We start from the raw sequence: 72,089 nt of genomic DNA, 5'->3' as shown, positions 1-72,089 counted from the left end.
GACCCTAACCCTAGCCGTCACTCAAACCCCCGGCGCCGCCACCCTTTCCTCCGCCGCGCAAGCTCCCTCGGCCTCACCACCGCGCCGCCGTTCCGCCGCGCTCTAGGCCCCCACAACCCCCGCAAGAGCTCCGCCGCGCCTCCTAGAAGCTTCCCGAGCCGTGCATTGGAGCTCTGGACCTCGGCATCACCGGAATCGAGCCTCGACGCCGCCGCCGGTGATCTGCTCCGCCGCCTTAATTGCCCGCCGTCGTTGCGTCCCGGCCTCTCTTAACCTCCTGGTTACCTCCGCAGGAACTTCCCCGACCAATCCGTGCGGCCAAGGGACCTCGAGCCTCTCTGCTGCCGCCTGTCCACGAGCGCCGCCCCGTTTCTTCCGCCGTCCGTCGTCGTCTTCCTCACTCCGTCGCGTCTCCGGCCTCCACAGCCCTCGGTGAGCCTCGCCTCCTACCCCTGGTCCTTTTGCACCAGAAGTTGTAGGCATTAGCTAACCGTAGCGCCAGAACACCGCTCGCCGGCGTTGCCCTTCGCCCGAGCTGCCGTGCGTAACCGCCGTCCCCGCGAGCCCATCAGATCGGACCAGTCCGATCCAGATCGGACCGTCCGGACCCCTCTGTTCAGATCGGACCGTCCGAACCGGAATGCGTCCGAACCGTTCGATTTAGATCCAACCGCCCTTATTAGAAGCCGCGTACCACTTCAGCCTGGCCATTTTGTTAAAGAGCCCCTGCGCTTTTAAAGAATCAACCCGCAGTCCACCCGTAGTTCAAAAATAATTACGGTTAGGTCCTTTTCTTCTCGTTTAGACCCCTGAGCTTCCTGTATTTTTGAACCCGCAGTCCATATCCAGTGTTTTCACGCGCTAGCCCCGTGTCTATCCTTTAATTACGTTTAAGTCCTCAGTTTTTGTCCAGAAGCCCCTGGTTTTTCCTGTTTTTCTCGCAAATAGGCCCCTAGAACTTGTTTGAGGCGTAGTTTTCGCGTTTTAGCTCCGTTTTAGGTGTTCTTTATATCCACGCGATCGTTGTAACGCGTAGAATCGTTCTAGGCCAGTTTTATGTGCTGTTCCATTGTATTGATGTACTGTTTCTTATGTTTTGCTATTGTTTGCATGTGTGTGCATGTGTGGCCCATGTATTGCTGTTACGATCGTGAGTAGACGTCGAGCCACCGGAGCAGTACCAGGAGCAGCCATCTTCCGAGCAGTTCGAGCAGCAGCCGGGAGAGTACGAGGAAGGCAAGTATAACATGAACCTCCTATCACTTTTTAATACAACTTCATACCGCATTTTAATACTGTATGCCTATAAGGACTTTCCTAGCCACTTTTTATCCTATATATATCCTTTGGGTTGCATTTTGGATAGTTGTGCTAGGTTGCTGCGCTATAACACACTTGGTCCTTTTTAATTAAATTTGATTAATGGTCTTATGCAACTTAATCCTGAGAGTGACCCTCTGTGCTGTGTGCTTGAGTGGCTCACGTCTCCGTAAAAGATGTTTTTATTAGAAACATGGTTTAGGGGGCCAGCACGGTGCTTAGTGCTTGGTTGGCCACTCTCCATAAGGACCGGTTCATAGATCGACAACCTGGGACAACCGCGCAACCACAAGACTGGAATGGGACGGTCTTGACTTACTAATTAGGTCGTGTTGGTTCGGGGGTAACTTACCTGTGTGGGCAAGAGGGGTGGTAAGCTTCAATGGTCCCTGCTCCTCCGGCTTGGTCTGTGCTGTGTGTCTTGTACCCCCGGAGGTGGGCCCCATCGTCGCTGATCCAGAATCCTTAGCGGTTACGCCTTACCAACGTGGTCCTTTGTAACGGTCTCGTAGTGTGCTTGCTAGCCATCTCACCTAAGAAAGTGTGATGAACAACTAGCGTAGCTCACGACTTGTGGGTAAAGTTGTGCAACCTCTCGAGAGTGTAAAACTGATATATCAGCTGTGCTCACAGTCATGAGCGGCCGAGATCCTCCTTTTGATTAGTGGGGTTATCAACCTTTGACGAGGGAGATTCCCCGGGTGGTTTTGGTTTGGATGGTTCTCAGTAGTTCTTAATTAATACTGATTAATTCCTTATGCAATTTGGGTTTATGGTAATTCATCCCTTGTAGTAATTAGCTTTAATAAAATTTGCCAAGACTAAAAGCTAATGCAGTTGAGTCAGCTAACCTTAGAGCCTCATGCTCGTGTTATACTTGTTGAGTACTAGTTTGTACTCACACTTGCCTCTCCACTTTTCTTTTCCATTTCGGATATCTTCGACCGCTGCTTAGTGCCCAGCAACGTGGAGGACTACGTCAGCGGCTTCGACGACTTCTAGGCATTTGTCTCCCAGTCGACGTCCCTGTGGCGCCCAGCTCTTCATGTATTCATTTTACGCTTCCGCATTCCTTGAACTGATTCTTGATTCAGTTGTAATAAAGATATTCATTTATTAATTTATACGCTTTTATTCGTGACATGTGTTGTGATATCTTGATAATCTGTTGTATATATGCGTGACTTGATCCTGGCACATATATGATTGCTCGATTTATGTTCTTATAAATCGGGTGTGACAGATTGGTATCAGAGCCGTGTCGACTGTAGGACGAAGCCTAGATAGAATTGGTCGAGTTTAGGACTTCTTTTCGCTTGCTCTGCTTCCGCAACACCCAAACATCACTTTTCTGCTTCTATTCCTTGAGTCTTAAGCCCTTGATTTGCTATCTCTCCTGTCTTTTCTGAGAAATAGCTTGGGCTTTCCGTAGATGTTGGCCCGAGACGCCAAATCCTGTGATTTATAAGTTTAGGTTGTCCCGGTGAAAATACGCTAGAACGAGTGTGTTAGTCGAGTAGTGTGGAAAACTCGACTAAGTTGTGCATATTGAATGTTTGTTATTGTGCGAATGTTTGGTTTGGATTTTTGGTTGATTGCAAAGTCTAGTAGTTAAACTCGTTCATGCAAATTGATCCTAACCCCACTTGAACTAAATAATAAAATTTGATTTAGATCGTTGGGGGTAAAACCTATAATCCTTTCTCTCTGTTATATCCTATCGAAGTTTCATCTCCTCAGCGGCACCATATCTTATTCTCATAAATTTCGTTTGTTGCAATCAGATGGTGAACACCAGGCGCACCGGTTCCGGTTCTGACCCGCAGGAGCAGAACAACCAGGGTACTGGTCAGCCGTTGCCGATGCCGCCGCCACTGACCCCGGAGCAGTTCTTCCAGCTCCAGATGCAGATGATGGCTACCCTGAACAACACCGTTCAGGCTCTGCAGCAGATCCATGCTCAGCCACCGCCTCCTCCACCGCCTCAGCCCCGTGACAGGCGTGCGGATTTCTTGAGAGGTCATCTCCGACCTTCTCTCACGCCACGGACCCACTCCAGGCGGACGACTGGCTTCGATCGGTGGAGCGCCAGTTAGTTGTTGCGCAATGCGACGACTGAGAGCGAGTTTTGTACGCAGCAGGGCAGCTGCGAGGCTCCGCTCTTGACTGGTGGGAGTCCTACCCAGCTCAGGACCGCGACTCTCTCACCTGGGTCCAGTTTCGTGAGCGCTTCAGGAACCATCATATCCCTGAGGGCATCATGAAGATGAAGCAGAAGGAGTTCCGTGCTCTTAAGCAGGTAAATTTGAATGGAATCCCCTGCAGTTTCTTTTGAGCTTCGATCTATCCTTGACCTCTTTCGTGAGCCTGACCTATTGAGCGATTTCTATCCTTGTTATCTGTGTTCGTTATTTCAGGGATCGATGACGGTGACGGAGTACCGTGACCGTTTCCTTCAGCTTGCCCGCTACGCCCCTGCTGACGTCGCTCGCGACAGCGATAAGCAGGAGTACTTCAAGGAGGGACTGGATGATCACATCCAGTATGCGCTGCTGAACCACCGCTTCAACAATTTCAACCAGCTGGTTGATGCTGCCCTCAACACCGAGCGCAAGCGCCGGGAGATTGAGGATAAGAAGAGGAAGATGGCTCCATCCTCTTCGAGCAGCAACACTCGTCCCCGATATCAGCATCCACCTCAGCAGCAGCAGCAGAGGCCGCCCCAGCAGTACCAGCAGCGGCAGCAGTTTCCTCCTCGTCCTCAGCAGCAGGCAGGACAGGGTCAGAGGCTTCCAGCGCCTCCGGCTCCACCAGTTCCGAGGCAGGGAGTGCCCACTCCTCCTCCTGGGCAGCAGGCCGCTGCATTTCCGCGAGTGTGCTTCCACTGCGGCGAGCCGGGGCACTACGCCAACGTCTGCCCTCGGAAGGCGCAGGCAGGACAGCAGGGCCGTGCAGCACAGCCCAAGGCCCCAGCTCAGGGCAGGGTGAACCACGTGACGGCCGAGTCAGCGGCCGAAGCTCCTAACGTGGTTATTGGTACGTTCATGGTTAATGCCCATCCTGCTACAGTGCTTTTTGATACCGGTGCTACGCATTCTTTCATCACTCAGTCTTTTGTTGAGCATCATGGTATTCCTACTAGCACATTAAAGAGGTGCATGTTAGTATCTTCACCGGGAGGGCAGTTGAGGTCTCATGTCTTCTGTCCCAGAGTCAGTGTGGCCATAAGGGGGGTAGATTTCAGTGCAAATCTGATGGTGCTAGACACCAAGGGCATTGATGTGATCCTCAGGATGGAGACTCTTGCTAAGTGGGGAGTCCGGATGGATTGTGCTCAGAGGACTGTTCTTCTGTCAGCACCGGATGGTCAGGAGGTCACTGTTGGAGCTACAGAGCCTTCTGGATTTCTTCATCAGATGGAGGCTAGACCCACAGATGGTATTCGCGTGGTGTCTGAATTCCCGGATGTCTTTCCGGATGATTGCCAGGTATGCCGCCTGATCGCGACTTTGAGTTTTCTATTGATCTCTTGCCTGGCACAGCTCCTATTGCTAAGCGGCCCTATCGTATGGCACCTGTTGAGCATGAGGAAGTTAAGAAGACTGTCGACGAGTTGCTAGTTAAGGGTTATATCCGTCGCAGTTTCTCTCCTTGGGCTTTTCCTGTATTGCTCGTAGAGAAGAAGGATGGCGCGAAGAGAATGTGCGTCGATTATCGGGATCTGAATGCAGTCACCATCAAGAACAAGCATCCACTACCCCGTATTGAGGATCTCTTTGATCAGCTTCAGGGTGCTTGTGTATTCTCGAAGATTGATCTGCGTTCTGGTTATCATCAGCTGAAGATTCGTTCTGAGGATGTCCCGAAGATGGCATTCACCTGCAAGTATGGGCTATACGAGTATACGGTCCTGTCCTTTGGCTTGACCAATGCTCCGGCTTTCTTCATGCATCTGATGAACAAGGTTTTCATGGATTATCTGGACACCTTTGTGGTGATATTCATTGATGATATCCTGATATATTCCAAGTCAGAAGCAGAGCATGAGGAACATCTGAGGCTTGTGTTGCAGAGGCTCAGAGAGCACAAGCTGTATGCCAAGCTCAGCAAGTGCGAGTTCTGGATTGATGATGTCCCGTTCCTCGGTCATGTTATCTCCAAGGGAGGTATTGCTGTGGACCCCGGGAAGGTGAAGGATGTGCTTGACTGGGTCGTACCGCAGACACTGAAGGAAGTCCGCTCTTTTCTGGGCTTAGCAGGCTATTATCGGAGGTTCATTGAGAATTTCTCCAAGATTACAAAGACTTTGACTTCCTTGCTGGAGAAGGGTGTGGATTTCACTTGGACTAATGAGCATCAGAATGCTTTCGAGGAGCTGAAGAAGAGGTTGACTACGACGCCAGTCCTTACTCTGCCAGACCAGAGCAAGAGGTTCACAGTGTATTGTGATGCTTCGAGGGATGGTCTTGGTTGCGTCCTGATGCAGGAAGGCAGAGTGATAGCTTATGCCTCGCGGCAGTTGCGTCGGCACGAGCTGAATTATCCCACTCATAATCTGGAGTTAGCCGCAGTTGTGCATGCTCTGAAGATATGGAGGCATTACTTGTTTGGACAGAGGTGTGATATTTACACCGATCACAAGAGCCTCAAGTACATTTTCACTCAGAGCGAGCTGAATATGCGGCAGAGAAGATGGCTGGAGTTGGTCAAGGATTATGACCTGGAGATTCACTATCATCCGGGCAAGGCTAATGTTGTAGCAGATGCTCTGAGCAGGAAGAGCTATGTTAACATGGCCGTGGCTTTTCAGATGCCTTAGGAGTTATGCGAGGAGTTTGAGCAGTTGAGCCTGGGTTTCTTGCATCACACCTCGGGTCCGTCATTCGAGGTAGAACCCACTCTAGAGGCAGAGATCAGGCAGCATCAGAAGGAAGATCAGAAGCTGCAGGAGATTCATGGGTTGCTCAAGATTGGCAAGGCTCCTCATTTCAGAGAGGATGATCAGGGTACCTTGTGGTACAAGGGTCGTATATGTGTGCCGGATGTGGATGACCTCAGGAAGTTGATTCTGAGTGAGGCTCATGATACGGCATATTCCATTCATCCGGGCAGCACGAAGATGTATTACGACCTGAAGGAACGATTCTGGTGGTATGGAATGAAGCGTTCTGTTGCGGAGTACGTGGCTATCTGTGACACTTGTTAGCGTGTCAAGGCAGAGCATCAGAGGCCAGCAGGGTTATTGCAGCCGCTGAAGATTCCAGAGTGGAAATGGGAGGAAATCACTATGGACTTCATTGTTGGCTTGCCTCGTACTCAGAAAGGGTACAACTCCATATGGGTAGTAGTGGATCGGTTGACGAAGGTTGCTCACTTCATTCCGGTGAACACTACTTACTCCGGTGCTAGACTCGCAGAGTTGTACATCTCCAGAATTGTCTGTCTGCATGGTGTTCCTAAGAAGATTATATCTGATCGAGGATCTCAGTTCACTTCGCGGTTCTGGGAGCAGTTGCATGATTCGTTGGATACGAAGCTGCGCTTCAGTACTGCTTATCATCCTCAGACAGATGGGCAGATAGAAAGAACCAACCAAGTGTTGGAGGATATGCTTCGAGCCTGCGCTATTCAGTATGGTACCAGCTGGGATAAATGCCTGCCATACGCAGAGTTTTCGTATAACAACAGTTATCAGGCCAGTCTGAAGAAATCTCCTTTTGAGGCCTTGTACGGTCGGAAGTGCAGGACTCCACTGTATTGGGATCAAATTGGCGAGAGGCAGGTGTTTGGTCCGGATATTGTTGAGGAGGCCGAACAGCTGGTACAGCAGGTGCGAGAGAATCTGAGGGTCGCTCAGACTCGTCAGAAGAGCTATGCGGATGTTCGTCGCCGAGATTTGACCTTTGCAGTGGGTGATCATGTGTATCTGAAGGTCTCGCCGATGAGAGGAATCCGCAGGTTTAATGTAAGAGGGAAGCTAGCCCCTCGATACATTGGTCCGTTCAAGGTGTTGGAACGGAAAGGTGAGGTGGCATATCGTTTGGAGTTGCCTCTCAATCTCTCAGGAGTGCACGATGTGTTTCACGTGTCACAGCTGAAGAAGTGCTTAAGAGTACCAGAAGAGCAAGCACCGATAGAAGGGTTAGATGTGCAGGAGGATCTGACCTACATCGAGCATCCGGTAAAGATTCTGGAGACATCCGAGAGAGTTACCAGAAACAAGAAGATCATGATGTGCCGTGTTCAGTGGAGTTATCACACAGAGGATGAGGCTACCTGGGAGTGAGAAGATGAGCTGAGGAAGACATATCCCAATCTCTTTGCTAGCTAGCCTATCTGAATCTCGGGACGAGATTCCTGTAAGGGGGGTAGGTTTGTAACACCCTAAGGTATTTTCCTTAAATTTTAATGAATTTATTTGGGCTCAAATAAAATTTTCCAGAGTTTTCCCTAGTTTATCTCGCATTTAAAGTAATTTTATAACACAAAGAATTAAAATTTATTTTAGGTTCAACATGTTTGTGCATTCATGCTGGTGCATAAGTTGTTTTTGGTTGAGTGCATATGAGTTGAATTCAAATAGAATTGAGTTGGGTTGATAAAGAAAAGGGAAGAAGCAGGAAAGTAGGTCAGTAATTCCTTTCCTTTCTCAGTAATTCCTTTCCTTTCTCAGTCATTCCTTTCCTTTCTCAGTAATTCCTTTCCTTTCTCAGTAATTCCTTTCCTTTCTCGGTCATTCCTTTCCTTTCTCAGTCGTTCCTTTCCTTTCTCAGTCATTCCCTCAGCCTGACCCCACCTGTCGGCCCTTCCCCCTCTCCTCCTTTCTTCTCCAGCGCAACCTCCCTTCCCGAGATCCCCGGCGAGCCCCTCCCTCGGGCCCGCGCGTCAATGGGACCGCTGCCACCCTACAAAGAGCCGCCCCAACCATCTGGACCCTAACCCTAGCCGTCACTCAAACCCCCGGCGCCGCCACCCTTTCCTCCGCCGCGCAAGCTCCCTCGGCCTCACCACCGCGCCGCCGTTCCGCCGCGCTCTAGGCCCCCACAGCCCCCGCAAGAGCTCCACCGCGCCTCCTAGAAGCTTCCCGAGCCGTGCATTGGAGCTCTGGACCTCGGCATCACCGGAATCGAGCCTCGACGCCGCCGCCGGTGATCTGCTCCGCCGCCTTAATTGCCCGCCGTCGTTGCGTCCCGGCCTCTCTTAACCTCCTGGTTACCTCCGCAGGAACTTCCCCGACCAATCCATGCGGCCAAGGGACCTCGAGCCTCTCTGCTGCCGCCTGTCCACGAGCGCCGCACCGTTTCTTCCGCCGGCCGTCGTCGTCTTCCTCACTCCGTCGCGTCTCCGGCCTCCACAGCCCTCGGTGAGCCTCGCCTCCTACCCCTGGTCCTTTTGCACCAGAAGTTGTAGGCATTAGCTAACCGTAGTGCCAGAACACCGCTCGCCGGCGTTGCCCTTCGCCCGAGCCGCCGTGCGTAACCGCCGTCCCCGCGAGCCCATCAGATCGGACCAGTCCGATCCAGATCGGACCGTCCGGACCCCTCTGTTCAGATCGGACCGTCCGAACCGGAATGCGTCCGAACCGTTCGATTTAGATCCAACCGCCCTTATTAGAAGCCGCGTACCGCTTCAGCCTGGCCATTTTGTTAAAGAGCCCCTGCGCTTTTCAAGAATCAACCCGCAGTCCACCCGTAGTTCAAAAATAATTACGGTTAGGTCCTTTTCTTCTCGTTTAGACCCCTGAGCTTCCTGTATTTTTGAACCCGCAGTCCATATCCAGTGTTTTCACGCGCTAGCCCCGTGTCTATCCTTTAATTACGTTTAAGTCCTCAGTTTTTGTCCAGAAGCCCCTGGTTTTTCCTGTTTTTCTCGCAAATAGGCCCCTAGAACTTATTTGAGGCGTAGTTTTCGCGTTTTAGCTCCGTTTTAGGTGTTCTTTATATCGACGCGATCGTTGTAACGCGTAGAATCATTCTAGGCCAGTTTTATGTGCTGTTCCATTGTATTGATGTACTGTTTCTTATGTTTTGCTATTGTTTGCATGTGTGTGCATGTGTGGCCCATATATTGCTGTTACGATCGTGAGTAGACGTCGAGCCACCAGAGCAGTACCAGGAGCAGCCATCTTTCGAGCAGTTCGAGCAGCAGCCGGGAGAGTACGAGGAAGGCAAGTATAACATGAACCTCCTATCACTTTTTAATACAACTTCATACCGCATTTTAATACTGTATGCCTATAAGGACTTTCCTAGCCACCTTTTATCCTATATATATATCCTTTGGGTTGCATTTTGGATAGTTGTGCTAGGTTGCTGCGCTATAACACACTTGGTCCTTTTTAATTAAATTTGATTAATGGTCTTATGCAACTTAATCCTGAGAGTGACCCTCTGTGCTGTGTGCTTGAGTGGCTCACGTCTCCGTAAAAGATGTTTTTATTAGAAACATGGTTTAGGGGGCCAGCACGGTGCTTAGTGCTTGGTTAGCCACTCTCCATAAGGACCGGTTCATAGAGCGACAACCTGGGACAACCGCGTAACCACAAGACTGGAATGGGACGGTCTTGACTTACTAATTAGGTCGTGTTGATTCGGGGGTAACTTACCTGCGTGGGCAAGAGGGGTGGTAAGCTTCAATGGTCCCTGCTCCTCCGGCTTGGTCTGTGCTGTGTGTCTTGTACCCCCGGAGGTGGGCCCCATCGTCGCTGATCCAGAATCCTTAGCGGTTACGCCTTACCAACGTGGTCCTTTGTAACGGTCTCGTAGTGTGCTTGCTAGCCATCTCACCTAAGGAAGTGTGATGAACAACTAGCGTAGCTCACGACTTGTGGGTAAAGTTGTGCAACCTCTCGAGAGTGTAAAACTGATATATCAGCTGTGCTCACAGTCATGAGCGGCCCAGATCCTCCTTTTGATTAGTGGGGTTATCAACCTTTGACGAGGGAGATTCCCCGGGTGGTTTTGGTTTGGATGGTTCTCAGTAGTTCTTAATTAATACTGATTAATTCCTTATGCAATTTGGGTTTATGGTAATTCATCCACTTGTAGTAATTAGCTTTAATAAAATTTGCCAAGACTAAAAGCTAATGCAGTTGAGTCAGCTAACCTTAGAGCCTCATGCTCGTGTTATACTTGTTGAGTACTAGTTTGTACTCACACTTGCCTCTCCACTTTTCTGTTCCATTTCGGATATCTTCGACCGCTGCTCAGTGCCCAGCAACGTGGAGGACTACGTCAGCGGCCATCTATATTACAAAAAATGGCACGAGGTCTAAGTGAGCTAATTACAACCTAAGTCACTACACTTTACACTAGTTACATCTAAAGAGTCGACGATCTAAACAAACTAGAAACCGTCGAAATTGCCTACAGAAGACTGGCTGCTGGAGGACGAATGATCTGGTTGAGGATTGGGTTCTGGATCTCCATGTTCAGAGTCGAGATCGGAGACTCCCTCAATTTCCTCCGGGTCTTCTTCTCCACCTTCAGGGGCTACTGGTACAACAGGAGGTATTAGCTGCTCCTGGAGTTCATCAATGTGAGCGTGGGCATCATTGACCTCAAGGATAAGGTCGTGAATTTGCTCCCGGAGGAACTCAATGATTGTGTTGCGCTGAGTGATTATTGCATCACTTTCGTTGATCTGATCCTCCAGGTGAAGAATAGCCTCCTCCCTTGCTGTGATAATCTCCTCCTTCTCAATAACCAGGGCTTGAAGCTCCACTATCTAGGTGACTTGACGGTCAACATTCCGATAGTGACCTTGAGCCACACTAGTTAACTGACCCATGCTACGACGCAGCAAAATCTGATAATGGTGCTGAACATTCATAAACCTGGTGATACTACGGATCGTTTCTTCGGCCGAATCTCCCAACAAGTGACCATAATGAACTATACGAAAGTTCCACTTGGGATCACTGGAGTCTATTGCAGGGAATAGACCAATAGGATACCCTGCAACCTCCATTGGATGCTGGTTGCAGAAGATATGGATGGCTTCCAGAGGTGCAGCCTCGATGGTGTCAACTAGACGGTAGCCCACTACATCAACCTCGATGGGCTGCCACTGGGAGCGGAAAGGATGTTGAGGAATTGTCATCCTAACTCGGCATCGAGGAACACCTTCTTCTCGATACTCCACTCCATCGTATTGGGGAGGCTCAGTATAGAAAAACAAACTTAATGATTCCCATAGAAGATGGGGAAAACCCTCCCAGTGCAAGGCATTAGTATGAAGATGCCCTGCATCATCCCAAGAGACATTCGAAGGAGCGGCCATCTGCAACAAGAATGCAAATGGTGAGATATATTTACCCTGCTGAGAACTCACAAGGTAAATGGAATGAGATAATCGATTCTGATAATAGCGAAGGCTGGAAATCAGATGGATACTTAAGGTACTCAACTAAAACTATCACAAAAATCCTATCGACCCACACTAGAGAATAACGACACTCTACAGCATATTCAATGCATTTACTGTGTATTAAGGATGGATTATGCATGCATGTACTATTCGACCTCACAATCCAAACAATTGCCGAATATCTTCGGACTTACGTGGTTAGTTCCGGTGACATAATACATACGTCTCTCCCTAATATCTAGTCGATAAGTCCTATCCATCTTAACCTCGTAATCGTGGTTAGTGTACCTGCAAAAAACCACCATATGTTCAATGAACCTTTCACGCCAGCATGTCATGAAAGCGTCCCCAATCATTACTGTTCACTATAGAAATAGCATATGTACCATTACCGCCGTACGGACAAAATTAACATACGTTATCAAGACAACGTATTCACGGGGGTACCACAAAATGCGGGGGTATGAACAGCGATCGCCATACCCTGCGCCGAACCATCTACTCCCAATATAACCAACCTAAGTTGATATATTGGCAGCATCTCAAGTAGGCCACTGCTTGAGAAACAGCGTTCAGTTCGCATCACCGACGGGAAGGCTAACTCCCAGTTAGCTGAGGATCCTTACCTTCTTACCTCATCATCGAAGGTGTCGTTACAGAATGTAAAGTTGGGTTGTGCATAAATTTAAGTTTTGATAGAAAAGTAATGCTGGTAGTTAGATTTATACATACATATACTATAGCCACCTATAACTCCCTTTATATCATCACCCTAGGGCTTTACGTACTAAGCACAATCCTTAACAAACCCAACATAGTTTTACAAAATACTTTGTTGGTCAAATTTTATACTAAAAACATTTCTAAGGTCAATCATATCTTCGGGGTACACTTGTTAGCTTTGATACCAGCTGTGGTAGAACCAACCTGAATTACACCGGCTCAAGTATGCCAGTCCTCTCTCAAGGGCTCCAACGTACTTCAAACGGTGTAATCCCTTGGCCTGTCGGGTCACATCCCGATAAACCATCAAATGCAAGATCAAACAAGGTACCTCACACGAAGGCGAGTCCAGAGATATAATCGCCAACATATTTTACATCAGAGGCATTTATATTACATGAGTGTTCAAAAGTAACATAAGTTCCCAACTGATGGAAATTATTACAAAATAGTTTAAGGTTTCAAGTGATGGCAGCAGAGTTTAAAACACGGTCACTGTACACGTCGCCAATCCAGATATCATGCTAAGCCCTGGCATGACATCACTCGGTATGATCAGTGTTGACCGGGGATGGGTCCCACTCTATGCACCAACCATCGGGTAGAGGGTAAGGCCATGGCATAGGCAGAGCAGAGTCTTCAGCGGAATTACCTGAATAAAAGTCACAATGCAAGACTGAGTATTTTAATACTCAGCAAGGCTTACCCGTTCATGGTATACTTAGCCATGTAACTAGACTTATGAAGGCTTTTCTGGTTATGAGTAAAGTTTTCAGCTGAAAAGCAACAAAGAGTAGATCCTTAATTTCAACTTTTAGCTTTCAAGTTCTATGTGATTATCCATTCTAGATAAGCACCTATAGCTATTCAAGCATGGTAGAATCTTTAGCCAAACATCATCTTTGATAACCATAAAGTTGCTCTTATTACTCCATGTGGCAAAGGGATCAAGCAGTCTCAATCTCCGCGAGAAACGGACGATTCCAGAATCAAATTTCAGCCTTGCAAGGGTAAACCTAACTCACACGCTTGGAACATCCAACGATTGTTCCGAAGCAACCGTTTGCCTTTCATTGCGACTCGTGGATCAGATCCACCACAAGCGACTGCAGGACCATACGCACATCCAATGTGCAGGACGTACATCTGTAGTGCGACTACACGACCGTACTCCTGATTGCTCAGCAACACGTATTCCCACACGTCGAGCGAGTAACAGGAAAACCAAATACGAGTGGTGGGAGGTATGTCCACCCCTCGGGCCGATTGGTTACTAGGCTTACCGCTTACCATATTTCGCGGAATGTGGCTAGTACTTTCAAACGCTTAACCACCGCTACCACACACTGCGACGTTAACCAAATTCACCAACACAGACGTGATATCATCACAATCTTGATACATTACATAAATCTTGTCCATCATCCTTATAGTGATTACAGGAATATAAACATTGCAACTCCTATATCGCGCGAGTGATAGGAAATCACCCGACTTTTACCGGTCCTATTAGCGTAGCAGCTATTCGAATTCATGTTCTAGTATTCAGTACATTGGTTCCTAGGAAAATGCAACTAGGGTTTCTCATACAATTCCTAAGAACTTAATGCATAGATAGGTATAAATAAATATAGATTGCAGTGTAAATAAAGTAGGGGGTTATGTCCGGGGCTTGCCTTCTTGAGTGGGATTGGGGGCAGGAGGGTCAAGGTTTTCCGAACTTTGCTTCGGAGCTTGAGTTAAACCTCCGACGATGTTCCTGGGGTCTTCAGAAATTTCCACTCCTTGATCCGGGATCAGCTCGTAGTCTCCGTCGGTGAGAGTAGTTGAGTCTATATGCAAAGATGTAATTTAACGGATGCATATACTTTTATTTTATTTCATGATAAAGTTGCAATCTAATGAAACATAACTCACTCATCAAACATTTCATTTACCCTTTTACTGGGCAGTCATTTATCGGGTATAAACTAACCTAGTTAGCTTTAGTAGACAACATGATCTGTTGTTACAAAATAAACTATCATAGTACTAGGGTTGAAATTATAGATTAAGCTATGTTTAAGCTAATGTAGATTTATCAAGATTTTATTTCTACAAAAATTGAACCACAAGGATAATTAATATTAGTACTAACCTATTAGGTATTATTTATAACTGTACACACATGCAAGGTTTTGTTCTAGATTTTTGTGTATAGGTTATACTATTCAAATTTAACATCTCAAAATATTTTCATAATTTTTAAATATCTAGAGCTGTAGTTATTAAATATCCAGGATCAAATAAACATTATTCATGATTAAACTCATACATTGTAAAAATACTATACAAATAGTAGGTTAATTATTTTTCCTAAATATTACATGTCAAAGCAAAACTAACACAATTAGTTTTACATTTTTACCATTTTTCTACTATTTATTAAGCATTTTCTTAATCTACAACTACTTAAACTTAGCATTTAGATTAGAGTAAAAACTACTTAGAAATTGAAAGTTAACCTGTAAGGAAAGTTGTAGATCTTAAAATAAGGAAACCAAAAAATTTTAGTTTGCATTTTTATGATTTTTTCTTGAATTGCTATGGAATTTCAAAATCTGCAGCAAAAATAACACAGGGGGGTCCCTATAGCACTATTCATACGAGTCTTGGTTTTGCAGACAGCCCCCTGGGGTTTTGCATCTTCCAGCCCGAGGTCCGTGGCCGTGGTCAGAGAGGGGGCACGGGGGTTGACCGGCCAAATCCGGCGATGGCGATTGCCGGCGACGAGAGTGGAGGGGCGGGGAAGCATCACAAGGTCCTTGCGCACCTGTGACTGCTCAGGATCGGGGCGGAGCAGCCTGTAGCGGCGGCGCGACAGAAATAGGCGGCCGACAGCGGAGGTGAATGGCGGAGGCGTTGCTCTGGTGGTCGTGGGCAGCGAGGGAGTGGTCGGGAAGTTCAGGGCGGTATGGGGAAGCTCGAGGTAGAGTCAATTAGGGTCGAGGAGGGTTGGAGGAATGGGTTCGATGAGGACAGAGGCTCACCGGCAAAGGGGTAACGGCGGCGAGGTCGTTCCGGTGGCTGGGATGCCAGAGGGCGGTGAAGGAACTGCTGAGAAGCTTCTGCTGGACGATGTGGTGCTTCTGGTACCCCTGGTGGGGGCTGAGGGGCTCTGTGGTGGTGCGTCGACAGTGAGGCCGAGCGGCGGCGGAGATCGAGCTTGCCGGCGCTGTGGGAGATGAGGCTTGGACGCGAGAGATTGAAATTGAATGGGCTGGAGAGCACCAGTGGGTTGTCGTGGTGCCGTAGGAGTATTGGATTGGGGTTGAGCGATGGTCACGGCAGCTGTCGACGGTGAGCTGCGGCCGCAGCGGGAGTCCGGCGAGGCACTGCGCTCGGGAAAGGAGAATGCCGTGGAAAAGAAGTGCGTGAATGAGTAAACAAGACCAGGGAGCAGCCGTTGGGCGTGTTTTAAGGGCAGGAGCGGTGCTACGTGTGCAAGCAGGAGCTGGCAACAGCGATGAGATGCGTGGCGGCCGGCCGTGAGCTCGGGCGGTCGTGGCGCTCGCGAAGGAGGGCAGTAGGAGAGGGGAACAGGGCCGAGGTAGGGAAAGGGCGACGCGTGGAGGCCGTCCAAGCAGGAGGTGGAGCGGCGGCGGCAGCACAGCGGCGGCGGCAAGGTGCCCTGCACCGGTGGCAGAGGGGGGGGGGTGCAGAGCAGAGCAGCGTGTGCCAGAGGAAGAAGAAAGGAGGGGGGGTCCGGGGGGTTTGTTTGGAAATTTCAAAAATCTTAGGGACCCTACTGTAAAGTAAAATTTCCCACTAATCTAAAATCCTAATGAGGAAACACCCAAAATAGAAGTTGAAGAGTTTTTCAAACCCTACAACATTGCTTTAGGGTTCAAGTTCAAAAACCCAAAGTATATAGCTTTACATTTTAAATTTTGAACAAAAGTGGTATTTGAATAGGTTTTGTCCTTATTGAGGTAGATTTCATGTAGTTTTGGACACAAATGCAAGTTTTCATGCAATGTCATGATGACTTGTATTCTTACATTTTGGCCCTAAGTAAACTTTGAGAGTTACTTTTATACTTCAATAATTTGCATAAAAGGACCTATACTTTTGCATTAATCACATCTAGGTCCCTGTTTTCACACAAAGACCCAAATTTCCTAGAATTTCACATATCTATTGCAATTTCTTTCCTATGGTGATACAAATTTGACACCTAGTGTCACATTTTTCCTAGGTTTTGATGCTACCTCCCATTCTTACCAATTAACACTAAAGGCCCATAATTTTTTAAAATTATATAAATACCCTTTCTCCCTTTGCACTTAAATTTGGCACACATACACCATAACAAACATTCACACTTCACATAAAAGTCTAATGTTTATAATTCTAATTACCTGAATGTATATAGTGGTAATCGTAACCGTGCTCCCGATGGCCCTTATGCTAAGATTAAATTTAGTATACCTTCATTTTCTGGATATTATGATGCTGAGGGATATCTTGATTGAGAGATAACTGTCGAGCAGAAATTTAGTGCCCCTCTTGTACCTGAACAACATAGAGTTCGACAAGCCACTAGTGAATTTAAGGATTTTACTATCATTTGGTGGACTGGTTTAACTTCAGCGGGGCTTGCACCTACTACATGGGCAGAACTTAAGGTTGCTATGCACGATAGATTTATTCCCCCTTCTTATCATAGAGATCTGTGTAAGAGCTTGATGCGCTTAGAATAGGGAGATAAGTCTGTACAGGACTATTATGGTGAGCTTCAAAAGGGTTCGATGCGTTACGGCATAGTAGAGGGAACTGAGGATTCTATTTGTCATTTTTACTCGGGTTTGCGGCGCGATATCCAGGACATAGTGGATTATAAGGAGTTTAACACTGTTAACTAGTTATTTCAGTTGGCTATGTTTGCAGAAAAGGAGTTGCAGGGACGTGCTTTGCAGGGCATGAGCAAGGTTGGCACCACATACGCTCCGCGTTCAATGCCATTGTCCGGGCTGACCAGACCCTCCTCCTTTTGGGCGCCTCCTCTAACAAGCAAGCGACCAGCAGATGCCGGAGTTGCTGCATGCCTAAACCTTCAGATTAAGGTAAAAAGTCTCTCCAGGTTCCAGCAGGTGCATCCTCTATGGCTTCTACAAGATGCACGACTGAAATTCAGTGCCACCGTTGCCTTGGTTTTTGCCATGTGCGGAAGGATTGCCCAAGTCAGCGGGCATACATGGCTACAAACGATGGGTACATCAGCACCTCCAACATGAAAGATGACGCAGCAGAAGATGCTACTGCAGAGGATGGCAATGTCCTTGGTAGCAAGGACATGGCAGCTTTTAGGAGCATCATCGTGCACCGAGTACTCAGCACGCAGTTATAACAACCAGAGAAGCTTCAATGCCATAATTTACTCCAGACTTTCTTTATCATCAACAATCGACGAGCACGTGTCATCATTGATGAAGGTAGCTGCAATAATTTGGTGAGTTCAGATTTGGTCAAGAAACTAGGCTTGACCACATGCCCCCACCCCAATCCATACCATCTTACGTGGTTTAATGATGCTGGAAAAGTTAAGGTAATAATACTTGCAGAGTTTTATTTTCCATTGGTTCCTAAGCTTGTTCTGTTGATTTTGATGTGGTACCTACGGAAGCTTGTTTAATTTATTGGGTCATCCTTGGGAATTTGATAATGATGCTACACACCATGGTCAAAGTAATACATACACCTTTATGCATAAAGGAAAGAAAATTACTTTGTTACCTTTGACCCCTGCTGAAATTGTACAAGCTGATAAAGAATGAGCTGCTAGTTTGAATGATACTAATTCGGAAAATCAACAAATTGCTAAGTCTCTTTACCCACCTAAAAAGGACAAAGAAATTAAATTGAAGGGTGGTGTCATGCTTGCCAGAAAATATGACCTTGCTGAAATTTCTGATGATGATGTTTGCTATGCTTTGGTGTGCACGCAGACCTTGTTTTCACTTGATAATATTGTGAGCTCGATACCTCCTATTGCCACTAACATTTTGCAGGAGTATGTGGACATTTTTCCATCTGAGATACCACTGTGACTACCACCTATGAGAGGGATTGAGCATCAAGGATTGACTTGCGTAGTAGCTACCACCAAATTAGAATGAAATTGGGAGATGAATGGAAAACTGCTTTTAAAATAAAATTTGGCTTATATGAGTGGTTAGTCATGCCTTTTGGTTTGAAATGCGCCTAGTACTTTCATGCGCTTGATGAATGAGGTCTTACGTTCTTTCATTGGAAAATTTGTGGTGGTTTATTTTGATGATATCTTGGTATATAGAAAGTCACATGAGGAACATATTGATCGTGTATGTGCTGTTTTTTACGCTTTGAGAGTGGCACGTTTGTATGCTAATCTTGAGAAATGCATCTTTTGCACCGATCGAGTTGCTTTTCTTGGCTATGTTGTGACTCCACAGGGCATTGAAGTGGATGGCGTGAAGATTGATGACATTAGGAGCTAGCCTACCCCTAAGACTATTACACAGGTGAGAAGGGTTCTATCGGTGTTTTGTGAGAGATTTCAGCACCATTGCTACCCTGTTACATGAGTTGACAAAGAGCGGTGTTCTATTCCATTGGGATCAGCACAAGGCCAGGCTTTTGTCAGACCCGGGGCCACGGGGCTGTGTACATCAAGGAGTCCGTATTGGGCTAGGGGATAGGACGTGTCCTGTACCTTATTTATATTGTATTCTACCTGCATGCGGAGTAGAACTAGTGGATACAGAAGGAAACTACTCGAGTTGTACTCGAGTACGATTCCTAAGTTAGTATCAGACTAGGATTCATGTAACCCTGTCCCCCCGGATATATAAGGGCGGGCAGGGACCCCCTCAAAACATAAGATCACCAGATCAACATTAAGGCAATACAAACCATCATACAGGACGTAGGGCATTACGCATATTGCGGCCTGAACCTGTCTAAATCTTGTGTTGTCTACACCTTCGAGTTCCTGATCTCGGCGCATCCTAACCCAAAACCTACCACCTTGGGTATACCCCTCGGTGGGCAGCCGGATAAAACCCGACAGCTGGCGCACCAGGTAGGGGGCCGCATCAGAGATCCGCTGGAGAACTCGATGGCTCTTTTCAAGTTCCCCAGTCCCGTGCTCCCTGAGGGCACAACCTTTGTTTTTGGCTCGTGGGTTTGCGTTGCTAACGGCGCAGGCGGTTTCCGTCGGCACATCGTCGACGACACCTTCAAGCTAAAAACACTTGCCGCAAGGCTCGACGACTTTGTCGATAATCTCGACGAGTTGCCGTTTTCTGACTCTGCCAGGGAAACCGAGGCAGCGTCTGTCTCTATTGTTCCTTTTTCCATGTTGGAAAAGGACTTGGACTCTTTGCTCCAGGCTGGAGGTTCCGAGGCCACCGCATGTCGGGAGGCTGCGGATCACCTGGCCACTTGCGGGCTGATGATCACCACCACCTCCGAAGGACGAATTGTTCATTGGAGGGGAATGAACCTGTCCGATTTATTCGGACGTGAAGACCGCTTGGTAGCCCACCTTGAGCCTTTGCCTTTTCAGGAGGGCAGGGCGTTGGCTGCCATATCCGAGGGCTCGACTGAGCTAGTCAAAGCCCCCTCCGAAGAACTCGCAACTCGCCAAGTCCTGATGGCGGAAGAAGGGGACGATGATGCCCTCATCCCCATTGGCGCACTTGATGGCATATCAGAAGATGAAGACACCGCTGAAGCCGAGAACGAGAACGACGCTGAGCGCGACGCGCGACGTGCAAGGAACAGAGCTCGTGCGGTTCGCAGAAGGCGTGCCAACGAGCGCATACGTTCTGCACAGCGCGAACTCGACGCCGAATTCGCCGTGGCAGATGAACGTGGCTTCAGGACTCCTGTGGCCAACATTGCTCGGGTAACAGCACTACTCGAGCGAAGCAACGACCCCAACGTCCGACAAGCACTCATCTACGCCCAACGGGCGTGGGTCCAGTTGGACCAGCAGGCTCCGGCATCGCTCGTCAGGGACGAGCACGTCGGAGACAGCCGAAGCCAGGCCCCAAGTCGAACAACGGGTAATCGTCCACGACCCCAACGCAGCAACAACAATGATGGCGTGGGTGGAAGCCAGCTCACCGGTGGGAGGCGGCAGCCACCTCCGGCAAACAACCCGAGGCAGCCCAACCCTCCACGTCAACAACCTGATCTTCGCCAGAAGATCAATGAGGGGCGCGATGCCCGGTCAGTCCTCGACTTGAGGCGACGGGAACGCGAGGTAGCCGAGCGAGACGATGCTGACTGCAGTGATCGTTTCCCTGCGTTCACTGCGAGATTCAACAACTACAAGTACCCGGAGGGTTTTAAGCCAATTGGTATTACCAAGTACGATGGCAAGCAGGCCCCCCAACAATGGCTCCGCTGTTATTCTACTGCCATTGAGGTGGCTGGCGGCTCCAACACTACCAAAATCGTCTACTTTCCGATGGCTTTGGAGCCTGCACCGTTGACTTGGCTGGAAAGTCTCCCCAATGACTCCATCGACTCCTGGGAAGGCCTCAAGAAGGTCTTCATCGACAACTTCCAGGGGGCGATATCTCGAGCAGGAACCCGGCACGACCTCGCCCAGTGCAAGCAAGAGCGCAATGAACTCCTCCGATCCTACACCCGCCGTTTCTTCGATGTGCGGGCCACCATCGCCAACATCTCGGAAGAGGACATTATCGACTGCTTCTACAACGGCCTCACTGACCCAGGTATATATCGTGATTTTGGGCGTAACAGGCCGAAGACGGTTGCAGGTCTACGCGACATGATGCACGACTGGTCTGAACAAGAAGAGAAGATGCGCGAGAGGTTTCCAAGATGTACCGATCTCAACCAGAAGCGCAACAACGATAACCGGGCTGACAAAGGCCAGCGGGACTTTTCGGGTTCTTCCCGAAAACGCAAGCCAGACGATCTCGTCGCGGCTGTGGAACGTCCTTCGCGGGGCAAGAAGTCGACCACGTAGGAGCAGTTTGAAAAACTCCTACAGAAGAAGTGCCCGTGGTGTGTCAACTCCAAACACGCAGCGATCGACTGCTTTCAGCTCAAGCGCACCTTTGGCTCTCCTGGGAACGGCAAGAAAAACAAGTCGACGGGCAAAGAGCCCGAAGACGAGGAACAGGAAGACAAATCAGAGATGCCTAAGTTCCAGGATGCCTCCAAAACCGTCAATGTCATCTTTGGCGGTGACGAAGATTTTTGCTCCAAGGGGGAACAGAAGTTTCTGCTACGAGAGATCCTATCAGTTGAACCGGCGGTACCACGACCACTACGATGGTCGGAGGTCCCCATATCGTTTTCCCGTGATGATCAATGGACCAGCTTTTCCGAGCCTGGGAAGTTTCCATTGGTGCTGGATCCCGTGGTCGCAGAAGTCAAGCTTACTCGGGTTCTTATCGATGGTGGGAGCGGACTCAATCTTATCTTCGCCAGTACGCTGAAGAAGATGGGTCTGGACCTTACCAACAACCTCACTCCGAGCAAAGCTCCTTTTTACGGTATTGTTCCTGGCAATGCCGCGCATCCGCTTGGAACAGTCGTTCTCCCAGTCACTTTCGGGACGAGGGAGAATTACCGTGCCGAGTTCATCAAGTTCGAGGTGGCCAACTTCGAATCTTCCTACCACGCTATACTGGGGAGGCCGGCGCTCGCCAAGTTCATGGCGGTGCCGCATTATGTCTACTTACTTCTCAAGATGCCAGGACGCAACGGTGTTCTCACGCTCCGAGGCGACTTGAAGAAATCATATGATTGCAACCAAGAGGCCATCCAGTATGCATCGACTTCCCGCGTGCTAGATGCTTCCGCTGAAGTACTCGCGGCCGCACAGCAACTCTCTCAAGCCGAGCTGGACATCCCGACGAAGAAGTCGAGTCAATCGGGCGTCAAGTCGACGGGCGAGATGGCTCTCAAGACGATCCAGCTCCAAGAAGGCGATTCATCCAAGACAGCCATCATCGGCGCAGGCTTGGGTGAAAAATAGGAACTCGCACTCGTCAGTTTCCTGCGGGCTAACCAAGACATATTCGCATGGAAGCCATCGGATATGCCAGGGGTGCCCAAGGAGCTAATCGAGCATAGTCTTAATGTTTACCCACAGGTTGTACCAAAGAAGCAACGACTTCGTCGTTTTGCCCCTGATAAACGGGAGGCTATCAAACGGGAAATAGCCAAACTCCTCGTGGCTGGATTCATTAAAGAAGTAATCCACCCAGAGTGGGTCGCTAACCCTGTCCTTGTATTAAAAAAGAACAAAGAATGGAGAATGTGTGTCGACTATACCGATCTCAACAAGCATTGCCCAAAGGATCACTTTGGGCTCCCTCGCATCGATCAGGTAGTCGACTCAACGGCAGGTTGCGTACTATTATGTTTCCTTGATTGTTATTCAGGTTACCACTAGATCGCTCCTAAGGAAGAAGACCAGATTAAGACCGCGTTCATCACCCCGTTTGGGACTTATGCCTACAAGACGATGTCCTTCAGGTTGAAGAATGCTGGTGCCACCTATCAGCGGGCAATTCAGATGTGCTTTGCTGATCAGTTACACCGGAACATGGAGGCCTACATGGACGACGTGGTCATGAAAACCTGAAGTCCCGAGGGCCTCATCACGGATCTGGAGGAAACTTTTGCCAGCCTAAGGAAGTACCGATGGAAGCTTAATCCGACCAAGTGCGTTTTCGGTGTTCCGTCAGGCAAATTGCTCGGGTTCATAGTCAGTAACAGGGGCGTCGAGGCCAACCCTGAAAAGATCACCGCCATCACTGATTTGGAGGCACCAGCCACAATCAAAGATGTGCAGAAACTTACAGGGTGCATGGCAGCTCTCAACAGATTCATCTCCCGGCTCGGGGAGAGAGGATTACCCTTTTTCAAACTCTTAAAGTGCCAAGACAAGTTTCACTTTACAGAGAAAGCTGAGCGGGCTCTGCAGGATCTCAAACAACACCTACAGTCGCCCCCGATCCTCACAGCACCATTGCCGGGTGAGACCCTTTTACTTTACATTGCGGCAACTACCCACGTTATTAGCAGTGCTATTATTGTCGAACGCTCCGAGGAAGGCCATGCTTTTGGCGTGCAGCGGCCCGTGTACTTTGTCAGTGAAGTACTCTCGGAGTCTAAGGTGCGCTACCCGGTGGTCCAAAAGCTTCTCTATGGCATATTGATTACTTCAAGGAAATTACGTCACTACTTTGAAGAGTACCAGATCATCGTGATCACAGACTACCCGTTGGCGGATATCCTACACAACCAAGATGCCACGGGTCATATTTCAAAATGGGCAGTGGAACTGGGGGCTTTGTCGATCGACTTCAAGCCACGCACTGCAATCAAGTCCCAAGCTCTAGTCGACTTCATGGCAGAGTGGAGGGAAAATCAAGTTCCAAGTCCAGTTGACAAGCCAGAGCATTGGACCATGTACTTCGATGGTTCTCTCAAGCTCGATGGCGGCGGCGCTGGAGTTTTATTCATTTCCCCAAGAGGAGAACAACTCAAATACATCCTCCAAATTCTCTGGGAGGTATCCAACAATGAAGCCGAGTATGAAGCGTTGCTTCATGGGCTCCGTTTGGCGATATCACTAGGGATCAAGCGACTACTTGTATATGGCGATTCACTCTTGGTCGTTCAGCAAGTCAACAAGGAGTGGGACTGCAACAAGGAGACCATGGAAGCCTATGTACAAGAAGTACGCAAGCTAGAAAACAAATTTTCTGGCCTAGAAGTTCATCATGTGCTGCGGGAACACAATGTCGCTGCCGATGCCTTATCTAAGTTGGGATCAACCCGAGCACAAGTCCTAGCAGGGGTATTCGTTCAGGAGCTGACGCACCCGTCCATCAGCCCTTCACTGCCGGTTTCCACCGCCACTGGCTCCGTACAGCCAGAACGGGAGGTACTGCTGGTCGGTGAGGACTGGAGAGGACCTTTCGTCGACTTCATCCGAGATTTCATCTTACCGGCTGGGATGGACCCCAAAAGCGCTGCCGCCGCCCGCCTCATGCGACGGAGCAAGGGGTTTGTCCTAATCGAAGACAAACTTTATCGGCGTGGCTCACGATCCGGAGTACTCATGAAGTGTGTCACAACAGAAGACGGTCTGGACATATTGCGAGAGATACACGAGGGCGTGTGTGGTACCATGCCGCGTCAAAGTCACTGGTCGGCAAAGCATACAGAGCTGGTTTCTGGTGGCCTACCGCCGTGTCCGACGCCGAAGATCTGGTGCGACGATGTCAGAACAGCCAGTTCTTCGGTAAGCAAACTCATGTCCCGGCCCACACCCTCATCACTATACCGCCTTCCTGGCCGTTCGCTTGTTGGAGCCTCGACATGATTGGGCCCTTCACAACGGCGCCAGGAGGTTTTACTCATGTTCTGGTGGCTATCGATAAGTTCACCAAGTTGATCGAGTTCAAGCCGATCGCCAAGCTTACTCCAGACAGGGTGGTCGGCTTCATCTCTGACATCTTACATCGTTTCGGCTTCCCCAACACTATTATCACTGACTTGGGTTCAAATTTCACGGCCAACCAATTCTGGGAATTCTGTGAAAACTCATCCATTGAGGTTAAATATGTTTCGGTGGCTCACCCAAGGGCAAATGGGCAAGTCGAGCGGGCGAATGGTTTGATCATTGATGGCCTCAAGAAGAGACTTTACGATGCCAACAGCAAAAAGGGCGGGAAGTGGATTCACGAGTTGCCACACGTAGTCTGGGGGCTGAGGACTCAACCTTCAAAAGCCACAGGGCAGACCCCGTTCTTTCTTGTCTACGGCTCCGAGGCGATTCTACCGGCAGATATCATGTGGAAATCCCCAAGGGTTGAGATGTATAAAGAAGGCGAGGCGGACGAAGCACGACAGCTGGAGTTGGACTTTGTCGAAGAGGCTCGCTGCTCTGCTCTCGTTCAGTCAGCCCGTTACCTACAGGGAATCCGACGATATCATGATCGTAACATTAAGAAAAGGTCGTTTAGCATTGGCGACCTTGTCCTTCGTCGCGTTCAGGACGAGTCGGGTTTGCACAAGCTTAACTCGAGATGGGAAGGACCTTTCATCGTCAAGAGGGTTACAAGACCGGGATCTTATCAACTTCGGCACCCCGATGGTCAGGATGTACCCAACTCATGGAACATCCAGCACCTGCGACGGTTCTACCCCTAAGCAGACTCGTGTCCAATTTATGTATGCATTCATGGCAAGTTTTACTTTTCTGGGTCGATTTGGTGGCTTTGGGCCACACAACCCGAAATGTAAATTCTTGAATATAACTGTGGCGGCTTCTGGCCACGCTCAAATTCTATATAAAATCGACTACTTGCCGGTGGCACATGGGTCGTCGCGATGCTAATCGTGTTCTTTCAAACTGGTTAGGCCCGTCTAGCTCGGGTTCTATCTAACTCGTTTGGCTACTCCTGCGGTGGTTACACCTCAGGGTAGTTTTCGACTGTTTGCCATGAGCATCCTAGTCGTCGCGCTACAGACTGCGCGTTCCGGGCCCGAGTGGATCCCTTTTGGCGGGATCTTATCTAGCTCACCTGATGAGCTCTCGCGAAGGGCTAAATCGACTACTCTCTGAGTCGCTGCACTCAGAGGTAGCACGCCTATGCTCCAAAGCAGATGGGGCTCTTAGTCTGCACATAAGGCTACAAAGGAACAAAAATGGTTTCTTATATTACAAAAGTCTTAAGCACTAATGGTTCAATCCTGGACCATGTTTCCTACAATTTTTTCAGCTACAGGCTGGACCTCTAGCAAATACTCGCGGAAGCTTTCATCGGTACAATCAGCAGCTCCACCCTCCGCGAGTACTTCTAGCCGAGCCTTTGGCCAGAAGGACTTTATAAGGCCTAGGGCATGGCCCACGTAAGATGTGGCAGCCTCGGTGACAAAGTTGAGGATCTTCTGTGGTGCCCCGCGAAGTCGATCAAGTAGTGGTGGCCCATCTTCAGCACCGTCTTCCCGAGGATCCACCATCTCTACGAGTTCTTGAGCTGCCACCTTCAAATCATTGAGTTCCTTCTGGCGCTGCTCTTTCTCCTCGCCCAAAGTCTTGATCTGCTGGAGGCAGTCGACGAGTTGCTTCTCCATGTCGGCCATCACCTTCCGCAGACCCTCAACTTCATCTGCGCGGCGATATAGCATGTTCTTCAAATCAGTAAGCAATCCCTCTTTATAATTTAAGAGTTGTTTAAGTTCTGCGATGATAGGCAGGTTTCAGATCATGAAGCCATCGACTATGGGTATGAATTCGAGAATTGAATTCAATATACCTTTATGGGTTTTCCGCTGCTCCTTGAGTCGGCCTTGGAGCTTGATGATATTCTGCTCGAAGCCGGCTCGCTCCTGCATCAGCTCGTCGATACGCCTGGTGGACTCTTCCAGCTTCGTTGAAGATTTTTGGTTCATGTCCTACATGTTCCTGGGCGTCAGAGAAAATTGATTTAAGCATACAGTTACCAGCGGTTTAGACAAGATTTACCAGAGCAAATGAGTCGATCGCCTTGATCATTTGGCGCAGGCGGCTCAGATCATCCCCTGGGAGCTGCATCTCTTGGAGCATATCGGTGTTCTCCCCTACAGGGGTTGGCAACCCGGGTGCCTCGCAAGAAGCACCCGCACCCTCCAAGGCTGACGGCTGCGGGGTCCCTGCAACGGACAAGTGTTCATATAGCAATGATTGTGGCAGAAGGCAGTGGGATCATTTACCTGCACCGTCAATGGGTACGGCAGTGGCCGTTTCGACTTGCTCATTGCCAGGGGCTTTGGGTTCTGTGTGCTGGGGCTCGGGTAGTGGCGAATCAAGCATGATTACATCTGACCTCCCTGCTGGCTCTAGCGCGTCGGGTTGCCCAGGCGACAGCTGGGGGGCTGGTGGCGCCAACTCGAGTTCTGGCGTCACTGCAGCTGTTGATCTGCTTAAGACAAAAGCACAACATTTTTACTGTGACTTTTACACATGGCTAAAGGCAAGGTCCAAGGCATTACTTACATCTAGGATCGGATCATTGTCGGCTTCCTCCACACCAGCTTCAACGGCTTCTTTATCACGGTACTCGTGGCTGGAGGAGTTGGCGTACAGGACGAGGGGGCTGGCAGCTCTGGCACGGCGATGTCCGTGGCACCTATTGTCGGCGGTGGCGCTGTTTCAGTCGAGGGCGTGAGCTGCCCCGACATTGTGCCTGCCACGGCGATAGTTACATCATCTGCGACAGAAGGCGACGGATCGGCCTTATCGACCTCTATGGGTCCGGCTTCTGGTGCATCTTTTCTGGTGGGGGGCACTTCGGCTACCCTCTGGCGCTGGGAGCCGGGCAAGGAAGACGAGGGACTGCAAGACAGAGTTGTCATTGGTGTTCAGCAAAGCAACTCGCCACTATTGTTCGACAGATACTTACCTGGCGAGGTCAGCGGTGCTGGCTTTACGTTTCCGCATCTCCCGGCACCACCGGGGAACTAGAGGTGCATCGTCGGACCATTCCATGGATGATCCGGAGGAGTCGTCGGCTTGCACCCTCTCCCCAGCTGCCTGGTTGCCCGTGGCAGATTCGCTGCCAGCAATTTGTTCCTTCCGTGCTTTGGCGGCGGCGCTGGGCAGCGTATGGTAAGGCCGGGGCAGATCGGGTTGTGGTGGGTAACTCCGATACAACGCTGTTGAATCCTGTGTTAAGACAATCGGTTAGTATTAACTCTTCAGATCAAAGGAAGAAGTCGAGAAGTCGAACACTTACTACTGGTGGTCGATTCTGGGCTGTAAATCCTGCTGGAACATACGGGACGGCATCCACATCTAGTAGAATTCGCCTGACGCGCACAAGAGCAGCTTCGTCCCCAAGCTCTTCTGCGCACATACGGGATGGGTCTTCAGTACCCAGGTACTCGAATCCTAAGGTATGGCGCTGCTGAATGGGTTGGACTCGGCGTTTGAAAAATGATAGCACCACTGATGCCCCGGTTACCCCCGTCTCTTTGTGCGCGGCAATCAACTCGAGCAGTTCTTTTAATTGGTCCATCTCGGCTTCATTTGGCTCCAATGTCCATTCGCCACGCTGAATAGGGGGCCTGCCAGACCGCACAGGGAGTTGGGGGGCATGGTTCGCAATGTAGAACCAGTGTTGTTTCCACCCGGGGACATTTGACGGAAATTTGTACGATATATATTTGTCACTAGCGTGTTGCCTAAGCTGGATTCCAGCGCCCCCTATTGCAGAAGGATTTTTTGAGGTGGGCTGGGGCTTCACGCGGAAAAGATAGCGGAAAAGAGCCCAATGTGGTTCAATTCCGAGGAAAGCTTCACAAAAATGGATGAAAATGGAGATATGGCAGATCGAATTGGGGTTGAGGTGTTGCAGCTCAATCCCATAGAAGTAGAGAAGACCACGGAAGAAGGAGCAAGTGGGGAGGGCGAATCCCCGTTCAGAGAAAGAGCAGAAAGAAACGATCTCATCGACGTTTTCCATGGGAAATGGATCGCGAAGAGGAAGGCGCCAATGGATGAGATCCCTTTCCTGAAGTAGACCCCCCAATACCAAATTTGCTAAATTATGGCGAGAACACTTACTAATTGACCATTCTCCGGTTGCTGCTTGCGCCTCTTTCAAGTCCTTCTGGTTGTTTTTCTTCGGAGCCATTTCGAATCTTTTCAGCCACGAGTTGTTTTCACAAGCGCTCGGGGGCTGCGGCGGCGGGCTCAAAGATCTTCGACTATGCTGGGCGGCGGAAGGGCTCGGGCAGGTCATACTCTAATTGGGGTTTTGTTTTTCTCTGGTGGCGGCGTCAGATCTGAGGGCACAGGAAAGACCCTAACTGACCGCGAGGTTAAATAACCAGCGTTCAGGCAGTGGTTTACTGTGTGTAAGATGAAGCGTCGCACAATAGAATTAATTGGATACTGGCAGTTTTTTGGCAGATTTTTTGGGCCGTTACCCAATTCACCATTTTTTCTGGGTTAGTTGTCCCAAAAAAAGAGGTTTTTCGGGTTTCGAATCTAATTTCTGCTAATTGTCTCTTCTTAGACTTTATTTTTTCAAAAGGAACTTTTTTTTGCCACGTCCTTTGGGATCCTTTTTTCCAAAAGATTTGGACTCAAGGCTCGGGGGCTGTGGGACACGTGGCATCGACTACTTATTTTTCGAAAGTACTCGAAGGATAAGAAGGAAAGATTCAAGGCTAGTTTGACCCTCAGCTTGATTCTTTAATTCAACCTAAGGCTCGGGGCTACTCCATATGGAGTGTGATTATTCATCGCACCCCATATAAAAGAAAGAATTCGGGGCATGAGCACCTCATAGCTTCGATGCAGTCAGAAGAGTACTCGAAGAGAAATTTCAAGACGGAGCTTCGAAAGAAGTCAAAGATAGCTTCAGAAGTACTCGAAGAGTCTGCAGTACTCAGCTACGAAGAGCTCGGGGGCTTGTCAGACCCGGGGCCACGGGGCTGTGTACATCAAGGAGTCCGTATTGGGCTAGGGGATAGGACGTGTCCTGTACCTTATTTATATTGTATTCTACCTGCATGCGGAGTAGAACTAGTCGATACAGAAGGAAACTACTCGAGTTGTACTCGAGTACGATTCCTAAGTTAGTATCAGACTAGGATTCATGTAACCCTGTCCCCCCGGATATATAAGGGCGGGCAGGGACCCCCTCAAAACATAAGATCACCAGATCAACATTAAGGCAATACAAACCATCATACAGGACGTAGGGCATTACGCATATTGCGGCCTGAACCTGTCTAAATCTTGTGTTGTCTGCACCTTCGAGTTCCTGATCTCGGCGCATCCTAACCCAAAACCTACCACCTTGGGTATACCCCTCGGTGGGCAGCCGGATAAAACCCGACAGCTTTTGATGCTTTGAAAGAAAGGCTTACTTCGGCACCTTTGCTGCAACTTCCTGATTTTGGTAAGACTTTTGAGGTTGAATGTGATGCTAGTGGAGTTGGCATTGGTGGCTTATTGATGCAAGAAGGTAAACCTATTGCTTATTTTAGCGAGAAATTGAATGGGCCTGCTCTGAATTATTCCCTGTATGATAAGGAGTTTTATGCTCTTGTTCATTCACTAGAGACATGGCAACACTATTTATGGCCTAAGGAATTCATTATTCATTCTGATCATGAATCACTTAAGTACCTTCGCATGCAAAATAAACTGAACCATAGACATGCTAAGTGGGTTGAGCTTATTGAATCTTTTCCCTACATCATTAAACACAGAAAGGAAAAGATAATGTTATTGCTGATGCTTTGTTTCGTCAGTGTACCATGTTGTCTCAACTTGATTATCGTATCTTTGGACTTGAATCAATTAAGGGACGATATGAATTTGATGCTGATTTCAAAGATGTGCTTTTGAATTGCAAAGAGGGGCGTGCTTGGAATAAATATGTGCTGAATGAGGGATATTTGTTTAGAGTTAACCGCCTATGCATTCCAGTTGGTTCCGTTCGCCTTTTATTGTTGCAGGAAGCACATGCTGGAGGTTTGATGGGGCACTTTGGTGCCAAAAAGATGGAGGATATGTTGGCCACCCATTTCTTTTGGCCAAAGATGAGGCGAGATGTTGAGAGATTTGTGAGTCGTTGCGCTACATGTCAAAAAGCTAAGTCACACTTGAATCCACATGGTTTGTATATGCCTCTTCCTGTTCCTTCTATTCCTTGGCCAGATATTTCTATGGATTTTGTTTTAGAATTACCTAGGACTAAGAAGTGGAGGGATAGCATTTTTGTTGTGGTGGATTGATTTTCTAAGATGGCGCACTTTATACCATGTTATAAATGTGATGTTGATGTTCATATTGCTGACCTCTTTTTCAAAGAGATTGTTCGCTTACATGGTACACCTTCTACTATTGTTTCAGATTGCGATGCAAAATGTTTAATTTGAGTCATTTTTGGCGAACACTATGGAATAAATTGGGTAGAAAATGTCATCCATGTGGCAGAACCAATCTGAATTACACCGGCTCAAGTACGCGAGTCCTCTCTTGAGGGCTACCTCGTACTTCAAACGGTATAATCCCTTGGCCTGTCGGGTAACGTCCCGATAAACCACCGAAAGCAGGATCAAACAAGGTACCTCACACGAAGGCGAGTTCAGAGATATAAATGCCATTACACTTTACATCACAGGCAGGTATATTACAAAAGTATACAAAGCATCATTAGTTCCCACTAAAGAGAGATTATTACAAAATATTTTAAGTTTTAAGTCAAAGCAGCGGAGTTTGAAAGTATAGACACTGTACACATCGTTATTACAAATATCATGCTAGCCCTGGCATGATATCATTCGGCGGAATCTGTGTTGGCTAGGGACGGATCCCACTCCACGGACCAACCATCAGGCAGGGGGTAGGGCCACGGTGTAATGAAAGCTGGCTCTTCAGGGAGATTACCTGAAGTAGATAGTTACAAAGCAAGATTGAGTATGCTAATACTCAGCATGACTTACCCGCTCATGGTATACTTAGCCATGTACCTAGACTTATGCAGGCTTTTTAGGTTTTGGTTAGAGTTTTCAGCTGAAAAGCAACAAAGAGTAGATCCTTAATTTTGACTTTTAGTTTTCAGGTTCTAGTTGATTAACCATTCTAGGTAAGCACCTATGTCTACTCAAACATGGTAGTATCTTTAATCAAACATCATCCTTGATAATCATAAAGTTGCTCTTGTTACTCTATGTGGTAAAGTGATTAAGCAGTCTCAATCTCCGCGAGAAACGGACGATTCCTGAATCGAACTTCAAAACCTTGCAAGGGTAAACCTAACACACACGCTTGGAACACCAAAGGGTCATTCCGAAGCAACCGTTTGCCTTTCATTCCGACTCGTGGATCAGATCCACCACAAGCGACTGCAGGACCATACGCACTTCCAAAGTGCAGGACGTACGTCTGTAGCACGACTACAAAACCCGTACTCCTGGTTGCCCAGCAACACGTATTCCTACACGTCGAACCAAGTAACCAAAAGAACCAAATACATGTGGTGGGGGGTATGTCCACTCCTCGGGCCGATTGGTTACTAGGCTTACCGCTTACCATATTTCACGGCATGTGGCTAGTACTTTCAAACGCTTAACCACCGCTACCACACACTGCGGCCTTATCCAGTTCAACAACACAGACGGGGTATCATCTCAAATATGATACTCCACATAATTCCCATCCGTCATCCTTATAGTGATAACAGTAATGTAAACAGTATAGTTCCTATATCGCGCGAGTGACAGGGAATCACCCGACTTCTACCGGTCCTATAAGCAGAGCAGCTATTCGGACTCAAGTTCTAGTGTTCAATACATCGGTTCCTGGAATTATGCAACTAAGGTTTCCAAACAACTCCTAAGAACTTAATGCATAAAGATATATATAAATAGTATAGTTTGCAGTGTAAATAAAGTAGGGGTTATGTCCGGGGCTTGCCTTCTTGCGTAGGATTGGGGGCAGTATGGTCAAAGTTGTCCAAACTTTGGTTCGGAGCTTCAGTTAAACCTTCGACGATGTTCCTGGGGTCTTCGGTTGGTTCTACGCCTTGTTCCAGAACCACTTCATAATCGCCGTCAGCGAGAGTAATCGAGTCTACATGATATGCAAAACTATAAGTTAAGGAATGCACATTCTTTTATGTTATTTCACAATAAAGTTGCAATCCAAACAAAAGAATATTACATTTCAACAACAACCTAACTACCCTGTACTGGGCAGTCATTTATCGAGTATCAACCAAACTAACTAGTTACGTTAAGCAACAGGGTGGGTTACCCTAAACATCTATACTAACTTCATTAGGTAGCATGTTTGGTTATTTTAAGCAGGTAACTAATTACACTTTGTACTACGTTTACTTTAACTAATTATTATAAACTCCCCTAGGTTTTAGTTAATTATGGCTTACTTTGATTAATTAAACAAACTCTAAGTTAGGAATATAATCTAAATTAACCTAAGTAGGTTTAATTGAGATAACATTATCCTAGATTTTTCAGAATATTTTGTGCAATAAATAAATCACAACAATTAACTTAATTAAACAACATAGATAACTTGAATAAATTTTTATAGAATATTTTCCTTCAAAACTAAGGTTACCATAATTATTAAGCATTGCTTTAGCACAGATACACTTACTGTGAATTTATCAAGATTTTTATATTAATAGGAACTATGCCACACAATTCAAACAAGAACAATATTAAAAGAATAAGATCCATTTGTAAATGTAATTCTATACTAGGTCTGGGGTTTAAATTTTATAGCCATGTTCTATTATTCAAGAGTAACATTCTAGAATATTTTCATAATTTTACATGAGCTAGAACTATTGTTCATGAATTTTCTTTAAATCTAAGCTTAAATTCATAGCATAAGTTCTATTAAGCTTCTGGCTCCCAAACTTTTACCATGAAGTACACATGTTAAAAGAAGGCTAAGGTAAAAATTTTAGCGATAAACATGCAAAGATGTTATTAGAATTAATTCATGATGTTTTTATCAACATGAAACAAAGATAGCAAAACACCCTAGCTAGAAAGCAGATCTGGGTCTACCAAATTTACATCAAGCTATTCAAGACATACACAGATTATGTGCTAAAATTCAGCTATAGCATAGCAAAGGATCAGAAGATCTAATTAAAGCTCCTATTTACTTCTTTTTAAAACACAGCACAAAACATACCATTTCATGGCATGATCATAATACAAAATTGTAGAATTTGATATAAGGATTCAAACCCAATTGATTTGACATTTTTCTGGTTTTTCTACTGTTTTCTATACATTTTCAAAGTTCACAGCAGGAAATAAAGAAAACTTAAACAAGCTTTACAGGATAGCCCCTAGATTTAGCACAAAACACCCTGGAACTTCCTTTTCTTCTCGAACAAGGCCCCTGGCCGGAGTCAGAGCAGGGGGAAGGGATTTTGACCGTCGATTCCGGCGAAGCTCGTCGCCGGTGGCGGGGGAGAAGAGGGGGAAAAGCATGTGGGGGTAAAGGGCAACCTTCTGGAGGTCTTGGGTGGGGTCGGAGAGGTCCGTGGGGGCCTGCCCACGGCGAGGCAGAGGCGGCGGCCGGGGAGAACGGCGCGGCGGTGCTCCGGTGTTCGAGCGTGGAAGGGGGGTGGCCGGGAAGCTGCGCGAGGACGAGGAATAGCTGAATACGGGGTCAGCACAGGCGGAGCAGCCGTGGGGGAGTGGGGCGATGGTGAGCTCGAGCTCGCCGGCGTTCGGGTGGCAATGGCGGTGGCGTTCTGAGGCGTCGGAGTGGAGAAGAAAGGAAAGAACGCGAGCATTAGCTTTGCGGGGTATTTGTAGTGCTCATGCGTGCGCAAAAACAAGGACCGGGCTCTAATTTGGGGCTTGCCACGGTGATGGCTCGGTGGCGGCCGAGCGGCGGTGGCGCGCGTATGGCGAGCTCAGGAGAAGCCAGGGAGGGAGGGGAGCAGAGGTGGGGGAGGCAGAGGGCGACGCGTGGGCACGTCCAGGAGCTGGAGGTGGAGTTTGGGTGCTGCATCGACGATGAGCGGCGGCAGGGGCGAAGCACTGCCAGCGGCAGGAAACAGAGCAGGGCCACATGCGGGAGGAAGAAGAAGAGAGGGGAGAGGTCCGGGGGACTTGTTTGCGATTTCCAAAAAGTTCAAGTACCTCTCGGTAAACTAAGATTTCTCACTGCTACAAAGGTCAAATGGGAAAATGCTCAACATGAAAGTTGTAGAGTTTCTCAAACTCTACAACATTGTTTGAGGGCTCAAGTTTAGAAAATCAAAGTTTACAACTCTTTAGGTTAAGTTTATGAATGAAGGTAGAATTTGAATTACTTTTGTCTTTATTCAAATAAATTTGATCAAATTTTGGGTATGTTTACAAATTTTTCTGGAATGTCATGATTACTTGTATTTTTTTACATATTGGTCCTTAAGTAAACCTAAATTTTACTTTCATATTTCAATCATTTCACATGTAAGCCCTTAGAGTGTTGTTTAATCACACATAGGTCCCTAGTTTCACACAAAGGTCTATTTTTCTTAGATTTTGTGGCAGAACCGTCTGAGTTATTCCGGTTCAAGTGCATTAATCATCATTTACAAAGACAAGATGATCTCAAATGCACTTCAAACGGAACAACCCATGGATCTGTCGGGTCACCGCCCGATGCAACCACGGTTATACAGGATCGGAGTAGGTTATACTCATACAAGAAGAACTCCAGGTACATAACACCGCAAGCCTTTATCACATAGTAAGCAGTATTATTACAAACCAGTTTTCTCCAGCCCTGACTGGAGCAAAATAAACAAAGGGTTATTTAAAAGCAACAGGTAAACACCCGTTGACCAGAGCCATAACGAAAAGATAACGCGACTAACAACATCGCCATCAGCAGCACCATGCGTAGCCCAGTCGATGGTGTCACTCCGAGGGGTCAATGCTGGCCGGGGACGGGTCCCATTCCATGGACCAACCAGGCGGAACAGCAAAGGGGCAGGATGCACTATCAGCCTGGCTCTCAACCGGCATACCTGAAAGCAGTTCTAGCAAGGCTGAGTATAATGATACTCAGCAAGACTTACCCGGGTTTGGGTATACTTTAGCCCATAACTAGACTCATGAAGGTATGGTAAGGTTCTGGGTTTATTTTCAGCTGAAAAGCAACAAAGAGTATAATCTACTTCAAGTTTTATCTTTCAGATTCTAGCTTGATTAACCATTCTAGGTAAGTACCTATACTAAACAAGCAAGGTAGAGATTATCAATCAACAAGATTCTTTCATCATCAATTACACTTTTTACTCTATGTGGTAAAAGGGATAAGCAATCTCAATTCTCGTGAGAGACGGACGATCCAGACTGAATTTAAACCTTGCAAGGTAAACCTAACACACACGCTTGGATCATCCAACGATGATTCCGAAGCAACCGTTTGCCTTTCATTCCGGGTCGTGGATCAGGGCCACCACAAGCGACTGCAAGACCATACGCACACCCAATGTGTGCAGGACGTACGGCTGTAGCGTGACTACAAACTCGTACTCCTGGTTGCCCTTGCAACACGTATTCCCACACGTCAAATCGAGTAACAAGAAGAACCAAAATACGAGTGGCGGGGGGTATGTCCACTTGCCGGGCCGATCAGTTACTAGGCTTACCGCTTACCATATTTCACGGCATGTGGCTAGTATATTCAAACGCTTAGCCACCACTACCACACATTTCGACCTTAAAGCTTTTATCAAAACAGACAGGGTAAACTTCCAGGTCATGATACAACACATGACCCTATCCGTCATCCTTATAGTGGTTGCAGAATTATAAACAAGCAACTCCTATATCGCGCGAGTGACAGGAAATCACTCGACTTTTACCGGTCCTATTTAGCAGAGCACCTAAGCGATAAGGACTCGGGTACAACACATTGGTTTCCTAAGATATCATGCAACTAGGGTTTCATCTCAACTCCTAGATGTAATGCAAAATATATAATATAATAATGAATTTGTAATAACTTGAAATATTGGGATGTGCACCGGGGCTTGCCTTCGGAAGCGAAGTTAGGGTCATACGAGTTAAAAACTTCCGAACGTCGGTTCGGGGCTTCAGTCACTTCTTCAGTAGCTTGGACGGAGTCTTCAGATAGCCCAGGTTCGGGTTCCAAGATCAACTCGTAGTCTCCGTCTTCAAGCGTCGACGAGTCTACATGATATGCAAGGATTGATTTTTAGTAACAAACATGTTAAATCTTTCCTTCACGATAAAGTTGTAATTTAACCGATGAATACACACTCAGCATCAACAATAAAATGACAAAATCATCAAACAACTAATATCACAAAACTAAAGCAATTATTCCTAATCATAGGTTCAAACACATTTAGTAGTAATTATACTTAAATCTTAGTTGTTTGAACTCATTTTGACAAATTTTGAAATTATTCAATTCACAAAATTGTACTGGTCTTGAATATTTCACACAAAACTAAACACTACTTAAGCTAACTAATAGCCAAGAGTTGCAGGAAATAAACTTAAATCACACAAGTTATACACAAAAGATCCCTTTTTGAAAACATTTAAATAACTTCAAAACTAGTTGATTTCAAACTACACCTTAGTAACAAAAATTGTAGATCTTATTTTTATGAACACAACAGAACTAGTTTTACCATTTTTGGATTTTTCTACCATTCCCTATGAATTTTCAAAGCTGGCTGAAAAAGAAATGGAAAAGGGGACTGATCCTTTACAAATAGACCCCTGGAAGTTTTTAAAATAGAGCAATCCGGTCCCTGGCCGGCTTTCCTCTCGGGGTGGATCACCGGCGACTAATTCCGGCGAGATAACTCGCCGGCGGCAAGGGGAAAGGGAGGGGAAATGCTCAGGGGCTTACAACGGACTCAGGGGTGACCGGAGTTGGGCCGTGGAGGAGCTGTAGCGGTGGCGCGACGGTGGACAGAGGCGGCGGCGGCGGCTGGAAGCTTGGCGGCGGCGTTCTGGTGGCTGGAAGGTCGGGGAGTGAACGACAAGTGCCTGGAGAGCTTCGTGAGGTTGATGTGGTGCTGTTGCTCCACTTGGCAGGGGCTGGGGGACGGTAGAGCAGTGGGACGGCGACGAGGCCGAGCTGCGGCGGCGGAGGAACGGCGGCGTGCTCGTGGGCAGGGCGCTCTGGTGGGGGAAATGGAAAACGGCCAGTGCGATGAGCTTTAGGAGGGTGAGGTGGTGCTGGTGGAGCAAGAAGTCGGGGAGGGGAGGCTTGGGACTGAGCTGTCGACGGCGAGGCCGAACTGCGGCGCAATGGCGGACGGCGGCGATGCGAGGGAGAAGGGGGCCGGGGCGGAATTGAGCTCTGGGAGGTGGTAAAAGAGCTCGAGCAAGATGCCACGAAGCTAATTATGCACTTGGAGAAGCTTTGGAGGGCGGCAAGCAGATGCTGGACGCCGGCGACATCGTGGCGGCCGTGGCGCGCTCGGGGATGGCGTGGCAGCTCGGGAAAACGGCCACCAGGGCCTGGCAAGCGGCGGGGCAGGTGCGCTGGAGGTGGAGGTGGCACTGGCGAGCGGCGCGGGGGCAGGTGGCGGCCGGGGCAGCTCGCCGGAATTAAGCGGCGGCGTCAGCAGCTCACGGGCAGAGCAGAGCAGCTGGAGGTGGACGACGAGGACCCGGTTGCAATTGTTCAAAAGTTAAGGGGGCTCACTGTAAAGCTTGAGTAACTTTTAAATCAGAGCTCAAATGAAAATGATCCAAAAACCAAAAGTGTAGAGAATAAAAAGTTCTACACTTTTGCTGAGTTGAGGTTTCAAAGTTATTTTAAAAACCATACAACTAGTCAAATTTCTTTTAAAACCTATTTAAATTTTACATTTCAAACAACTCCCTGATTTGTTTTCACTTTTTACAGTGGTTTAAAGGTAAAAGCATCATTGCAAAACAGCCCTTCCTATATTTCAAAATTATCCACCCTCACACACATTTTGCACATTAAGCCCTATATTTTTATAAAATTACAGAAAACACCCTAAAATCTTATCCTTAAATAGCACACCAGAGCACATCCTACACTTAATGTACTAATTCTGGCTCCCATATACCTGAGGTGTCACAGATTTTAACCCATCTTTTACACTTTCTTCCCTATGGTCAATTAAATTTGACACTTAGTATTATATGTACCCAGTTACACTCAAAAGCCTATATATATTTTATAAATTACAAATATACCCCTAGTTCTCTGTACAACTTATATACACCATAGCATGCATACAACTCACTAATCCTAATGTCTATATCTCTAATTACCTGAATGTTACAGCCTTCCCCCCTAAAAAGAATCTCATCCCGAGATTCCGAAGCTGAATAGAATCAGACGATTAAATTTGAGGATTGGCTTGAAGGAAATTTGGAAAATTTCGTTGAAGATAAGATTCTGTCTCCCAAGTTGCTTCTTCTTCGGTGTGATGATCCCATAAGATTTTATACATCTTAACTGTCCTTCTTCTGGTGAGCCTTTCCTTGGTATCCAAAATTCGAATAGGTTGCTCGATGTAAGATAGATCGGGTGCAATCTCAATGGCACAGGTATCCACGATTTCTGTGGGTACTTTGACACATTTCTTAAGCTGAGAGACATGGAAGACATTGTGAATAGCAGCCAATTGAGATAGAAGGCCAATTTTGTAAGCCACTGGGCCACAAACATTGAGGATTTCGAAGGGTCCGACATATCGGGGTGCTAACTTCCCTTTTATACCGAAACGTTGGACACCTTTGGTAGGAGATACTCGGAGATAGACAAGATCTCCTACTTGAAATTGCAGAGGTTTCCTCCTCTTATCCACGTAGCTTTTCTGTCTAGACTGAGCGGTTTTGAGATTGGCTTGAATAACCTTGACCTTATCTTCGGCTTCAATGACTAAGCCTGGTCCGAAAATTTTGCGTTCACCGGTTTCAGACCAACTCAAAGGAGTTCGACATCTTCGACCGTATAACGCTTCAAAAGGAGCCATTTGAAGACTAGCTTGATAACTGTTATTGTAAGAGAATTCAGCTAGAGCAAGGCACTTGTCCCAGTTTGTACCATAGTGAATAATACAAGCTCGGAGCATGTTTTCAAGGATTTGGTTAACTCGCTTAGTTTGTCCATCAGTCTGGGGATGATATGCAGAACTTCGAATCAGTTTAGTTCCTAGAGCTGATTGTAATTGTTCCCAAAAACGTGCAATAAATTGGGGCCCTCGATCAGAGATAATGGTTTTTGGAACCCCATGCAATCGAACAATTTGATCCAGATAGACTTCGGCATACTTCTTAGCAGAGTAAGTGGTATGCACAGGGAGAAAATGAGCTATTTTAGTAAGTCTATCGATAATTACCCATATGGAGTCATGTTTTTGGGAGGTGTTAGGAAGACCAACAATGAAATCCATACTAATGTCTTCCCATTTCCATGAAGGAATAGGTAGTGGTTGAAGTGTACCAGAAGCTTTTAAGTGGCTAGCTTTGACTCGCTGGCATGTGTCACACTCGGCTACATATTTGGCGATTTCTCTTTTCATTCTGGTCCACCAAAAATGTTGTCGTAGATCTTGGTACATTTTGGTGCTACCAGGGTGAATAGAGAATTTGGATAGATGGGCTTCATCAAGGATTTGTCTACGCAGTGGATGGTCTTTAGGTACAACAATACGATTGTTGAACCATAGGACTCCTTGATGATCGGTGTGAAAACACTTATATTTGGCTTCTCCCAGAGAAAGCTTTGATTTGATGATTTTGATACCCTCATCATGTAGTTGCGACATGATGATTCTATCTTGCAGAGTAGACTCAATGGATAGCAGATTCAGACTACCTTGAGGAATGATCTCTAGATTGAGTTTTCTCATCTGATGGCAGAGAGTGTCACTGAAAGTTGCTACGGATAAACAATGACAATGTGCTTTGCGGCTAAGTGCATCCGCAACCACATTGGCTTTGCCTAGATGATAGTGTACCTCAAGGTCATAGTCTTTGATTAATTCTAACCAACGCCTTTGCCTCATATTCAGGTCAGCTTGAGTGAAGATATATTTGAGGCTCTTATGGTCAGTGTAGATATTACACTTGGCACCCATAAGATGATGTCTCCAGATCTTGAGAGCATGGATAACCGATGCCAATTCAAGATCATGTGTCGGATAGTTTTGCTCATGAGTTCGAAGTGCTCTGGATGCATAGGCAATGACCCGGTTGTTTTGCATAAGGACACAACCAAGGCCAGTTCCAGAGGCATCACAATAGACATCATAAGGCTGAGTGTTATCTGGCTGAACTAGCACTGGGGCAGTTGTTAGAAGTTTTCTCAAAGTATGGAATGCTTCCTCACATTTGTCATTCCAACGGAATTTAACTTCTTTCTTAAGTAGCTCAGTCATGGGTTTGGCTATTTTAGAGAAGTTTGGAATGAATTGGCGATAATATCCCACCAATCCTAGGAAACTGCGAATTTGATGGACTAAAGTTGGAGGTTTCCAGTCCATAACCTCTTGGACATTGGTTGGATCAACCGATATGCCTCCACTGGAAATAGTATGTCCTAAAAATTTCACACTATCCAGCCAGAATTCACATTTCGAGAATTTGGCATAAAGGCGATGATCACGTAGTCGTTGAAGAACAACACGTAAATGATTAGCATGGTCCTCTTTAGTTTTGGAGTATATCAGAATGTCATCAATGAAGACCACGATGAATTTGTCGAGTTCCGGCATAAATACTGAATTCATGAGATACATGAAATATGACGGTGCATTAGTAAGTCCAAATGACATAACCAAATATTCATATAATCCATATCTGGTCGAGAAGGCCGTTTTTGGAATGTCACTAGGCCTGATTTTAATCTGATGATAACCAGAGCGTAAATCAATCTTAGAAAAGACCTTAGCTCCGGCTAGCTGATCGAACAAAATGTCAATGCGTGGAAGAGGGTACTTATTTTTGATAGTAACCGCATTGAGTGGACGGTAATCGACACATAGCCTTAGGCTATTGTCTTTCTTCTTGACAAAGAGAGCTGGGAACCCCAAGGTGAGGCACTTGGGCGTATATAACCCTTATCAAGAAGATCTTGGAGTTGGATTTTCAGTTCCGCTAATTCATTTGAAGGCATGCGATACGGTCTCTTAGCAATAGGAGCGGTACCCGGTCGAAGTTCAATAATGAATTCGATGTCTCTATCTGGTGGCATTCCAGGCAAGTCGTCTGGAAAGACATCGGGGTATTCACAGACTATAGGAATATCTTTGACCTTGATATTTGTGATAGTATAAGTGCAAGGGTACATATATTCTTGCTAAGGCAGATAAAGGGTGGTGACCCCATAATATGGTGAATCAATTTCGACAACTCGGGAAGATATGTCTAGCCGTACTCGATGTTTAGTCATCCAGTCTGTCCCAAGTATAATATCAATATTCTCCAAACTTAGTAGAACCAAATCAGTTTTGATTTCTCTACTACCTAACTGAATTGGCACACTTTTAATCATTTGGTTGGACGTAATATTTCCTCCAGGGGTAGAGATCATATATGACCCCTGGGTAGGACAAAGATTGAGTCCTATTCGGGTACCACAGTTGTTACTAATAAAACTATGTGTTGCTCCTGAATCAAATAATGTAACAACTGGTTTATGGTGAATAAAGAATGTACCCGACATGACGGGAGCTCCAACCGGAAGCTCTGCAAGGGTGGTGAAGTTAATCCGTCCTTGCCGGACCTGCATCATTGGTTTCTTGCCCTTATTCTGGTTACCCTGAGTAGAACTCTACCCTTGATTAGGTTTCTTGGGCCGCGGACAATCTCTGATGAAATGATCCGCACTTCCGCAATTGAAACAGTGATAATTGCTGTTTCTCTGTTGCACTTGTTGAACATTTGGCCGCGGGCCAGATTGTTGTAGTTGTTGCAGAGGAACGGGAGGTCTATACCTTTCTTGCTGTTGGGGCGGCCTGAAAACCAGTCTACCAGTTGGGGCATTCCGCTGCGGTGCCCTGAGCGGTGTGTTGGGAACAACCCGATATCTCGGTGATTGAGCACTCGAGGGTCCAGTAGGGGTCTTTCTTTTCTTCTCAGCACGATGTGCCACAATGCAATCTTCTTGAGTTAAGGCCATATTAACCAGCTCGCTGAAACTGTTAGCCCTTACAAGATTCAGACATTCTTTGAGCTTGGTATTAAGGCCCCGACGGAAATGATCTTGTTTCTTGGCGTCATTATCTGCATGATATCCTGCATACTGGCACAGATGATTAAAATTCTGTGCGCACTGCAGGACTGTACTGGTGCCTTGAGTAAGTGCCAAGAATTCATTCAACTTTCGCTCCAGCAATCCTTCAGGAATATAATGTGCTCTGAAGGCTGCCCGAAACTCATCCCAGGTGATAAATGCCCTGCAGGCTGCATGGCGTAGAAATTATCCCACCATATCCGAGCAGCACCTCGGAGTTGCTGGGTGGCAAAGGAAGCTTTGCTGGAGTCCGCACAAGGTATTGTCAATGGAGCGAACTTTGATTCAATTATATGGAGCCAAGCATCGGCATCCAAGGGTTCTTCAGCTTTACTGAAAAATGGAGGCTGGGTACTGATGAAATCCTGATAACTAGCCACGGGAGGATTGTGGTCATCACGACCTCCTCGGAACTGTTGATGTTGCTGGTTCTGTTGTGCTTGTACCAGCAAGTTGAGAAGTTCAGTTTGCCGAGCCACAACCTCGGCAAGGTTAGGAGGTGGCGGTGGCGGTTGTTGAGAACCGCTAGCCTGATCTGCCCGGAAACCTTCCGGGGTTCCGCGCGTGGCTCCAACCATCTGAAACACAGGAGATGTCCATCATTAACCATATAGCCTTACTCCCAATTTCAGAAGATATAACACTTAGATAAACAATGCATACATTCCATTCAATCATCTCATTTCAAAACTTAAGGATAATGAATAAGATGATAAAACAGGAAACTTATATTACAGCACTGATTCTGATTGTTCTCCACATTACACATCCAAGAGTTCCCTATGCAGGCCATCTATATTACAACAAATGGCACGAGGTCTAGATAAGTTACTCACTACTTAATTTATTACACTTCCATAGGTTATATCTAGAAAGTCGACGATTTGCTAAACTAAAAAATCGTCGAAATTGCCTACAGAAGATTGGCTGCCAGAATAGGAGTGATAGGGACTAAGAACTGGATCCCCATGCTCAGAGTCAATCTCTGAAACACCCTCAATCTCTTCTGGGTCTTCTTCTTCAGGCATTGCGGGTGCAGCGGGAAGTATCGATTGCTGCTGCAGTTCCTCAAGATGAGCCTGGGCATCATCAGCTTCAAGTATCAGATCATGGATTTGTGCCTGTAGGAATTCAATAACAGTATCGCGCTGGGTGATTATATGATCACTCTCGTTGATCTGATCTTCTCGATGAAGGATAGTCTCATCCCGTGCTGCGATGATTTCATCCTTCTGAGTCACCAGGGCTTGCAATTCCACTATTTGAGTAACTTGACGGTCAGCATTCCGATAGTGACTTTGAGCCGCACTAGTTAACTGACCCATGCTATGACGCAGCAGAATCTGGTAATGATGTTGTACATCCATAAATCTGGTAATGCTATGGATCGTTTCTTTAGCCAGATCTCCTAACATATGACCAAGATGCTCTGTCCGAAAATTCCATTCCAAATTACCAGGGTCTATGGTAGGAAATAAACCAATAGGATATGCGGCAACCTCGGTTGGATGCAGTTTCAAGGCTGCAGTTTCAATGGTATCAACCAGATGATATCCTACGACCTCAACTTCTATGGGCTGCCACTGTGAGCGGAAAGGGTGTTGAGGAATTGTCATTTTAACCCGGCAGCGAGGAACTCCCTCTTCTCGATATTCCACCCCATCGTATTGAGGAGGCTCCGTATAATGAAATAAGCTTAAGGATTCCCACAAAAGATGAGCAAATCCTTCCCAGTGTAGGGCATTAGTGTGGAAGTGCCCCTCATGATCCCAAAAGGCATTGGAAGGAGCAGCCATCTGCGACAACAATGCAAATGGTAAGATATATTTACCCTGGTGAGAACTCACAAGGTAAATAGATTAAGATAGCTGATTCTGATAGCAGCAAAGGCTGGAAATCAGATGGATACTTAAGATACCCGACTAAAGAACTTCACTTACCCAAACTAAGGAAAACCAACATGTACCTACTTTACAGATAACAAAATAATTATGCATCGATTTTGTTGATTAGTGTATTATGCATGCACGCACTAATTGACCTCTCAACCAAAAACAACTGCCGAATATCTTCGGACTTACGTAATTAATTTCGGTGGCATAATACATAAGTCTCTCATTATTAACTAGTCAATAAGCCCTATCCGTCCTAGTTTCGTAATCGTGGTTAGTGTACCTGCAGAAAACCACAATACATATATATATCCAATGAACCTTTCATGCTAGCATGTCATGAAAGCGTTCCCATTCATTACTGCTCACTATAGAAACAGCATCTGTACAATTACCGCTGTACAAACAACGTTAACATACGTTATCGAAACAACGTATTCACGGGGATACCGCAAAATGCGGGGGTATGAACAGCGATCGCCATACCCTGCGCCGAACCATATACTCCCAATGTAGTCAACCAGAGTTGGTACATTGGCAGCATCTCAAGTAAGCCACTGCTTGAGAAACAGCGTTTGGTTCGCATCACCGACAGGAAGGCCAAGCTCCCTCAGTTGGCTGAGGATCCTTACCTTCTTACCTCTCGATCGAAGGTGTCGTTACAGAAAGAAAAGTTGGGTTGTACATGAATTTAAGTTTCAATAGAAAAATAATGCTGGGAGTTAGAGTTATATATATATATATATATTACAGCCACCTCTAATTCCCTTATCAACATTTCCCTAGGGCTTTACGTACTATACATAATCCTTAACGAACCCAACGTAGTTCGCAAATACTTGATTAACAAATTTTACACTATAAATTATTTTTAAGGCTAAATATATCTCCAGGGTACACTTGTTAGCTCTGATACCAGCTGTGGCAGAACCAATCTGAATTACACCGGCTCAAGTACGCGAGTCCTCTCTTGAGGGCTACCTCGTACTTCAAACGGTATAATCCCTTGGCCTGTCGGGTAACGTCCCGATAAACCACCGAAAGCAGGATCAAACAAGGTACCTCACACGAAGGCGAGTCCAGAGATATAAATGCCATTACACTTTACATCACAGGCAGGTATATTACAAAAGTATACAAAGCATCATTAGTTCCCACTGAAGCGAGATTATTACAAAACAGTTTAAGTCAAAGCAGCGGAGTTTGAAAGCGTAGACACTGTACACATCGTTATTACAGATATCATGATATCATGCTAGCCCTGGCATGATATCATTTGGCGAAATCTGTGTTGGCCAGGGACGGATCCCACTCCACGGACCAACCATCAGGCAGGGGGTAGGGCCACGGTGTAATGAAAGCTGGCTCTTCAGGGAGATTACCTGAAGTAGATAGTTACAAAGCAAGATTGAGTATGCTAATACTCAGCAAGACTTACCCGCTCATGGTATACTTAGCCATGTACCTAGACTTATGCAGGCTTTTCAGGTTTTGGTTAGAGTTTCCAGCTGAAAAGCAACAAAGAGTAGATCCTTAATTTCGACTTTTAGTTTTCACGTTCTAGTTGATTAACCATTCTAGGTAAGCACCTATGTCTACTCAAACATGGTAGTATCTTTAATCAAACATCATCCTTGATAATCATAAAGTTGCTCTTGTTACTCTATGTGGTAAAGTGATTAAGCAGTCTCAATCTCCGCGAGAAACGGACGATTCCTGAATCGAACTTCAAAACCTTGCAAGGGTAAACCTAACACACACGCTTGGAACACCAAAGGGTCATTCCGAAGCAACCGTTTGCCTTTCATTCCGACTCGTGGATCAGATCCACCACAAGCGACTGCAGGACCATACGCACTTCCAAAGTGCAGGACGTACGTCTGTAGCACGACTACAAAACCCGTACTCCTGGTTGCCCAGCAACACGTATTCCTACACGTCGAACCAAGTAACCAAAAGAACCAAATACATGTGGTGGGGGGTATGTCCACTCCTCGGGCCGATTGGTTACTAGGCTTACTGCTTACCATATTTCACGGCATGTGGCTAGTACTTTCAAACGCTTAACCACCGCTACCACACACTGCGGCCTTATCCAGTTCAACAACACAGACGGGGTATCATCTCAAATATGATACTCCACATAATTCCCGTCCGTCATCCTTATAGTGATAACAGTAATGTAAACAGTATAGTTCCTATATCGCGCGAGTGACAGGGAATCACCCGACTTCTACCGGTCCTATAAGCAGAGCAGCTATTCGGACTCAAGTTCTAGTGTTCAATACATTGGTTCCTGGAATTATGCAACTAAGGTTTCCAAACAACTCCTAAGAACTTAATGCATAAAGATATATATAAATAGTATAGTTTGCAGTGTAAATAAAGTAGGGGTTATGTCCGGGGCTTGCCTTCTTGCGTAGGATTGGGGGCAGTATGGTCAAAGTTGTCCAAACTTTGGTTCGGAGCTTCAGTTAAACCTTCGACGATGTTCCTGGGGTCTTCGGTTGGTTCTACGCCTTGTTCCAGAACCACTTCGTAATCGCCGTCAGCGAGAGTAATCGAGTCTACATGATATGCAAAACTATAAGTTAAGGAATGCACATTCTTTTATGTTATTTCACAATAAAGTTGCAATCCAAACAAAAGAATATTACATTTCAACAACAACCTAACTACCCTGTACTGGGCAGTCATTTATCGAGTATCAACCAAACTAACTAGTTACGTTAAGCAACAGGGTGGGTTACCCTAAACATCTATACTAACTTCATTAGGTAGCATGTTTGGTTATTTTAAGCAGGTAACTAATTACACTTTGTACTACGTTTACTTTAACTAATTATTATAAACTCCCCTAGGTTTTAGTTAATTATGGCTTACTTTGATTAATTAAACAAACTCTAAGTTAGGAATATAATCTAAATTAACCTAAGTAGGTTTAATTGAGATAACATTATCCTAGATTTTTCAGAATATTTTGTGCAATAAATAAATCACAACAATTAACTTAATTAAACAACATAGATAACTTGAATAAATTTTTATAGAATATTTTCCTTCAAAACTAAGGTTACCATAATTATTAAGCATTGCTTTAGCATAGATACACTTACTGTGAATTTATCAAGATTTTTATATTAATAGGAACTATGCCACACAATTCAAACAAGAACAATATTAAAAGAATAAGATCCATTTGTAAATGTAATTCTATACTAGGTCTGGGGTTTAAATTTTATAGCCATGTTCTATTATTCAAGAGTAACATTCTAGAATATTTTCATAATTTTACATGAGCTAGAACTATTGTTCATGAATTTTCTTTAAATCTAAGCTTAAATTCATAGCATAAGTTCTATTAAGCTTCTGGCTCCCAAACTTTTACCATGAACTACGCATGTTAAAAGAAGGCTAAGGTAAAAATTTTAGCGATAAACATGCAGAGATGTTATTAGAATTAATTCATGATGTTTTTATCAACATGAAACAAAGATAGCAAAACACCCTAGCTAGAAAGCAGATCTGGGTCTACCAAATTTACATCAAGCTATTCAAGACATACACAGATTATGTGCTAAAATTCAGCTATAGCATAGCAAAGGATCAGAAGATCTAATTAAAGCTCCTATTTACTTCTTTTTAAAACACAGCACAAAACATACCATTTCATGGCATGATCATAATACAAAAGTTGTAGAATTTGATATAAGGATTCAAACCCAATTGATTTGACATTTTTCTGGTTTTTCTACTGTTTTCTATACATTTTCAAAGTTCACAGCAGGAAATAAAGAAAACTTAAACAAGCTTTACAGGATAGCCCCTAGATTTAGCACAAAACACCCTAGAACTTCCTTTTCTTCTCCAACAAGGCCCCTGGCCGGAGTCAGAGCAGGGGGAAGGTGTAACACCCTAATGTAATTCCCCTAATTTTTTTTAATGAATTTATTTGGGCTTAAACAAATTTTCCAGGCTTTTCTCTAAATTTTGTGGCATTTAAAGCAATTTATAACACAAGAAAAATAAAATTTATCATAGGATTAAATTGTGTGTGCATTCATGCTGCAGCATTGTTTTCCTTGTGTTGAATTTATAAGGTTTGAATTCAAAATTATTTGAATTCAAATAGATTGTTTGAATAGTTTAGGAGTGGGAAAAGAAAAGAAAAGAAGAGAAAAGGAAAGCAGCCCAACCCTCTTGGGCCGGCTCTCTCCCAACGGCCCAGCTCCCCTCCCCCTCTCTCCTTTCCCTCTCGGTCCCCCCTCTTCTCTCCTCCTTCCCCTGCATGGGCCAAGCCGGCCCATTCCCTCTTCCAAAGCCCGAGCGTCCGCGCCTCTCTTTCCTCTCGCTGCCAGCCCGGGCCCGCCCCCTTCTCCTTCCTCCCTTCTTCTCCGGCGCAACCTCCCTCCCCGAGATCCCCGGCGAGCTCCCCTCCTCGGGCCCGCACGTCAATGGGACCGCCGCCACCCTACAAAGAGCCGCCCCACCCATCTGCACCCTAACCCTAGCTCCTGCGTCGCCCGAGGATCTCCAGCGCCGCCGCCCCTTTTTCCTCCACCGCCCATCACCTCTGCGCCACCGTGGGCACGCCGTCGCACCGCGCCACAGCCCGCGAGAGCCTGCGCATCAACACCGCCTCACCACCCCGGAGCTCCAGAGCCATTCACCAGCGACCTCGGCCCGTTCCTCGGTCCGAATTTCCCCCAGAGCGCCGCCGCGGGTAAGTCCTCCGCCACCGAAATTGCCCGCCGCCGGTGAGCCTCACGCCTCCCTAACCCCTCTGCCAGCTTCACAGGTCAACCCCGAGCCCGACCGTGGGGTCTAGGCACCTGGCGTACCCCGGCATCACCGTCCCCCGCGAAGAGCCGAGCCCTTCCGCCGCCGGTCGTCATCGTTCTCCTCCGTCCGCCGCCGCCCCGGCCTCCACAACCCTTTGGTGCGCCTCCCCTCCTCTTCCTGGTTATTTTGCGCCAACCCCCGTAAGCTTTGGCAGGCCGTAGCCTCTGGAACGCCGCTCGCCGGTGATGACCGCCGCCCCTCACCGTCGCGCGCGAAGCCCGAGCCCCTCTAGGCCCAGCCGTAGCCCTAGGTCGTCTCCCCGTGTCCCGGTGGTCCTCCCTAGCTAGAAGTCGTGAAGCTTCAGCCCCCGGAGCGGCGGGAACACCGAGCTCCGGCGAGCCCGAGCCGCGCCGCCGCAGCAGCCGCCGCCGGCGTCGCCACACCGCCGCCCGGACCCCCTTACTTTCCCTGAGCCGTCCAATGCAGATCCAGTGGCCCAAATTGATTCCGCGCGCGAGTCAAAGGGCAGCGTACCGGTCAGCGCTGGCGATTTTGCTAAAGAGTCCATGCGCTTTTCAAGAATCAACCCGCGGTCCACCGTAGTTCAAAAATATTTGTAGTTTAACCCTGTTTCTTGCGCGGACCCCCCTGAGCTCTTTGGAATTAGAACCCGCCGTCCAAGACCCAGGTTTTCATGTGCTAGCCCCTGAGTCTATGCTTTAATTACGTTTAGGTCCTCAGTTTTTGCACAGAAACCCCTGTAGTCCAGTTTTTCTCGCAAATAGGTCCCTGGATCTTGTTTTAAGCGTAGTTTTCGTGTTTTAGCTCCGTTTTAGGTGTTCTTTATATCCACGCGATCATTGTAACGCGTAGAATAATTCTAGGCCAGTTTTTTGTGCTGTTCTATTGTATTGGTGTACCGTTTCTTATATTTTTCTATTGTTTGCATGTGTGTGCATGTGTGGCCCATGTATTGCTGTTACGATCGTGAATAGACGTCGAGCCACCGGAGCAGTACCAGGAGCAGTCGTCTTCCGAGCAGTTCGAGCAGCAGCCGGGAGAGTACGAGGAAGGCAAGTATAACATGAACCTCCTATCACTTTTAAATACAATTTCATACTGCATTTTAATACTGTATACCTATAAGGACTTCCTAGCCACCTTTATATCTTTACATATATCCTTTGGGTTGCATTTTGGTTAGTTGTGCTAGGTTGCTGCGCTATAACAAATCTTGGTCCTTTTTAATTAATTTGATTAATGGTCTTATGCAACTTAATTCTGGAGCCGGCCCTCTGTGCTGTGTGCTTGAGTGGTTTGTGCGTCCTTAAAAGATGTTTTTGTTAGAAACATGGTTTAGGGGGCCAGCACGGTGCTTAGTGCTTGGTTGGCCACTCTCCATAAGGACCGGTTCATAGAGCGACAACCTGGGACAACCGTGCAACCACAAGACTGGAATGGGATGGTCTTGACTTACTAATTAGGTCGTGTTGGTTCGGGAGTAACTTACCTGCGTGGGCAAGAGGGGTGGTAAGCTTCAATGGTCCCTGCTCCTCCGGCTTGGTCTGTGCTGTGTGTCTTGTACCCCCGGAGGTGGGCCCCATCGTCGCTGATCCAGAATCCTTAGTGGTTACACCTTACCAATGTGATCCTTTGTAACGGTCTCGTAGTGTGCTTGCTAGCCATCTCACCTAAGGAAGTGTGATGAACAACTAGCGTAGCTCACGACTTGTGGGTAAAGTTGTGCAACCTCTCGAGAGTGTAAAACTGATATATCAGCTGTGCTCACAGTCATGAGCGGCGCAGATCCTCCTTTTGATTAGTGGGGTTATCAACCTTTGATTAGGGAGATTCCCCGGGTGGTTTTGGTTTGGATGGTTCCCAGTAGTTCTTAATTAATATTGATTAATTCTTATGCAATTTGGGTTATGGTAATTCATCCACTTGTAGTAATTAGTCTTAATAAAATATGCCAAGACTAAAAGCTAATGCAGTTGAGTCAGCTAAACCTAGAGCCTCATGCTCGTGTTATACTTGTTGAGTACGAGTTTGTACTCACACTTGCCTCTCTACTCTTCTGTTCTATTTCGGATATCTTCGACTGCTGCTCAGTGCCCGGCAACGTGGAGGACTACGTCAGCGGCTTCGACGACTTCTAGGCGTTTGTCTACCAGTCGACGTCCCTGTGGCGCCCAGCTCTTCATGTATCCATTTTACGCTTCCGCATTCCTTGAACTGATTCTTGATTCAGTTGTAATAAAGATATTCATTTTATAATTTATACGCTTTTATTCGTGACATGTGTTGTGATATCTTGATAATCTGTTGTATATATGTGTGACTTGATCCTGGCGCATATATGATTGCTCGATTTATGTTCTTATAAATCAGGTGTGACAGATTGGTATCAGAGCCGTGTCAACTGTAGGACGAAGCCTAGATAGAACTGGTCGAGTTTAGGACTTCTTTTCGCTTGCTCTGCTTCCGCAAAACCCAAACATCATTTTCTGCTTCTATTCCTTGAGCCTTAAGTCCTTGATTTGCTATCTCTCTCCTGTCCTTTCTGAGCAATAGCTTGAGTCTCCGTAGACGTTGGCCGGAGTGTCTAACCCTATAAGCTACAAGTCTAAGCTGTCCCAATGAAAATCCGCTAGAACGAGTGTGTTTGTCGAGTAGTGTGATAAACTCGACTAAGTTGTGAATATTGAATGTTTGTTATTGTGCAAATGTTTGATTTGGATTTTTTTGTTGATTGCATAGTCTAGTAGTTAAACTTGTTCATGCAAATCGACCCTAACCCCACTTGAACTAAATAATAAAATTTGATTTAGATCGCTGGGGGTAAAACCTATATTCCTTTCTCTCTATTATATCCTATCGAAGTTTCATCTCCTCAGCGGCACCATATCTTATTCTCATAAATTTCGTTTGTTGCAATCAGATGGTGAACACCAGGCGCACCGGTTCCGGTTCTGACCAGCAGGAGCAGAACAACCAGAGTGCTGGTCAGCCGCTGCCGATGCCTCCACCACTGACCCCAGAGCAGTTCTTCCAGCTCCAGATGCAGATGATGGCGACCCTGAACAACACCGTTCAGGCCCTGCAGCAGATCCATGTTGAGCCACCGCCTCCACCGCCGCCTCAGCCCCGTGACAGGCGTGCGGATTTTCTGAGAGGTCACCCTCCGACCTTCTCTCACGCCATGGACCCACTCCAGGCGGACGACTGGCTTCGCTCGGTGGAGCGCCAGTTGGTTGTTGCGCAGTGCGACGACCGGGAGCGAGTCCTGTACGCAGCAGGGCAGCTGCGAGGCTCCGCTCTTGACTGGTGGGAGTCTTACCCAGCTCGGGACCGTGATGCTCTCACGTGGGACCAGTTCCGTGAGCGTTTCAGGAACCATCACATTCCTGAGGGCATTATGAAGATGAAGCAGAAGGAGTTCCGTGCTCTTAAGCAGGTAAATTTGAATGGAATTCTCTACAAATTCTTTCGAGCTTGATCTATCCTTGATTTCTGTGGCAGAACCAACCTGAATTATACCGGCTCAAGTACGCGAGTCCACTCTAGAGGGCTCCAACGTGCTTCAAATGGTATAATCCCTTGGCCTGTCGGGTAACGTCCCGATAAACCACTGATACACAGGATCAAATAAGGTTACCTCACACGAAGGTGAGTCCAGAGATACAATCACCATCACATTTTACATCACAGAGAAAATTACATTACAAGGGTATCCAAAAGAGGTACGAAGTATCAAATTCAGAGAAAAGATTACAAACTGTTAAAACTATGGTTTTTAGCAGCGGAAAACATACGTGATAATTACAATACGTCGTTAAGACGGATGTCATGCTAAGCCCGAGCACGACATCGCTCGATACCATCAATGTTGGCCGAGGACGGATCCCATTCCACGGACCAATCTTCTGAAAGAGCACAGGGCCAAGGCAAGGGAAGAGTAGGGTCTTCAAGACATTACCTGCAAAACATATAACTAGCAAGGCTGAGTATACTAATACTCAGCAAGGCTTACCCGGAATTGGGTATACTTAGCCCATAACTAGACTTATGAAAGCTTATAATGGTTCTGGGTTTAGTTTCAGCTGAAAAGCAACAAAGAGTAGATCCTTAATTTCAACTTTTACCTTTCAGGTTCTAGTTGATTATCCATTCTAGGTGAGCACCTATAACTACTCAAGCATGGTAAGATCTTTAGCCAAACATCATCTTTAATAATCATAACATTGCTCTTGTTACTCTATGTGGTAAAGGGATCAAGCAATCTCAATCTTCGTGAGAAGTGGACGATTCAGAATCGAATTTTCAACCTTGCAAGGTAAACCTAACTCACACGCTTGGAACATCCAACGATAGTTCCGAAGCAACCGTTTGCCTTTCATTCCGACTCGTGGACAGGTCCACCACAAGCAACTGCAGGAACATACGCACTCCCAAAGTGCAGGACATACGTCTGTAGCGCGACTACAAAACCCGTATTCCTGGTTGCCCTTGCAACACGTATTTCCCCAATCGAACATAAGTAACCAGAAGAACCAAATACATGTGGTGGGAGGTATGTCCACTCCTCGGGCCGATTGGCTACTAGGCTTACCGCTTACCCATAACTCACGGCATGTGGCTAGTACTTTCAAACGCTTAACCCGCACTACCATACACTGCGACCTTATCAGATTCATCAACACAGACGGGGTATCACCTCAACCATGATACCTCACAGAACTCCCGTCCGGTATCCTTATAGTGATAACAGGAATGTAAACATTACAACTTCTATATCGCGCGAGTGATAGGAAATCACCCGACTTCTACCGGCCCTATTAGCATAGCAGCTAGCCGGACTCAAATACTAGTATTCAATACATCGGTTCCTAGGAGAATGCAACTAGGGTTTCAAGCAAATCCTAAGAACTTAATGCATAGAATACGTAAATAGATATAGATTGGAGTATAATTAAAATAGTGGGTTATGTCCGGGGCTTGCCTTTACTGGTGGGTCTGAAGTCAGTAAAGTCAATATCTTCCGAACTTTGGTTCGGGGCTTCAGTTAATCCCTTGGTGACGTTTATTTGATCTTCAGGAAAATCCTCTGTAAACTCCAGGGAGATCTCGCAGGTACTGTTGCCGAAAGTAATCGTATCTACATGTAATGCAACATCACATTCAAGTGTGCACACAAAACTATTTTACTTCACAACAAAGTTGTAATTCAACACTCATTTAACATATTACTTACATAACAATCAGTAAGATCTGAACTAAACTTAGGTAGAGTTTTAAAAGGACAACTAATTAGGATTAGCTACTTGTTGAGGGTTACAACAGAGCCGATTGATGAGTGCATTGGGTTCCTAGATGATCGATGATAGCATCGATTACTTTGGCAGAAGGATGATTCCTAAAGCAGTTGTGTCTTAATTGAGATGTGCTTAACCTAGGTAGCTAGGTGTGGTTGTATCGGCTGGATTACGTCAACACAACAATTGAGTGCCGTACAGCCGATAGGGTTAGCTAAGTTAGACCTATTTCAAGAATTAAGTGTAACAGAACACTAATATTAAACTAGGTTGGTGAGACCACAAGTGCGAACTAGTCTAACGAGAATGTGGCCGATAGGTGCATAGCTGATGGGTTGTACGTGACCGACTTCTTAGCTGACAAATCGGCAGGTAGAAGTGTGCCAGCAAAGATTGGAAAACTAAGAATCAATCGGACACAATTGACCTATATGGAAAACAACTAAAATCAGCTTGGATTAGCCGAAAGCAAGAATCCTAAGATCTAGTGTGAAAACTCAGATAAATCGGCTGTTTAACAAAGGTTCACACATAGCCGATTTACATTTTAATCCGACAGAGTACCTAGCCGATAGGTGTGGCCATCGGCTAACCATAATCTACAGTGCATCAGCATCGGCTGCCGATTGTGTGCGTATCGGCTATTTCAGAAGGCTGTCTACAGGGTCGATCGGATCTGGCCGATTTGGTGTGAATCGGCTGTCAGCCGATTATCAGGTGCTGAACCGGCTACGTTCAGCCGATTGGCCGACTTGACATCGGCTGTGTTGTGCCGACGTATTTATCAGTTGCTTTTAGCCGATAGGTATGTAGTCGATAAGTGTATCCTAATGGTATGTGATCGATAAAGGCCGGGGTGTGCTGATTTTACAGAAAAGGTCCTAGCAAGATTAAAATCTACATACAAACATTTCATCAACTACAACACAAAGGCACTTAAATTCCATAGCTAAAGAGCAGGAAAAGACTAGAAAATTTTTACACAAGGCTAAACAAGAAGGACACAAGCTATATTTCAAAGATTAGCTGCAATCCAAAAGGTTAACACTCAAGAACTCATGGTACAAAAAGGGAACCTAAGCTTTGAATCATAAACATTCAACTCATGACTATAGCATTAATTTAATTGAAAGCAGAAATCAAGTATTCAAGTTTAAATTAAATTCAAATTGAATGTGAACTCTAGATAATTAGGGTTATAAAGTTTTGAAAATTTAAATACAGATCAATTACATATTTAAAGATTTTGATCAAAAGATTTAATTAAATAAGCTTTACTGAAAAGACTTTTGCTAATTTTTATATAAAACAAATGGAATTGATCAATCTTATAAGAATTAAATTATAAAAAAAGATTAGGTTTAAAAAGTCCACATTACTACATATTTAATCTATGGAGATTGTATATTAAAAATCATGATCACAAAGTTAACATGTAGGAACAAAATTGAAACTATGGATAGGATATTACACTCCCATGTCTTAGATTTAACATAGATTCAAAAGTATTTGGTTTCATATCAAACCCACTTAATAGAAGTCGTGGAGTGCGAAATCTAATTTCAAACAAAACTGGTTTTGCAATTTTTGGAATTTTCTACAATTTTCTATTGAATTTACAAGCCAAAAATACCACTCACATGAAATAACAAACATCTATTTACTTCTATTCTAAATACAATACAAACTATCTATTTTCACAGCATGGTCATAAAACAAAAGTGATAGAGTTTGAAATAAAGATTCAAGTCCAACTAGTTTTACATTTTTTTGATTTTTCTACGATTTTCTAAGAATTTTCAAAGTTCAGCACATTGGAAAGGAAGGAAGGGTTGAAAACTTTCATTTGGACCCTTGGAAAGATTTGGGGCTTTACGATTGGGTCCTTCTGCCATGGATGGCAGGTGGAGCTCGGTTCCATCTCAAATTCCGGCGATGGAGTGGTTAATTAGCAAGGGGAATAGGGTGGGGAGAGAGAGGGCATCCGGGCGCACCTATTGGTATTCTTGGGAGGAGGAAGGACAGCCGGAGGAGGTCTGCCGGCGTGGAGGCAGTAGGGCGGCGGCGGGCGGCACTGGGAGCAGCGCTCCGGCGAGGGCAAGGCGCAAGGGGGGGTGGGGAATAGCTCCAAGCGGTCCTGGGGATGCTATTTATAGGGAAAGGAGGGGAAGGGAGGGGCGCACGGCCGGGCGCCACGGCGGCGGCTCAGGTGAGCGGCACCGGCAGCTCGGGCAGGCGGCGGTAGGCGCGTGGCAGCACGGGAATGGACGGGGAAATAAGGGATAAGGTCGGGGAAGAGATAAGGCGGTGCCCAGGAGTGGAGAGGGGGCAGGGGGGCTGCACTGACGCCGGGATTAAAGAAGAAATGGCGGCGGCGGCAGTGAAGCAGAAGAACAGGGGAAGCAGCCAGAGGAAGAAGAAGGGTAGGAGAGCGCCAAGGACCTGTTTGCAAATTGTAAAATCTTCAAGGGCCTGAAAGTAAAACTAAATTTCCCACTGATACAGGGCTCTAATGAAGAAATGACCAAAATGAAAGTTGTACAACTTTTCAAGCTCTACAACTTTGCTTTAGGGTTTAAGTTCAAAAACTAAAAGTATGCAACTTTATTTTGAAATTTTGGACTAACTTTAAGTTATCTAAAGATTTGTCCTTGTTACATATTTTACACACAACTTGGGCCTAAATGCAAGTTTTCAAAGCTGTCATGATTACTTGCATTCTTATAATTTGGCCCCTAGTAACTTTTGAAAATTACTTTTGTAAATCAAATATTTGCGTAAAAGGACTTATACTTTTATAAAATTACATAAATACCCTTGTTTTTACCACTTTACCCAAAATTTTTACACACTTCAACATACACATTTCCAATGAAACTTTTGGATAAATAAATATATTTTTACAAGGGTTAAAACAAGGAAAACATGTTTACAAAACCACTTTCACTTATTTTGAAATTACCCTAATCCAAATACATTTTGCAAAAACAACCCTATGTTTTTCTGTAATTACAAAAATACCCTTTTTACTTGTATTTTAAATTTTTAACAGTTTCACACAAACACACAAAAGTTTTATACTAACAAGCGTACACTTCACACTATCAAATTATAAGCCTAGCTTACAGATACATGAACTGTCACAATTTCTTTCGTAAACCTAACACATTGAGCAATCTCCATCCTTGTTATCTGTGTTCTTTATTTCAGGGATCTATGACGGTGATGGAGTACCGTGACCGTTTCCTTCAGCTTGGCCGCTACGCCCCTGCTGACGTCGCTCGTGATAGCGACAAGCAGGAGTACTTCAAGGAGGGACTGGATGATCACATCCAGTATGCGCTGCTGAACCACCGCTTCGACAACTTCAACCAGCTGGTTGACGCGGCCCTCAACACCGAGCGCAAGCGTCGGGAGATTGAGGATAAGAAGAGGAAGATGACTCCATCCTCTTCGGGCAGCAACACTCGTCCCCGCTATCAGCATCCACCACCGCCGCAGCAGCAGAGGCCGCCTCAGCAGTACCAGCAGCGGCAGCAGTTTCCGCCTCGTCCTCAGCAGCAGCAGCAGGCGGGACAGGGTCAGAGGCTTCCAGCGCCTCCGGCTCCACCAGCTCAGAGGCAGGGGGGCGCCCACTCCTCCTCCTGGGCAGCAGGCTCCAGCACTCCCACGAGTGTGCTTCCACTGCGGCGAGCCAGGGCACTACGCCAACGTCTGCCCTCGGAAGGCACAGGCAGGACAGCAGGGGCGTGCAGCACCGCGCAAGGCCCCAGCTCAGGGCAGGGTGAACCACGTGACGGCCGAGTCAGCGGCCGAGGCTCCTAACGTGGTGATTGGTACGTTCATGGTCAACACCCACCCTGCTACAGTTCTTTTTGATACTGGTGCCACGCATTCTTTCATCACCCAGTCTTTTGTTGAGCATCATGGCATTCCTACTAGCACGTTAAAGAGGTGCATGTTAGTATCTTCACCGGGAGGGCAGTTGAGGTCTCATGTCTTCTGTCCCAGAGTTAATGTAGCCATAAGGGGGGTAGATTTCAGTGCGAATCTGATGGTGCTAGACTCCAAGGGCATTGATGTGATCCTCGGGATGGAGACTCTTGCTAAGTGGGGAGTCCGGATAGATTGTGCTCAGAGGACTGTTCTTCTGTCAGCACCGGGTGGTCAGGAGGTTACTATCGGTGCCACAGAGCCTTCTGGATTTCTTCATCAGATGGAGGCTAGACCCACGGATGGTATTCGCGTGGTGTCTGAATTCCCGGATATCTTTCCGGATGATTTGCCAGGTATGCCGCCTGATCGCGACATTGAGTTTTCTATTGATCTCTTGCCTAGCACAGCTCCTATTGCTAAGCGGCCCTATCGTGTGGCTCCCGTCGAGCATGAGGAGGTTAAGAAGACTATCGACGAGTTGCTGGCTAAGGGTTATATCCGTCGTAGTTTCTCTCCTTGGGCTTTTCCTATTTTGCTCGTAGAGAAAAAGGATGGAGCGAAGAGAATGTGCGTCGATTATCGAGATCTAAATGCAGTCACCATCAAGAACAAGCATCCATTGCCTCGTATTGAGGATCTTTTTGATCAGCTCCAGGGTGCTTGTGTGTTCTCGAAGATTGATCTGCGTTCGGGTTATCATCAGCTGAAGATTCATTCCGAGGATATTCCGAAGACGGCATTCACCTGCAAGTATGGGTTATACGAGTATACGGTCATGTCCTTTGGCTTGACCAATGCTCCGGCTTTCTTCATGCATCTGATGAACAAGGTTTTCATGGATTATCTGGACACCTTTGTGGTGATATTCATTGACGATATCCTGATATATTCCAAGTCAGAAGGGAGCATGAGAAGCATCTGAGGCTCGTGTTACAGAGGCTCAGAGAGCACAAGTTGTATGCCAAGCTCAGCAAGTGCGAGTTCTGGATTGAAGAGGTTCCGTTCCTCGGTCATGTTATCTCCAAGGGGGGTATTGCTGTGGACCCCGGAAAGGTGAAGGATGTACTTGACTGGGTTGTACCGCAGACGGTGAAGGAAGTCCGCTCTTTTCTGGGCTTAGCAGGTTATTATCGGAGGTTCATCGAGAACTTCTCCAAGATTGCGAAGCCTTTGACTTCCTTGCTAGAGAAGGGAGTGGATTTCTCTTGGACTGATGAGCGTCAGAGTGCCTTCGAGGAGCTGAAGAAGAGGTTGACTACGGCGCCAGTCCTTACTCTGCCAGTCCAGAGCAAGAGGTTCACAGTGTATTGTGATGCTTCGAGGGATGGTCTTGGTTGCGTCCTGATGCAGGAAGGCAGAGTGATAGCTTATGCTTCACGGCAGTTGCGCTGGCACGAGTTGAATTATCCCACTCATGATCTGGAGTTGGCCGCAGTTGTGCATGCTCTGAAGATATGGAGGCATTACTTGTTTGGGCAGAGGTGTGATATTTACACCGATCACAAGAGCCTCAAGTATATTTTCACTCAGAGTGAGCTGAATATGCGGCAGAGAAGATGGCTAGAGTTGGTCAAGGATTATGACCTGGAGATTCACTATCATCCGGGCAAGGCCAATGTTGTAGCAGATGCTCTGAGCAGGAAGAGCTATGTTAACATGGCTGTGGCTTTTCAGATGCCTCCGGAGTTATGTGAGGAGTTTGAGAAGTTGAGCCTGGGTTTCTTGCATCATACCTCGGGTACTTCATTCGAGGCGGAACCCATTCTAGAGGCTGAGATCAGGCAGCATCAGAAGGAAGATCAGAAGCTGCAGGGGATTCGTGAGTTGCTCAAGATTGGCAAGGCTCCTCATTTCAGAGAGGATGATCAGGGTACCTTGTGGTACAAGGGTCGTATATGTGTGCCGAATGTAGCAGATCTCAGGAGGTTGATTCTGAGTGAGGCTCATGATACAGCATATTCTATCCATCCTGGCAGCACAAAGATGTATTACGACCTGAAGGAACGGTTCTGGTGGTATGGAATGAAGCGTTCCGTTGCGGAGTACGTGGCTATCTATGACACTTGTCAGCGTGTCAAGGCAGAGCATCAGAGACCAGCAGGTCTATTGCAGCCATTGAAGATTCCAGAGTGGAAATGGGAGGAAGTCACTATGGACTTCATTGTGGGCTTACCTCGTACTCAGAAAGGGTACAACTCCATATGGGTAGTAGTGGATCGGTTGACGAAGGTTGCTCACTTCATTCCGGTGAACACTACTTACTCCGGTGCTAGGCTCGCAGAGTTGTACATCTCCAGGATTGTCTGTCTGCACGGTGTTCCAAAGAAGATTATATCTGATCGAGGATCTCAGTTCACTTCGCGGTTCTGGGAGCAGTTGCATGATTCGTTGGATACGAAGCTGCGCTTCAGTACTGCTTATCATCCTCAGACAGATGGGCAGACAGAGAGAACCAACCAAGTGTTGGACAATATGCTTCGACCCTGTGCTATTCAGTATGGTACCAGCTGGGATAAATGCCTGCCGTATGCAGAGTTTTCTTATAACAACAGTTATCAGGCCAGTCTGAAGAAATCACCCTTCGAGGCCCTGTATGGTCGAAAGTGCAGGACTCCGCTGTATTGGGATCAGATTGGCGAGAGGCAGGTGTTTGGTCCGGATATTGTTGAGGAGGCTGAACAGCTAGTGCAGCAGGTGCGAGAGAATCTGAGGGTCGCTCAGACTCGTCAGAAGAGCTATGCGGATGTTCGTCGCCGAGATTTGACCTTCGCAGTGGGTGATCATGTATACCTGAAGGCCTCGCCGATGAGAGGAATCCGCAGGTTTAATGTAAGAGGGAAGCTAGCCCCTCGATATATTGGTCCGTTCAAGGTGTTGGAACGGAAAGGTGAGGTGGCATATCATTTGGAGTTGCCTCTCAATCTCTCAGGAGTGCACGATGTGTTCCACGTGTCTCAGCTGAAGAAGTGCTTGAGGGTGCCAGAAGAGCAAGCACCGATAGAAGGGTTAGATGTGCAGGAGGATCTGACCTACATCGAGCATCCGGTGAAGATTTTGGAGACATCCGAGAGAGTTACCAGAAATAAGAAGATCAAGATGTGCCGGGTTCAGTGGAGTCATCACACGGAAGACGAGGCTACTTGGGAGCGAGAAGATGAGTTAAGGAAGACATATCCCGATCTCTTTGCTGGCTAGCCTATTCGAATCTCGGGACAAGATTCCTGTAAGGGGGGTAGGTTTGTAACACCCTAATGTAATTCCCCTAATTTTTTTTAATGAATTTATTTGGGCTTAAACAAATTTTCCAGGCTTTTCTCTAAATTTTGTGGCATTTAAAGCAATTTATAACACAAGAAAAATAAAATTTATCATAGGATTAAATTGTGTGTGCATTCATGCTGCAGCATTGTTTTCCTTGTGTTGAATTTATAAGGTTTGAATTCAAACTTATTTGAATTCAAATAGATTGTTTGAATAGTTTAGGAGTGGGAAAAGAAAAGAAAAGAAGAGAAAAAGAAAGCAGCCCAACCCTCTTGGGCCGGCTCTCTCCCAGCGGCCCAGCTCCCCTCCCCCTCTCTCCTTTCCCTCTCGGGCCCCCCTCTTCTCTCCTCCTTCCCCCGCATGGGCCAAGCCGGCCCATTCCCTCTTCCCCAGCCCGAGCGTCCGCGCCTCTCTTTCCTCTCGCTGCAAGCCCGGGCCCGCCCCCTTCTCCTTCCTCCCTTCTTCTCCGGCGCAACCTCCCTCCCCGAGATCCCCGGCGAGCTCCCCTCCTCGGGCCCGCACGTCAATGGGACCGCCGCCACCCTACAAAGAGCCGCCCCACCCATCTGCACCCTAACCCTAGCTCCTGCGTCGCCCGAGGATCTCCAGCGCCGCCGCCCCTTTTTCCTCCGCCGCCCATCACCTCTGCGCCACCGTGGGCACGCCGTCGCACCGCGCCACAGCCCGCGAGAGCCTGCGCATCAACACCGCCTCACCACCCCGGAGCTCCAGAGCCATTCACCAGCGACCTCGGCCCGTTCCTCGGTCTGAATTTCCCCCAGAGCGCCGCCGCGGGTAAGTCCTCCGCCGCCGAAATTGCCCGCCGCCGGTGAGCCTCACGCCTCCCTGACCCCTCTGCCAGCTTCACAGGTCAACCCCGAGCCCGACCGTGGGGTCTAGGCACCTGGGGTACCCCGGCATCACCGTCCCCCGCGAAGAGCCGAGCCCTTCCGCCGCCGGTCGTCGTCGTTCTCCTCCGTCCGCCGCCGCCCCGGCCTCCACAACCCTTTGGTGCGCCTCCCCTCCTCTTCCTGGTTATTTTGCGCCAACCCCCGTAAGCTTTGGCAGGCCGCAGCCCCTGGAACGCCGCTCGCCAGTGATGACCGCCGCCCCTCACCGTCGCGCGCGAAGCCCGAGCCCCTCTAGGCCCAGCCGTAGCCCTAGGTCGTCTCCCCGTGTCCCGGTGGTCCTCCCTGGCTAGAAGTCGTGAAGCTTCGGCCCCCGGAGCGGCGGGAACGCCGAGCTCCGGCGAGCCCGAGCCGCGCCTGTAACATTCCTGTAATTAGGATCTGGACACTAGATATTAGTGTGTTGTATGTATATTAAGCTTCGTACAAAGGACTAGGGGTGTAATTGTAAATTATGAATTTCATAAGTTTCTATGTGCAATTGTGTGAAAATACTCTTAAATGTCAAATTTATTTGACTAGAGCAAAGTAAAGCACAAATGTTAAGTTAAAAATCTAAAAGAAATAGACTTCATATGAAATCAAGGACTTATGTGTAATTAAAACAAATATAAGGGTTATATATGAAATGGTTGAATTATGGAAGTCAAATTCAAAGTTGTTTAGGGATTAATGTGTAAAAAGAGTTAGTAATGATTACAGCAGGAAATCTTGCAAAAAGACCCTAAACATTAAAGCATTTGGTTGAATTACAAGACAAAGTTTATAATTTGAATTGTGCTCTAAAGTTTAAAATAAAACTATATTCTTTGAGATTTTGAACTTGAACCTTAAAGCAGTCTTGTAGGGTTTGAAATTCTCTACAACTTTGCTTTAGACACTTTTCTCATTAGGCTTTTGGATCAACGGGAATTCTTCCTTTACGGAGGAGTCCCTGGAAGTTTCTAGATTTGCAAATCAGTCCTTCTGACCCTGTCTGCCTTCTTCCTCCTCTGTCACGCGTGCTTCCTCTCTGCTCCTGCTCTGCCACCACCGCCCATCGCCGGCGCCGCGCCCCAAACTCCACCTCCAGCCACTGTGCAAGCCCACGCGTCGCCTGAGGACTTTCCACCGCTCTACCTCCTCTCCGCTGTCTTCTTCCCCGCGTGCCACCTCGTTTTCTTCCTGTTTCGGGCCGCCAGCAGCACTGGTCGCTGGCCACCTTCTGCTCCTCCACCGCCGGGCCTAAGTAGCTGTCCCCAACCGCAATGTTGCCTCCCTCCTCACTCTTTTCCTTCCTGGTAGTCTATACACAGCAGCTCGGCTTGCTCCTGTGCGTGTACCACCGGCCGCCGCCCCACCTCCATTGCCGCCGCCCTCTGCTCCACGTCGAGCTTCCCCTTCCGACCTTCCTCCCCTTGAGCTGAGTCTCGAATCGGATCCCCTCCTCGCCCTAGAGCTCTTAGACCACGCGCCATCCCCATTCCCCACCCGAGCTCGCCGGAATTTGAGCCGCCGCTCGCCGGAGCTACTGCCCCCGTGGGCAGCTCGTCACCGTCCCTCCCCACTCTCCCCAAGACTCTCTACAGGTAGCCCCCGACTCCTTGATGCTTCCTCTCCCCTTTCCCCTCGCCGCCGACCCCGAGGATCGCTGGATTTTGGCCGGAACAGAGCTCTCCCCGCCGGCCATGGCAGCAGGGACCCGATTGCAAGCATTTTAATTCTGCTAGGGTCCTTATTGCAAAGTTTCAGTCCCTTTCTCTATTTCAAACCAGTGAAGTTCAAAAATGTGTAAGAATTCGTAGAAAAATCATAAAAATACCAAACTTGTTGGGTTAGAATCCTTATGATAAGTTCTACAACTTTTATTTCACAAGCAAGTTATGAAAGTGCTTAGTTTGTTCTGTATTCTAAATACAAGTAAAAGGATGTTTTAATTAAATCTTATAATCCATAGCTTTACTGCTGTTAATTTTTGGAGCATATATTGTATCTGAGTTGAGAAGGCTTGTATAAATTTTTGAGGCCTAGATCAGCCCTCTAGCTAGAGTATTTGGTTACTTTTGTTATAAGTTAATAAAAACTTGGCAAATTAATTTCAGAAGTATCTATGCATATTTAGGGATGAAATTTTTACTATAGTTTGGTCTTTATGAGTGTGATATAACATAAAAATTTGAGAAACAGAAACCTAATATAACTTGAGTTATAAATTTCAAGCTTAGATTCCAAGATAAATCATAAATAATAATTAGGATGAATGAAAATTTATGAAACTTTTCTGGAATGCTAGACTTGAGTAGTTTATGATATCCTTAAGTTTTGAACCCTAATTTTAGTATAGAACTCTAGTTATAATTTTACCTTGCAATGTCAAACCTTGATCTTGTTTAATTAAGTAAGTTGTTATTTATTGTATAAAATATCTAGAGTAATGTTATTTCAATTAAACCCACTTAGGGTAACTTTCATAAGTATTAATTTATTTTTACTAATTTACAATTGGTCTAAATTAATTCAAGGCTATCCATAATTAATAATAACCTAAAGTTAAAATGCCATGTTTAGCTAATAAAAGGAGATTGCTAAATATATGTAGTATTGCTTAAGGTAATCAAATACGCTACTTAAAGGAGTTAGATGGAGTTTGAGGGTAACCCACCCCGGTTGCCTAACGAGATTAGTTAGCTTAGTTAGTACTCGATAAATGACTACCTAGTGCAGGGTAGTTAAGTTGATTGTTAATATGCAATGCTCTTTATTTAGATTGCAACTTTATCGTGAACTGAACTACAAATGTATGCATCCATTAAACTTCATTTTGCATATCATGTAGAATCGACCACTCTCGCCGACGGGGATTATCAGCTGATCCCGGAACAAGAAGGAGGTTATTCTGAAGACCCCGGAACTCTTGTCGCGGATTTCTCTGAAGCCCCGAACCAAGGTTCGGAAGGGAATATTTTGACTAACCCCAACCCCACCAGCGAAGGCAAGCCCCGGACATAACCCCTACCTTATTACACTGCAACCTATATTATTATTTATGTATATCTTTATGCATTAGGTTCTTAGGAGTTGTTTGGAAACCTTAGTTGCATAATCCCAGGAACCTATGTATTGAATACTAGAACTTGGGTCCGAATAGCTGCTCTGCCTATAGGACCGGTAGAAGTCGAGTGATTTCCTGTCACTCGCGCGATATAGGAGTTGTAATGTTTACATTCCTGTTATCACTATAAGGATGCCGGACGGGAATTGTGAGGTATCATGGTCAAGATGATACCCCGTCTGTGTTGTGGAATTTGATAAGGTCGCAGTGTGTGGTAGCGGTGGTTAAGCGTTTGAAAGTACTAGCCACATGTCGTGAAATATGGTAAGCGGTAAGCCTAGTAACCGATCGGCCCGAGGAGTGGACATACCCCCACCACATGTATTTGCTTCTTTTGGTTACTTTGTTCGACGTGTAGGCATATGTGTTGCTGGGCAACCAGGAGTACGGGTTTTGTAGTCGCGCTACAGACGTACTTCCTGCACTTTGGATGTGCATATGACCTGCAGTCGCTTGTGGTGGATCTGATCCACGAGTCGGAATGAAAGGCAAACGGTTGCTTCGGAACGACCCTGTGGTGTTCCAAGCGTGTGTGTTAGGTTTACCTTGCAAGGGTTGAATCTCGATTCAGAATCGTCCGCCTCTCACGATGTATGAGACTGCTTATCCCCTTTATCACATAGAGTAACAAGAGTAATTATGTGATTATCAAAGATGATGTTTGAATGAAAATACTACCATGTCTGAGTAGTTATAGGTGCTTACCTAGAATGGTTAATCAACTAGAACCTGAAAGCTAAAAGTTGAAAATAAGGATCTACTCTTTGTTGCTTTTCAGCTGAAAAACCTTACCCAAAGCTAAAAGCCATCATGAGTCTAGTTATGGGCTAAGATATACCCAAATCCGGGTAAGTCTTGCTGAGTATTAGTATACTCAGCCTTGCTTTTGTTGATTTACTTCAGGTAATCCTTCTGATGAGCCAGCATTCATTACACCGTGGCAATACCCTTTGCCTGATGGTTGGTCCGTGGAATTGGATCCGTCCCCGACCAACACCGATTTCGCCGAGTGATATTATGCCAGGGCTAGCATAATATCTGTAATGACGACGTGTATAATGGTTACGCTTTTCAAATTCCGCTGCTTTGACTAAAAACTAAAACCTGTCTTGTAATAATCTCTCCTCTGTGGGAGCTAATGATGTTTTGTACATTGTTGTAATGTAACTGCCTGTGGTGTAAGATATTTTGGCATTGTATCTCTGGACTCACCTTCGTGTGAGGTACCTTGTTGGATCCTGAGTTCGGTGGTTTATCGGGACGTTACCCGACAGACCAATGGTTTTATACCGTTTGAAGTGCGAGGTAGCCCTTCGGTGAGGACTCACGTACTTGAGTCGGTATAATTCAGGTTGGTTCTGCCACAGCGCCGCCGCAGCAGCCGCCGCCGGCGTCGCCACACCGCCGCCCGGACCCCCTTACTTTCCCTGAGCCGTCCGATGCAGATCCAGTGGCCCAAATCGATTCCGCGCGCGAGTCAAAGGGCAGCGTACCGGTCAGCGCTGGCGATTGTGCTAAAGAGTCCATGCGCTTTTCAAGAATCAACCCGCGGTCCACCGTAGTTCAAAAATATTTGCAGTTTAACCCTGTTTCTTGCGCGGACCCCCCTGAGCTCTTTGAAATTAGAACCCGCCGTCCAAGACCCAGGTTTTCATGTGCTAGCCCCTGAGTCTATGCTTTAATTACATTTAGGTCCTCAGTTTTTGCACAGAAACCCCTGTAGTCCAGTTTTTCTCGCAAATAGGTCCCTGGATCTTGTTTTAAGCGTAGTTTTCGTGTTTTAGCTTCGTTTTAGGTGTTCTTTATATCCACGCGATCGTTGTAATGCGTAGAATAATTCTAGGCTAGTTTTATGTGCTGTTCTATTGTATTGGTGTACCGTTTCTTATATTTTGCTATTGTTTGCATGTGTGTGCATGTGTGGCCCATGTATTGCTGTTACGATCGTGAATAGACGTCGAGCCACCGGAGCAGTACCAGGAGCAGCCATCTTCCGAGCAGTTCGAGCAGCAGCCGGGAGAGTACGAGGAAGGCAAGTATAACATGAACCTCCTATCACTTTTAAATACAATTTCATACTGCATTTTAATACTGTATACCTATAAGGACTTCCTAGCCACCTTTATATCTTTACATATATCCTTTGGGTTGCATTTTGGTTAGTTGTGCTAGGTTGCTGCGCTATAACAAATCTTGGTCCTTTTTAATTAATTTGATTAATGGTCTTATGCAACTTAATTCTGGAGCCGGCCCTCTGTGCTGTGTGCTTGAGTGGTTTGTGCGTCCTTAAAAGATGTTTTTGTTAGAAACATGGTTTAGGGGGCCAGCACGGTGCTTAGTGCTTGGTTGGCCACTCTCCATAAGGACCGGTTCATAGAGCGACAACCTGGGACAACCTCGCAACCACAAGACTGGAATGGGACGGTCTTGACTTACTAATTAGGTCGTGTTGGTTCGGGAGTAACTTACCTGCGTGGGCAAGAGGGGTGGTAAGCTTCAATGATCCCTGCTCCTCCGGCTTGGTCTGTGCTGTGTGTCTTGTACCCCCGGAGGTGGGCCCCATCATCGCTGATCCAGAATCCTTAGCGGTTACACCTTACCAATGTGATCCTTTGTAACGGTCTCATAGTGTGCTTGCTAGCCATCTCACCTAAGGAAGTGTGATGAACAACTAGCGTAGCTCACGACTTGTGGGTAAAGTTGTGCAACCTCTCGAGAGTGTAAAACTGATATATCAGCTGTGCTCACAGTCATGAGCGGCCCAGATCCTCCTTTTGATTAGTGGGGTTATCAACCTTTGATTAGGGAGATTCCCCGGGTGGTTTTGGTTTGGATGGTTCTCAGTAGTTCTTAATTAATATTGATTAAATCTTATGCAATTTGGGTTATGGTAATTCATCCACTTGTAGTAATTAGTTTTAATAAAATTTGCCAAGACTAAAAGCTAATGCAGTTGAGTCAGCTAACCTTAGAGCCTCATGCTCGTGTTATACTTGTTGAGTACGAGTTTGTACTCACACTTGCCTCTCTACTCTTCTGTTCTATTTCAGATATCTTCGATTGCTGCTCAGTGCCCGGCAACGTTGAGGACTACGTCAGCGGCTTCGACGACTTCTAGGCGTTTGTCTCCCAGTCGACGTCCCTGTGGTGCCCAGCTCTTCATGTATCCATTTTACGCTTCCGCATTCCTTTAACTGATTTTTGATTCAGTTGTAATAAAGATATTCATTTTATAATTTATACGCTTTTATTCGTGACATGTGTTGTGATATCTTGATAATCTGTTGTATATATGCGTGACTTGATACTGGCGCATATATGATTGCTCGATTTATGTTCTTATAAATCGGGTGTGACAGAAGGGATTTTGACCGTCGATTCCGGCGAAGTTCGTCGCCGGTGGCTGGGGAGAAGAGGGGGAAAAGCATGAGGGGGTAAATGGCGACCTTCTGGAGGTCTTGGGTGGGGTCGGAGAGGTCCGTGTGGGCCTGCCCACGGCGAGACAGAGGCGGCGGCCGGGGAGAACGGCGCGGCGGCGCTCCGGTGTTCGAGCGTGGAAGGGGGGTGGCCGGGAAGCTGCGCGAGGACGAGGTATAGCTGAATACGGGGTCAGCGCAGGCGGAGCAGCCGTGGGGGAGTGGAGCGACGGTGAGCTCGAGCTCGCCGGCGTTCGGGTGGCAATGGCGGTGGCGTTCTGAGGCGTCGGAGTGGAGAAGAAAGGAAAGAACGCGAGCATTAGCTTTGCGGGGTATTTGTAGTGCTCAAGCGTGCGCAAAAACGAGGACCAGGCTCTGATTTGGGGCTTGCCACGGTGATGGCTCGATGGCGGCCGAGCGGCGGTGGCGCGTGCGTGGCGAGCTCAGGAGAAGCCAGGGAGGGAGGGGAGCAGAGGTGGGAGAGGCAGAGGGCGACGCGTGGGCACGTCCAGGAGTTGGAGGTGGAGCTTGGGTGCTGCATCGGCAATGAGCGGCGGCAGGGGCGAAGCACTGCCGGCGGCAGGAAACAGAGCAGGGCCACATGCGGGAGGAAGAAGAAGAGAGGGGAGAGGTCCGGGGGACTTGTTTGCGATTTCCAAAAAGTTCAAGTACCTCTCGGTAAACTAAGATTTCTCACTGCTACAAAGGTCAAATGGGAAAATGCTCAACATGAAAGTTCTAGTGTTTCTCAAACTCTACAACATTGTTTTAGGGCTCAAGTTCAGAAAATCAAAGTTTACAACTCTTTAGGTTAAGTTTATGAATGAAGGTAGAATTTGAATTACTTTTGTCTTTATTCAAATAAATTTGATCAAATTTTGGGTATGTTTACAAATTTTCCTGGAATGTCATGATTACTTGTATTTTTTTACATATTTGTCCTTAAGTAAACCTAAATTTTACTTTCATATTTCAATCATTTCACATGTAAGCCCTTAGAGTGTTGTTTAATCACACATAGGTCCCTAGTTTCACACAAAGGTCTATTTTTCTTAGATTTTAACCCATCTTCTACACTTTCTTCCCTATGGTCAATTAAATTTGACACTTAGTATTATATGTACCCAGTTACAATCAAAAGCCTATATATATTTCATAAATTACAATTATACCCCTAGTTCTTTGTACAACTTATATACACCATAGCATGCATACAACTCACTAATCCTAATGTCTATATCTCTAATTACCTGAATGTTACAATCCACAAACAGATGAGCAAACGAAGGTGGTCAACCGCACTTTGGGCACCATGTTGCGTGCAATTTTGAAGAAATATCTAAAGATGTGGGAAGAATGTTTGCCTCATTTGGAATTTGCATACAATCGGGCAAAACATTCTACAACAAAGGTGAGTCCTTTTTAGGTAGTTTACTATTTCAATCCCCGTGCTCCTATTGATATCTTGCCTTTACCCACTAGTGAGAGAATTCATAGTGATGCTAAAGAACGTGCTGATCTTATTTTGCAAATGCATGAGACCACTAAGCACAACATTGAAAATATGAATGAAAAGTATAGGGTTGCTGATAGTAAAGGTAGACAAGAACTTAAACTTGAACCGGATGACTTAGTATGGTTGCACCTAAGAAAGGATAGATTTCCAAATTTACGAAAGTCTAATTTGAAGCCTAGAGCTGATGGTCCTTTTAAAATTATTGAGAAGATTAATGATAATGCATAAAAGCTTGCATTGCCTCCGGAGTTTGGGGTTAGTCCCACCTTTAACATTGCAGATTCGAAGCCCTACTTGGGTGAAGATGATGAGCTTAAGTCGAGGATGACTCCAATTCAAGAAGGGGAGGATAATGAGGACATCACTCCTTTAGATATACACAACAATCCTCCAATGAGCATTCAAGGTCCAATTACAAGAGCTCGCGCGCGACAATTGAATTTGGCGGTGAGCTCATTCCTAAGCACTGCTTTGTTTGGTTTTGGGAATAGATTGCTACCTTATGACTTTTTTATGATTAGTAACTAAGGGGAGGACCAGGAAATACTCAAGGAAGGGCTTGGAGGCGTGGTGGACCAGCAAGGGAGCCCAAGCCGAGGTGGAAGCCCAAACCAAGTCGAATTCGGGGCTATTTTGGAGTCCAGGAGCAGTCCATGCTAAAACTAGTCACACAGTTGCATACAGGCTTGGAATTGGGCATTCATTATATGTACAAAAGATTAAGAA

Source organism: Panicum hallii, chromosome 3, assembly GCF_002211085.1.
Source record: "Panicum hallii strain FIL2 chromosome 3, PHallii_v3.1, whole genome shotgun sequence".
In the NCBI taxonomy this organism is placed as follows: domain Eukaryota; kingdom Viridiplantae; phylum Streptophyta; class Magnoliopsida; order Poales; family Poaceae; genus Panicum; species Panicum hallii.
The sequence above is the reverse complement of the archived record's forward strand: the minus strand, read 5'-3'. Positions refer to the sequence as shown.